The sequence below is a fragment of the Dromiciops gliroides genome, chromosome 3 (assembly GCF_019393635.1).
Source record: "Dromiciops gliroides isolate mDroGli1 chromosome 3, mDroGli1.pri, whole genome shotgun sequence".
NCBI classification, from domain to species: Eukaryota; Metazoa; Chordata; class Mammalia; order Microbiotheria; family Microbiotheriidae; genus Dromiciops; species Dromiciops gliroides.
Genome location: NC_057863.1, coordinates 584,974,718 through 585,035,665, shown reverse-complemented (window position 1 = coordinate 585,035,665; position 60,948 = coordinate 584,974,718). Strand labels below are relative to the sequence as shown.

The following is a 60,948-nucleotide window of genomic DNA, read 5'->3' as shown; positions in this document are numbered from 1 at the left end:
ACTTTAAAAAATTAAATAAGACTACAATAAAACATAGCTAATATCAATATATTGCTTTATAAGTCATACATAGCCCAGCAGGATCCTTATGTGACCCCTGTTTCTGTTTGATTTTGATTCCATTGATCTATAGAGTGCTATGTTGGGAAGGATTAAACATATCAAATTGTGATTTCAGTGCTACTCAATATACAGTATATTAAGTATAAGACACATTCACAACTAAATACAATACGAAACCATATAAGAAGGACTCAAATTCTTTAGACAAATGTACTATGACAGGAAAGGAAACAGGAAGAAGTGACAGAAAAGGAGGGAGTAAACAGTGAGAAAGGGAGAAAGGAGAGAACAAGTGAAAGCCTTTGGATATTTCTTCTGTCTCTGTGGGAAGCTGGTGACCAAAAGAAGACTGATTGTCCCAGTGGCCAGAGGCCTTAGGTTGTCAGGAACTTGTTTCCTCTCTGTTTCTATGGTCTAGGCTCTGGGGAGTTCCTATGGAGAAGCCATTCCCAGGAGACATCCTGTTTCAAAGTAAAATATACACTGATCTCAGTAGAACCTGACTGTGGTGTTCAGATTCTTATCTCAGAGAATGCAGAGGTTTGACTGAATTTGGTGAGTCCGGTACACTATAAGGGCTGGGGAAAGGAACCAAACACACTAAGATTATCATCATAGGACTGGGCAAAGGAACAACAGGGACAGTGGGACATAGTTGAAGTGTGATGCAAAGGCAATCATATAGAAGGCAGAGTGAGGGACAAAGTCAGGGTACTAAGGTTCACAAGGAAGTTTGAGTCTGATGAAAAAAAAAAGAATCCCATAAGGTGGATGGATATTGTCTTTACTCCTTACATCTTAATAATCACAAAGTCCAAAGTGACTAAAAGCAAAGATGCCATGATTCTGATTATGCTTGTCTGGCTGAATTGTCTGACTGAATTGTGAAAAGTCACAGCTTTGGCTGTGGAGCAAATAGGTCACTCAGGAATGGAAACAGTGAAAGACAGGGGAAATTGGTCTGATGAATGAGAATTAGTTGAGAATAATTTGTTCCTTGTGCTTCTTGGCAAGGACCTGTGGGGCCCAGAAATATACCAATGGTGGATCAGTAAGAATTCAGCATCTCCTCTCAGATGTATGAGTCTCTTCTATTCAATTAGATTTTCTGCTGGTCCATTGTTATCTCTCTTTTTTTTTTTAAGTGAGGCAATTGGGGTTAAGTGACTTGCCCAGGGTCACACAGCTAGTAAGTGTTAAGTGTCTGAGGTCAGCTTTGAACTCAGGTACTCTTGACTTCAGGGCCGGTGCTCTATCCACTGTGCCACCTAGCTGCCCCCATTGTTATCTCTTCCTTGCACTGGAGATGACTTGGTTTCAGTCACCCGAGTCGAAATGGTGATGGTTATACAACTGAATTCTCCAAAACTTGCTAAGAATGAGCTTATTGGCCTTTGTATTTGGTTCATAGGAGGTTCTTATTCTAAGGAATATCCACTCCAGCAAGATCACAGATAATTAGAGTATTGAAGTACTGTTGTTATTACTTAGCAAATCTAAGCCAGACATCAGTCATATGGATATGTGCATTAGTTGTCAACTTTTTATTCTAAGACTGCAAATAGAAAGGAAGGGAAAATATCCAAATTGGTTTTTCCAATGCTTAGAAATTTATTGCTCAACTGATCAAAATTTTGTTAAGTGCCTACTATGTGCAAAGCACTGGGTTAAGTGCTTTAGATACAACAAAAGGGAGAAACATGATTCAAGCTCTAAGTAAATTCATCCTGTGAGGAAAGAAGCAACATGTAAACAACTATGTACAAACTACTTATAAGATTAATTGGAGATAATCAATAGAAAGAATAGATGAATATTAAGGGAGTTAAATATAACTGAAATGGGCAGTGTTGGGTGAGAATAAACATAAAGGAGTTGATAACTAGGGGACTAACAAATTGGAGATAATGTATAGATGACATTCAAAAAATCTGTTGGTGATGTGGAGAAGAAAAATGGAACTATAGTTCAAAGGGGAAGAAAGGCATGATACCTTTTATAGTGTGGGGAAAACCTTAAAATTAATGGAAAGAGGAAAATATTCCATAGGAAGTTAAAAGAAGCCCTTCTTCATTTTAGCTATACTTTTAATGACTTGGTAACTTTCATATTCCCTCTTCTGTCTTAATAGTTTGCATTTATTGATTATTTTTGTTCTACTTCTGTGGTTTTCTTTAGCTCTGCTATGATAAAATCATCCAGAGGCATCTTAGATTCGGTAATATACATTTATAACTTTATACATAGAGAAGGCAAGGTTTTAAGCTTGTTCCATCCAATCATGAACAATAGCATTGGAAAGTGGAGAGGGCCAGAAGTGAATAGACCTGAATTTTTAGTTGCAGTTTTGCCACTAAGTGAATTATGTAAACTTGACCAAGTTATTCTTTGTCCAATCACTTTGTATATAAAATGAGGTTATAGTTAAGTGTCCTTCAAAAACAAGCATTTTAGTATTCAATGCCTTGGACCAATAGGTTGAAGACTAGCATATATGGTAAATGGCAGTTTGAGTGCCAAAGTCAGAGACAGAATTTCAGTTTTTAGGAAAGAGCTATTAAAAGCAAGTAATTTCATCTTTTTTTCTGCTTTCAGACTATAAACACCAGGTTTATATCTATTCAAAAGGAATATATCTATTTTCAATAAACATTTTTATTTAAAGTTTTCAATTCCAAATTCTACCACTCCCTTCTTCCTTTCCCTTCCCCTTCCCAGAAGTGGCAAGCAATCAGATATAGGCTATACATGTGTAATTATATAAAACATTTTAAAAGGAATTTATCTAATCACACATATGTCTCTATATGCATCTGAATTGTGGGTATGTGTTTATATAAATATAAATACAGAGACACTATAACATAGTTTTAAAGATTTAAGGTATGCTAGCTACCTATATATATATATATATGTATATATATATATATGTATATCTATCTATAGATAGAGAGATAGATATAGAAATAGTGGGAGTAGAATTAATAGGATTTAGTAACTAAATATGGGGATGAGAAAGAGTGAAGCTATAATAAATAGCAAAATCAGGACATTATTTAGGAGGAAGAGAATTAGCATTGCTTTAGATATATGTTGCATAGTAACTGCTAGCAAGATAACTAGGTAAATTTCCTGTACAAGATCTCAGTAGAGAGAGCCAGGACATAGGTTTGTATCTGGGAGACATCTACATATAAGTAATTCTTGAAGTTATTTAAGTAGTTAAAAGCTTAAGGACATAAAATCTCAAATATTTAAAGTTTGAAGGGACTTTAGAAGCAATTTGGTCCAACTCCTTATTTTATAGATGTAACTGAGGAGGCCCAGAAAGATTAAGTGATTGAGTCACATGGCTAATAAATTTCTTCAGTGGCATTAGAACCCAGACTACCATAACTCTAAGTACCAATACCCTATCCTATTGGGCCATTCTGCCATAGATATGCATGGATAAATGTGATATGAATAAAGACAATATGGATAAATATATTTGCATGTGTAATACTATATACTATATATGTGTTTGTGTGTGTGTATGATATCTATATGTCATGATGGTCTGCCATGGATTGCTGCCTTGTTGTGTAGCTCAATGAATAACAATCAAGTTTGGCTTTGGAATACAAAATTAACTAAGTCAGACTATTAGAGTTTTGTCAAGCTAACTCACTGGTCATAACAAACATACTCTTTCAACAACCCGAAAGGTAACTCTATACATAGATATCACCAGGTGGATTAAATGGGATTTTGCAGTTTTAATTATCTTGAACTGGTTTAAACTGATTTTTATTTTTTAACTGGTTTGAAGTGGATTGAACTTAATGTTTGTTAGTAGGAAGCCAATGTGTATTTTTGAATGTGGTATGTTATGACTACAACTATATGTAAGATTCTTTTCAGTCTTAAGAAAGATGGACCATTTAAGTGGGAAGACAAGTAGAGGGAAGATCTAAAAGTTTGCCATTACAATAGTGTAGATAAAGTATTGTACTATTATTGTGTCAATGAAATTAGAAAGAGGGATATGACATCACAGATTTAGAGCTAAAAGGGTCCTTAGAGGCAATGGAATCCAACTTCTTCATTTCTAATATGAGGAAAATTAAGCTAAAGTATTGTCCAGGGTCACATTGCTAGTAAATGTATGAGGCACAATTTGAACTGGAAGTCAAGAAGACTCATCTTTTTAAGTTCAAATCTTGTCTCAGACTTAGTAGATGTGTGACACTGGGCAAGTCACTTAACTCTGTTTGCCTCAGTTTCATCATCTGTAAAATGTGCTAGAGAAGGAAATAGGAAACCACTTTAGTTGTTTAGCTAGTGGTTTAATTTATTGCCAAAAAAACCGCACTGGGGTCACAGAGAGTCAGACTCTCTCTTTAGACATGACTAAACAACAAGAACTCTATATATTCTGCCACCTAGCTTCTCCCAGATGGAAGAGAAGATATGGAGGGGAAATTTATGGATTTGGTGATCAATTGAGTAAAAGAATATAGGAACAAGATTATCAAATGAGACTGGTTGAATGTTAGTGCCACAGGGAGATATTAGAAGACAAGACAGGTGGGGCGGCGCCAAGATGGTGGAGGAAAGGCAGTGAGCTCCCGAACTCATGACACGATTGCTCCAAAAAACATCCAAATAATGCCATAGGAAAATGCCTGGAGCATCAAAACTCACAGAAGAATGTGCTGAAATCATCTTCTAACCAAGAATGGCTTGGAAGGTCAGAAGGAGGGAGCTACTGTGCTGATACAGGAGTTGAGCCCAACCCCACAGTCACCTTGACACAGATCCAGTCCCAGGAAGGCCTCACCAGAGAAGCAGACCCCTAGAGCCTCTGAATCAGCTGAAGCACCAGTGTTATCTGGAACTAAGCTTACAGTCTGGTGAGTGGGCTGAGCCCTGGGCAGGGGGGAGACTACAGGGGTCTATGCTGGTGCTGAGGCAGAACTTGGATTTTACAACCCTGCTGAGAACCAGGAGGTAGGCTCGAGTAGAAGAGGCCCAGGTTGGGGAGGGGCACAGGCTCATCGGAGCTAACAACCACAACACACAAAGCTGGTTGATTAGCAGGTTGGTCTGGGGTCATCTAAGGACCAGGGAACAGGCCGGGAGAGTGAAGAACCTGATTCTCCTTAAATCATACCACCTGGGACTTCTTAAGCTTGGGATACTGCAGCCTGGAAACAGTGCCCCATTTTAAGGAGCTAAAAGTCAAGTAAAAGAAAGGCAAGATGAGCTGACAGAGAAAGGTGAGGACCATAGAAAGTTTCTACAGTAACAAGGAAGACCAAGGGGCACCCTCAGAGGAAGATGTCAACATCAGGTCCCCTATATCTAAAGCTTCCAAGAAAAATATGAATTGGTCTCAGGCCACAGAGGTGCTCAAAAAGGACTTTGAAGATAAAGTTAGAGAGATAAAGGAAAAAATGGAAAGAGAAGACAAGACAGGATCAGAAAAAGAAGCTTTACTGTGTGCAAAGCATTGTGCTAAACACTAGAGATATAAAGGTAAACAGTCTCTGCCTTTAAGGAGCTCACAATCTAATGGAGGAGGCAAGAGTTTCCTTACTAGGTGACTCCTATATCAATTAAATCAAGTAGAGGAAAGTGTCTGAGAATTGTGAAAGAATGTGAAAGCATGCCATACATGAATCACTTGGGCAAAATGGAATACTTAGTCTTTCAAAGTGAAAACTTTGAATATCACCTATCTGCTGGATTCTGTAAGATGCAGGTTAACCACTTTGATTTGGCTCCCAGAGCTATCCTCTTAAAGGGTTCTTTACTATACACACCTCTTTTCCATAATTTACATTTCTTCATCCCTACCCACCACACACTCCTCCACTTTCCAAACTGGGTCAGTCAGATCCTCATTGTCGTAACATTTTAAAGCATAGACAGTAGCCTCCCCCTCTCCCCTTTATAGGGTATTATTGTTGTAATGCCATTGACTTCCAAGCAACGACTGCACTTAACTATGAGGGTCATACCTTTTAGCCTTTGATTCTAATTTTATCATCTCTGCCCATTAGATGACAAGACCTATCCTAGCTCCCTCTAATGCCTTGAAAAGACTTGCCCCCTGGGGCAGCTAGGTGGCGCAGTGGATAGAGCACCGGCCCTGGAGTCAGGAGTACCTGAGTTCAAATCTGGCCTCAGACACTTAACACTTACTAGCTGTATGACCCTGGGCAAGTCACTTAACCCCAATTGCCTCACTAAAAAAAAAGAAAGAAAGAAAAGACTCGCCCCTGTGCTTTTGCTCAAACCATGTCTCTTCCTTGCAATGTTCTTGCTTATATTTTCCGCTAATTTATGTACATCTTTGGGGAGAGTTTGTGCAAATCTCATTTTATTAAGATTTCTCTACTTAAATCTACCTTACCCTCTAGAACCTTTAGTCTAATTTGTTTTACAAAATTATATCAGAGGGGCAGCTAGGTGGCGCAGTGGATAGAGTACCGGCCCTGGAGTCAGGAGTACCTGAGTTCAAATCCGGCCTCAGACACTTGACACTTACTAGCTGTGTGACCCTGGGCAAGTCACTTAACCCCAACTGCCTCACTAAAAAAAAATTACATCAGAGCTGAAAAAAGTTTAGAGGTCAGTAAGTTCTGTCTAATCATTTTATAACTGGGGAAGCTATGAAATATAGTGTTTAAGTGACTTTCCCTAGGTCACAAAGCTAATCAGTGCCAAGAACAGGCCTAGAACCCAGGTCTCTTCACTGATAGCCCATTATTCTTTACACTATATTATTGTGTGTGTATACATTTCACACACACACACACACATATATAAATAGATACACATATATAGATGTGTGTATATATGTACACACACACATATATATGTATATATATATGTATGTGTGTGTGTGTATATATATATATAATGTGAGAGACAGAGACAAAAACAGAGGTGGAGAGAGCATTTCCATTTCTATGCTATTATCCACAATGGTATAGATAAGATCCTCTGTTTCTTTTTCATTCATCCCCGTATCTAGGACAGGGGTCCCCATATATCCAGGGTGCCTGAAAATATTTTGACTCACTGATAAAGCACTTAAATGCCCACCTGTATTTACTTAGACTGGATATAGACTAAAGTACAGTAGAAAAGAGCTGAGTGTCTTAAGGTAGGTGATTCCGAACCACCTCTCCTACTACCTCAATTGCCCCACTGACCTTATTCAATTCTCTAGTCTGGAAGATTACACCCATGGAGAAGAAGAGAAAGTAGCAGCTGATGACCCCTAGTTAATGCCATGCCATGCTATGCCATCAAATGGCACCACACCCTTGAGAAATTATTTCTGAAAAATACAGGGGAATGAGGGGATATGGAAAGACAGTAGATGGAGATACTTCTTTTTTCCAGATTCCCTTGAATAGTAAATGTACACAGAAGATTTTAACATTTTTCTTGTATTTCTCCAGGACTCCAGAAGGAAGTGGTGAATTATCACTCTGGATAGAAGATACTTCAGAAATGATCATGGTTGTTGGTAGCCCCCATAAAGATGTCCTCTTTGAATGACACAGAGTTCCATCCTCTCTTCTTCCTGCTTCTGGGAATCCCAGGGCTGGAAGGTGCACACATCTGGCTTGGTTTCCCCTTCTGTGCCTTATACCTGGTTGCCCTTATGGGAAATATCACCATCCTGTATGCAATTCAGACTGAACGAAGCCTACACCAGCCCATGTTCTATTTCCTGGCCATGTTGTCAGGAATTGACTTGAGTTTGTCCACAGCTACCATCCCCAAGATGCTGGGAATCTTCTGGTTTCACCTGAGGGCTATTGATTTTGGGGCTTGTGTCGCCCAAGTGTTCTTTATCCATTTTTTCACAGTCATGGAGAGCATTGTACTCTTGGCTATGGCTTTTGACCGCTATGTTGCCATTTGCAACCCACTCCGCTATAGCATGATCCTTACTCACAAAACCATTGCTTTCATTGCTCTGGTGGTTTTCCTAAGGAGCTTGTTTATGATAGCTCCTATTGTATTTCTCCTGCTTCGACTCCCTTACTGTGGGCACAGAGTCATCCCCCACACCTACTGTGAGCATATGGGTGTGGCTCGACTGGCCTGTGCCAGCATCAGAGTCAATATCTTTTTTGGCCTTGGAAATATTTCCATATTATTTCTGGATGTGATTCTGATCATCATCTCCTATGCCAGGATACTCCAAGCTGTGTTCCGCCTCCCTTCCCGGGATGCTCGACTCAAAGCACTTAATACCTGTAGCTCCCATTTCTGTGTCATCTTAGCCTTCTTCATGCCAGCCCTTTTCTCCTTCCTCACTCACCGTTTTGGTCACAACATCCCCCATTACATCCACATCCTCCTGGCCAATCTTTATGTGGTTGTACCACCTGCCCTCAACCCTGTAATTTATGGGGTCAGGACCAAGCAGATCCGGGAGAGAGTTTTGAGATTTTTCAATAAAAAAGAATGATATGAAAAGGACAAGGAAGTCTCGGGGACTCTTTCTTCATTCTACTACAGAAAATGAGCTCACTTGAAAACTCAAAGAGGTGAAGTGACATAGTGAATGGAGAGCTGGCCTCAGAAATGGGAAGACTTGGGTTCAAATTTCCCATCCTAGCTCTGTTGTCTTCCACGTTTCAGTGCCCCAGGCAGCTGTCTAACACTCTGAGTTGCAGAGAAGGTGCCTGCCTGCTTTGGTACATTGGATTTTGTCATTCCAGAATACCACATACCAATATATATATTAAAATAACAGCTTTAAAACTATCCTAGTGGTGCAGCTAGGTGGCGCAGTGGATAGAGTACCGGCCCTGGAGTCAGGAGTACCTGAGTTCAAATCCGACCTCAGACACTTAACACTTACTAGCTGTGTGACCCTGGGCAAGTCACTTAACCCCAATTGCCTCACTAAAAAAAAATTATAAAACTATTCTAGTAAGTACTGGAAATATACTTATGTATAGGTGTTTCTTTGATGGGATGTATGTATAGATAGGTTGGCTTGGCTTATTGGATAGGTAAATCTAAGTAGTCAAAGGGATTATGCAGTGGGTGAAAGATGAAATAACTGAGGAAATAAAGGTTTGAGTTTCTGAGCATATCAATTTATTAAGCACAGCATGCCAATTGTCTAATACATTGGGATCAAGCTCTCTCAGCATTGGCACTGAACCCTGAATACAGGGGGAGAAAGATTTTTATTCATTATAAGCAATTATTCAAATAAGGCCAATTGATCAAAACAATTAAGCAGGATATAAGATTAAGTAATCTAAGTAATAAATTTAATTAGGGTAGAGATTAGGAACTTTCCAAGTTGGAATAGGGAAAATGAACTGATGCAATTCCCTGAAATCAATGACTTGGTTATCTTCAGCAAAGCAATGATCTAGGACAACTCTGAAGGACTTTTGAAAAATGCAATCCATTTACAGAAAAAAAACCTGATGGTATTATGGGGTTTTTTGGTCTGTTTTCTTTCACAACCTGACTAATGTGTAAATGTTTTGCATGACTGCACATGTATAACTTATATTGAATTGCTTGAGTTCTTAAGGGGGTGGGAAGGGAGGAAAGAAGAGAATTTGGAACACAACATTTTAAAAATTGATGTAAAAATTTGTTTTTACATGTAACTTGGGGGGGGGATTCTAAATAAATTCCCTGAAATCAGAAAAAAGAGTTGTCCTACTGCCCTAGAAGATATATTCAATCAAAAGAAAATGGAAACAATAACTGATTGACCAATATGAGACCAGTTTTGACATAAAACATACAGGTTGCTCGAGATGTATAATTCTGAGAAAACTCCTTGCATCAATCTTCACATCTGTCTGCGTTTCTGGTCAGCATAACCTAGGTCTCTAAGTAGCCGGCAAAGATGGTCCCGTTTTCCATTTATGCAGGAATAGGTTCAAACAATGTAATACAATTTTCTCGCAATTCCCACAACTGAATAAAGTTTTCACACAATACAGAAATTGGCCTAGACCCATAATTGAATAAAAAGGGAACTGAGCTAGCTCCAGAATTGAATCATAAGACGGAGACAGTGTGGTTCACTCAATTCCCATTACTATTTTCTCTCCTAATTATCTCACCTGGACAAAGAAAGCTTATTTGCTTCAGGCCACTCTGAAATAAATTTTAAAATGGAGTATTATAATGTCACAGGAGGCATCTATTCTATAGGGTTGTTGACAAGCAGTCGTCCACTTAATACTTGAAGAATATTATGAATAGAGATCTACCTTCTGAAAAAGTCTACCTCACATTCAGATAGGTCTAACCATAGTGAAACCAAGAACTATTGCTCATTGTTCTCAGTGGGGCCATTGTTCTCTCTGGGGCCAAGCAGAAAACGTCTAACTTCTCTTCAACATGACAATACCTAAGATCATAAAATCATAGATTTGTGGTTGGAAGGCACCATTTGAAGTCATGGGATCCACTTTTCTCATTTGATATAGGAAGAAACTGAAGCCCAGGGAATTGAAATGTCTTGGCCAAGGTCTCAGAGCTAGTAATCAACAGAGCCATCTCCTCTGATGCCAAATCCAATACTTTTTATTGTATCCTTTTGCTTCCCATTATACTCTATTACATCATGTCCACTGCCTAGGTCTGCAATGACAGAACTGCATTGCTATTTAGCCTCTATATTTTCATCTTGATAAAAACATTTTTTAAAGATTTAAAGTGCCTTCCCAATTTTTTCATAGACTAAAATACAGGTATATTATTATTATGGAATTCTTATAATAACTAAATAACTAAATCAACCAATTTATCAATAAATGAGCTAATGAATAAATAAGAAGATGGATGAATAAATAAGCACATATGTAAGTAAATAAATGAATTAATGAATAAATTTATTAATGTTGTGACAAGAAATAAAATTGCTTCTTTTTCCATAATTATAATCCTATATTTTTTTTGGTGGGGCAATTGGGGTTAGGTGACTTGCCCAGGGTCACACAGCTAGTAAGTGTCAAGTGTCTGAGGCCAGATTTGAACTCAGGACCTCCTGAATCCAAGGCTGGTGTTCTATCCACTGCACCACCTAGCTGCCCCCTATAAGAGTATTTTTAATGAACCCATGTTAGCTTGGAGTGATTACTTTTTAAAAATTTTTTAGCTATTTACAAACTACTTCTCCAATTTTTAAAAAATCAACCATTGTTCAACTTTAACATTCTTTGTTAGTTTTATTTTGTTCTAATTTTTAGTATTCCTCATATTATTTTCATGTAACTGTATTATTCTTGTTTTTAGCCACAGTTAACTCTCTTTGCTTCCAACTTTTATTGATGTGCTTTAAAATTTGGATTTGGTTAATACAACATTGGTCTTTTTAGGAATTTCCCCCTTTTTTCATTGGAATTATCCATTTGTGTAATCAAAATTTGATTATAGACAGGCTTCCATCCCAACCAAATTTTCCAGTAGAATCTGGGACCATGGGAAGAAGCTCTGGGTATTACAATTTGAGAAGGATGTTGTTATACTGGAAAGTGTCCAGAGGAGAGCAACCAGGATGGTAGAGGGCCTTCAGTTTATGACATATGAGTATCAGTTGAAGGAAATGGGAATGTTAAGCCCAGAGAAAAGAAGACCAGAGGAGTGAGGAAACAAGATAGCTATCTTCAAAAATGTATTTGAAAGGCTGTCATATGGAGGAGGAAGTTGACTTACTCTAACTCCTGATGTGATGGGTAAATCTTCAAACAAGTAAATTTTTCATAATCCTAACTATGGCTAGGGAAATTCAATTTACTAGAAGTAGTCTGATATAGAATTGAATTCTCTCCCTTGAAAGATTCCATTGAAGATGGTTAGATTTGTTATGGGTCCCGTTTGGCAGATGTATTTTAGTAAAAGAGTTATGGGGGACTCCAGGAAAAATAAGAACAAGTTAATAAAAAGCAGTGAGAATTTGATGAAAGACTAACACTTGCTTCTTAGGGACCTGTTTTAACTCTGGGTAGAGCTAGGATCGGAGTCCTTTATTTGTTTTTTCCCCTTGCACCTAGACCATTCTGTCCCCAAAATACAATGGATTTTTCTTAATTCCCTTTTCACACACCCTTCCTTATTAACTTCAGGATTCCTTGCTTGATTTCCTGGGTACGGACTCCATAGACAATGGGGTTGAGAGCTGCAGGGATGACATGGTGCAGAACATTTAGCAAGATGGGTACATCAGGAGAAACTCTCTTTTTGGCTACATGGGTGAGAACAAAGACTAGTAGGATGGTGCTAAAGAAGAGAATGAGGATAAAGTGGGAGCCACATGTACTCAGGGCTTTGACTGTAGCACCTTTAGCCTTTAGCTGGAGAATAGCACGTAGAATGAATGCATAGGAAAGGAAAATAAGGACAAGATCAGAACCAAGTATTGTCCAGCCAGCAATGAATTGGTAGAGGCGATTTAGTGTAACATCATCACAAGAAAGTTTGGACACTGACAAGTTGGCACAAATACAATTCTCAATGATATTGTACTGACAGTAGTGTAGCCGAGCTGAGAGAATAGGGATAGGCCCAGTGACAAGAGCATTCCGGGCCACTATGAAAATGGCGGCTTTGACAACAAATTGGTCAGTAATGATGGATGGGTAGCGCAGTGGGTGGCAGATGGCCACATAACGGTCATATGCCATTACCAAGAATGTACAAGACTCCATGGCCAGGAAGCAGTTCATGATATACATCTGGAGGAAGCAGGTAGAAAAACTGATGGGCCTGAGGTCAAACCAGAAGATGAGCAGCACCTTGGGGATGACAGTGAGGCAGAGAACCATATCCAGTATGGAGAGGAGGCTGAGCAGGTAGTACATAGGCTCATGCAAGGCTGCTTCCAGCCTAATGGTGATTAGGAGGGTAGCATTAGCCCCCATGGCCAGGAGGAAAAGCAGACTCAGGGGAAGGGAGAGCCAGTGCTGCCAGCTTGGAGATCTGACAAAACAGTTCAGGAGGAACTCAGAGACCTCAGTGGAAGAAGAGCTGTTGGAAAGTAGCATGATGCATAGTCCTCTGGCATAGGTATTCTTTGAGTTCTTATGGGAAAAGGAGAGAGTTAATGAATAAACTGTATAAAAGTCTAGAGGACAAGCAAGGAATCAGTCAGTAAGCCTTTATTAAGCACAGTTATTTACTCCACCTCTTGCCTCTGCTGCTTTGTATATGCTATGCCTCGTGCCCGGTATGACCCTCTGTTTGATAGAATCCTTTGTTTCCCTCAAAGTTCAACTTAAATATGAACTCTTTTACTATTGATCCTCTTAGCTGCTGGTGCCTTCTCCCCCCTCTCCCATTACTTACTATTATATATGTGTTTGTGTGTATATATGAATGTTCATTTATATGTATGTGTATCCATATGTTTGTAAATACATATATTAATGTACACATGTATATGTGAATATGTATACTTACATATATGTGTATACACATGTATTTGTATATTAGTAGATAGGTTGAGAGCTATACTTCTGTAGAGAATTACCCAATTATTGACATCATAGATTCATTTAAGAATTTATATATTGCATATACTCATGTATGTGTATACTTTCTCCCTCAACAGAATGCAGCTTCTTGAGGGCAATGACTTTCATTTCTCTCTTTATATTCTCAGCACTCAGAAAGTATACTAAATCCTAGAGAGCTCCAAGCAAAAGGAAAGAGAGAAAGGAGACAGGATCTGTATAGAAAATTGCAGGGAAATAAAACAAAATTCAAGAAGCTCAGGGAGATGGAGAGTTGATCAAATGAATCTTTTTTTTCCAGTAAAGGAAATTTCCTACTAATTAGTCTAAAAGTCCCCTAGCTAAGTCTCCTCTCTACTCTCTCAAGCTGGAGCTACAAGCCTGGAGATAAGATCCACATCCAAATAGCAAAGGAGGCTGGCATCATCTGTCCATTCCAACTCTGAGCCTATTCCATGTTCCTGCCCCTGAATGTCCACTCCCACCCATCCTTATTTTACAGCACTAATCCCTCAGACCCTCCTCCACACGTCCAGCCTGATAATCCCCAAACTGAAAGATAAGAAGCAAGCAAAACTGAAGTCCTTTTCATCTCCAGTGTTGACTTTAATCTAGCCAGCCACCACTTTAAAATTCAAGAAATTTCCAACCCATTTATTTAACACACATTTATTTATTTGTAATTGACAAGGTTCCATAGTAGGTTTTAGTAACACAGAGATAAAAAGAAACAGTCACTGTGCTTCAGGAATTTACATTTTATAAGAGCATAGTTTGGAGAAGGTTAAATAATAGAATATTAACACAAAATATTTCTAAAGTAGGAAGTAATGGGGGGCAGCTAGATGGTGCAGTGGATAAAGCGCTGGACCTGAATTCAGGAGGACCTGGGTTCAAATCTGGCCTCAGACACTTAACCCTTACTAGCTGTATGACCCTGGGCAAGTTACTTAACCCTCATTGCCCCGCAAAAAAAAAAAGGAAGTAATAAGGAAAGAGATCTAAACAAAGTTCTCCAGTGATATTTGAGGAGAGAAAGAAGACTTTCAGTTTAGGTATCAGAGAAGGCAACATGGAGGAAGGAGCACCTATATTTAACCTTAAAGGAAGATAAGGTTACTAAAAGGTGGAGATGGGAAGGGATTGTGCTTCTGAAATAAAATATCTCCCTCACCAACACCTTAGTTTTAGAGGAATAAAGAACTTTAGAGACCATTTAATCTGATCTTTTCATTTTAATGCCGAGGAAATTGAGACCTGGAGAGGTTAAGTGATTTGTCCAAGGTTGCACAGATAATAAACATATGAATTCCAATTCAGATTTTGTAAATCCAACTTCAGTGATATTTCCTCTATTGTATGCTGTTCCCCATTTCTTTATATTAATGTTATTTTTTCCAGATCACAGAATCACAGAATCTCAGAATAGGAAGTGACCTTAGAGATGATCTATTTCAACACATAGTATTTTCATTTAAAATTAAAATTTGGGGGGCAGCTAGGTGGCACAGTGGATAGAGCACTGGCCCTGGAGTCAGGAGTACCTGAGTTCAAATCTGGCCTCAGACACTTGACACTTACTAGCTGTGTGACCCTGGGCAAGTCACTTAACCCCATTGCCCCCCCCAAAAAAAAATTAAATTAAATTAAAATTTGTCTAGGGGCTGGTGTCACTGATATATTTAGTACCTAACACTTTGGTAGGCATGAATTTATCAGATGTATCCCTCTCTGACTTGGTTCTGGTTTTCATTGGTTGGAAGCAGAATAGTGAAATTATTTTAAAAAAAGGCTGTAGAAAGAAGGGAGGACAAGTCCCCAAAATATGTTTTACTAGTTTTATCATTTCCCCTTGGTCTCAGACTAAAACCAGATGAAACTCACCCAGCACAACGCAAGCAGGTCTCCCACAGGGTGGCAATCGCACTCTCCCTGCCTCTCTTAACCTTGTACCTTGCTTACCCAAAGGAAGTAGAGTTTATACTGGAATTAAGCTCCCCTAGGATGATGTCACCATACTGTGGTTCCCTAAGGTCTGAAATGTGGAGCACAGGCCAATCCCCGAGTCTCTGACCCTTCTAGGAGAGTAAGGTAGAGAGAATATCTTATGAGTTATTTTTATTTGCCATAGAATCATTATTCATTTTCTTCCTCCCTAACACCTCATTGGGAGGGATGGCTTCAGAGAACAAAGAAATAGTAGGATAGATAACTGTCTTACAGAGGAGATAGATGGAATGATACTCTGTGTTTTTATTGGTCACTTTTACTGCCAATCCTCTAGGAAATCTTAGCTCCTTCCTGAGAATAGAGATATAAGAGTCATACCCTTATTTTATTTATTTTTTTTTAGTGAGGCAATTGGGGTTAAGTGACTTGCCCAGGGTCACACAGCTAGTAAGTGTTAAGTGTCTGAGGCTGGATTTGAACTCAGGTAGTCCTGAATCCAGGGCCGGTGCTCTATCCACTGTGCCACCTAGCTGCCCCCATACCCTTATTTTTCAATATTTCATTGCTTTCCTTACCAATGCAATGTTGACAGGAGGAAAGGAAGGAAACCACCATTTACGAAATGCCTACCATGTTTTAGGCACTGTGCTTAGTGCATTGCAAATAGTAGCTCACTGGATCCTTACCACAATCATGGGAGGCAGATATCATTGTTATTCCCATTTTACAGTTGAGGAAACTGAAGCAGATAATTGTGAAGTGACTTTCCCAGGTTCACAGAGCTGGTAAATGTCTGAGGCTATATTTATTTGAACCTAAGTCATTCTGGCTCCAGGTCCAGCACTCTGTCTATTGTGCCATTAATTCATTACCTCAGGAACCCTTTTGAGTCAGGTTGATGATGGTGGTGGTGTTGTTGATGATGACAAAAATGTCTAATATTTACCCTGTACCTTAAATTTGCAAAGTATTATGCATGTTATCTAATCTTCACCCCAATACTGTAAGATAGGTGCTTTATCCCCACTTTACAGATGAGGAAATAAGGTAAAAGAGAAGTCTCTTGCCCAGGGTAACACAGCTAATAAGTGTATAAGGTCAATTTGAACTTGACTTTCTGTAATGTCAGGGCCAGGATTATAACTCTAGCCACAGTATCATAGATTTAGAGGTAGAATTACACTTGGATAACATCTTGTCCAAATATAATATAAAACTGAAGCCCAAGGAAGTTATATGACTTGCCAAGGTCATAAAGATAATGAGTTAAAGTAGGATTTGCACCTAAGCCCTCCAATTCTATGTCCTATTGTCTTTCTGCAACTCTATGCTGGAAGTTCCCAATGTGGTGTTCTTTCCATTGTACAAAATAATTTTCCACTCTTTACCCTTATGTTTTCCCCTTACATCCAGGCAATGTTCTAGATGTTTAAAACAATTGCAGAAAGAGATAAACTATACCCAATGTACAATCTAGGTCCATTCTTGGGCTTTTGTAGATTCATGGCTGTGTCTGCTAATTTTACCACTGAACAAAGATCAAAGCATCATAGATTTAAAATGAGAAGAAATCTCATAGGCCTTTGAGTATAGCTCTCTCATTTTTATAGATTAAGAGCTGAGGCTGAATGACTAAATGGCTTGCTTATGTTCACATGGGTGATAAGAGCTCAAATCTTGCTAACTCAGTTCAGGACTCTATCCATTAGGCCATGATCAAAATCGAGGGACCAGGCAAATTAAAAGGAGGGACCAGCTTTGGCCTGTGTAGGTCCAAAGGCTCTAATTGTACTCACATTGCATGGGAATCATACTTGACCTCCTGATCTATGAACTCATAATTTCCAGTTCTCTTGATCTTTACAACATCCTTTCCAGAAAAAAAAATACTATGAGGATCAAATCTTTCCATCATCCCTCCCCAAGAAGTCCTTGGAAAGGAAATGAGAACCTAATTAAGCTACTTCTCTTACTTCATAGATAACAGTAATAGTAATAATAGGCAGATAGGTGGCATACTGGATAAAGCACTGGAGTCAGAAATACCTGTGCTTGAAACCTAACTGAGAAACTTCCTAACTATGTCACCCTAACTTCTCTGTCCCTTAGTTTTCACATCTGTAAAATGAAATAGTTGATTTCAGTGGCCTATAAATATACTATTGACTCTGTTGATGGTCCTATAATATTAGCTAGCATTTACATAGGTTAAATAAGGTTTGGCAAGCACTTTGTAGATGTTATCCCATTTCATTTTCCTTTTTTGTTAATTTGTTTTTTTAATTTTATTTTATTTTCAATTTCAAATTCTCTCCTTCCTGCCTGTTTCCTCTACCTATTACAAAAACATGTAGTCAAACAAAACAAATTCCCATATTAGCTATGTCCAAAAAAAAAGTATGCTTCAATCAGCACTCTGAGTCTATCATGTCTCTATCTCAAGGATAGCATGTTTCATGTTTCATAATTAGCACTCTGGAATTGTGTTGGTCATTTTGTAGAACAAAGTCTTTCAAAGTTGTCTTTACAATATTGTGGTTATTGTGTCAATTGTTTTCTTAGTTCTGCTCATTTCACTTTGTATCAGTTCATGCCCATTTGATCTTCACAACAACCTTCTGAGGTAGATGCTAATATTATTCCCCATTCTACATATGAGGAAACTGAGGCTGAGGGAATTTAAGTGGTCTGTCTAGTAAGTTTATGAGGCAAGATTTGAACTCAAGGTTTGCTGATTTCAGAATGTGTTATTTACATTTCCCCAACAAATACCAAGAGAAATGCAATAGGAAATAAATATAAAGACACAGATTTCTTTGGTAAAATGGAACTCTGACAGTCTTATCTTACTTATTCTTCTGTTTTTAGATAAAACTATACCAAAAAGTTACAAAAATCTTGAAGCAATTAAATTTTTTCCTTAAAGGTACAAAACATGATTATATGATAAAAGCAACATGAAGAAAAGATGAGACCAACATGTTTACTACTGCATTAGGTGTGCTCTTAGAGATCTCTGTTCTGATCTTGCCCCTATGTAGGTAAGGATGGATCTTCTCACCCCAGTTCAGTAAAACCTAACTCAATGGCTATGAATCATTTTTTGACAAAGATTTGGAGGACACGATCCCTAATCTGCTTGGTTCTGACACCATAGATAATGGGGTTGAGGGCAGGTGGGACCACAACATATAGATTGGCCAAGAGGATATGAATGTAGTGGGGCACATTCTTACCAAACCTGTGGGTAAGGAAGGAAAATAGGGCAGGGGTATAAAAGGCCAACATAACACAGATGTGGGAGCCACAAGTGTTCATGGCCTTTAGCCGAGCATCTTGGGATGGGAGGCGAAAGACAGCCTGGAGTATCCTGATGTAGGAAACACCAATCAGAATCACATCCACAAATACTATACAAATGACAACTAAGCCATAGATAATGTTGACTTTGATGCTGGAGCAGGCCAACTTGGCAATGCCCATGTGTTCACAATAGGTATGAGGAATGAGATGGGAATCACAGAATGGTAGCCTCAAGACAAGATAAATCAAGGGAAGCATGAAAGTCAGGGATTTCAGTATGATGGCCCCTGCAATTGCCCCAATGGTCTTATTGGTCAGGATGGTTGTATACTTGAAAGGGTGGCAGATAGCTACATAACGATCAAAGGCCATGGCCAAAAGCACTGCTGACTCCATAGTGGTGAAGTTGTGAGCAAAGAACATCTGGGCAACACAGCCTGCCAAGCTGATTTCTCTCAAATGAAACCAGAATATTCCCAGCATCTTGGGTATAGTGGCTGTTGACAGGCCAAGGTCAATAGCAGCTAACATAGCCAGGAAATAGAACATGGGCTGGTGAAGACTCTTCTCAGTTTGTATCACAAATAGAATGGTGCAGTTTCCTAAAAGTGCAATTAGATACACAGAACCAAAAGGGAAGCCAATCCAAATGTGGGCAGCTTCCAACCCTGGAATACCAACCAGTAGGAAGGAGGAAGGGTGGGTACAAGAATTATTTGGATGGGGCATCCTGGAAAGCTATGATATATTTCTTGTTGATGGGCTGACCTGGAGGGAAAAAAGAATATATTCAAAGTTTAGATTTAGACCATTCCATAGAAGAAGTGATACTATTCACATCCCTTTTTAAAAACTTCTTTAGTAAGAGACTCTGGAGACATGTATTTCCCAGTGCAATACAGGAACTTTAAGTGTACCTCCCTTTCTCTCTTTCCTTTATTTGGAAGGATTCTAGGTCAGTTCACTTGAAGTTGAGTCCCATGGAATGGATACTTCATGGTGCATAATTAAAGAAAACTGAGGATAATAATCCTTTACATTTTTATAGGGAGGTGAACTATTGAAACTATAGGAATGGCTCAGGTTTCTATTGGAGAGGGTGTACATAGAGGACAGAACCTTGAGTAACATTCAACTTCCCTTAAGGGGGGTAAGTACAAGGAACAAGAGAAGGTAATAGATAAAGTCTAGAGAGGCAGCAGAAGGAGAAGTGGATATTATCTCAGAAGTGAGGAGAGGAGAAATTATTTAGAAAGAGGAGTTAGTGAACAGTGTCAAATGATACAGAGAGGACAAGGAGGATAAGGAGCAAAAAAAAGTAATGGGCAAATTAAAACAAATCTGAGATACAATCTCATGTCTATCAGATTGGTTAATATGACAAAAAGGAAATGATAAATATTGATGGGGATGTGGGAAAACTGGGGCACATTGTTGGTGGATTTGTGAATTTATCCAGCCTTTCTGGAAAGCAATTTGGAATTAAGCCCAAAGGGCTATGAAACCATGTATACCAGTCAATCCAGTAATACCACTGTTAGAGACACCCTCAAAAAGGGAAAAGGATCTATTTGTACAAAAATATTTATAACAGCTCTCTTTGTGGTGGCTAAGGATTGGAAATAGAGAGGATACCCATCAATTGGGGAATGGATAAGTAAGGTGTGGTGTGTTATGGAATATTATTGTGCTATAAGAAAAGACAAGAAGCATGATTTCAGAAAAACCCAGAAAGACTTACAAAAACCGATGCAAGGGGCAGCTAGGTGGCATAGTGGATAGAGCACCGGCCCTGGAGTCAGGAGTACCTGAGTTCAAATCCGGCCTCAGACACTTAACACTTACTAGCTGTGTGGCCCTGGGCAAGTCACTTAACCCCAATTGCCTCACTCAAAAAACAAAAAACAAAAAACTGACGCAAAGTGAAGTGAGCAGAACCAGGAGAATCTTGTACACAGTAAGAATAATATTGTTCAATGAAGAACTGTGAATGACAGCTATTCTTGACAGCACAATGATTCAAAACAATCCCAAAGGATTAATGATGAAGCATGCTATCTGCCTCCAGAAAAAGAACTAATACCATCTGAGTACAAATTGAAACATGCCATTTTCACTATCTTTCCTTATTTCTTTCATTCTGTTTTCCTTTAAATTCAAGACTTGTACAATTTACTAATATGGAAATGTTTTACATGATTGCACATATATAAAATATACCAGATTTCTTACCATCTCAGGGAACCAGAGGGGAGGAAGGAGGGAGAGACAGAATCTAGAACTCAGAACTTTTTTTTTAAATGTTGAAAAATGTTTTAATATGTAATTGGGAGAAAATAAAATATATATGAATATAAAAAAGTAGGGGCAGCTAGGTGGCACAGTGGATAGAGCACCGGCCCTGGAGTGAGGAGTACCTGAGTTCAAATCCGGCCTCAGACACCTAACACTTACTAGCTGTGTGACCCTGGGAAAGTCACTTAACCCCAATTGCCTCACTTAAAAAAAAAGTAATTGGATCTGGTAATTAGCAAGTTGCTGATGACATTTGGGGAGAATGATTTTAATAAATTGGTAGAAATAAAAGTGCGATTTTAAGAAGTTAAGAAAGGGTTGGGTATTAAGCAATTGAAGGCACTGGGTATGTTTAATCAATTTGTTCAAAAATGACTGTGAAGGAGTCAGTTGTGATGATAACTAGATACAGTAGAAGAGTAAAGGGAAGATTTTGGGGGGAAACTAAAGAGTCCTGGTGATAGTATTTTAAATTTAGAGCTGAGGGGGGCAGCTAGGTGGCACAGTGGATAAAACACTGGCCCTGGATTCAGGAGGGCCTGAGTTCAAACACAGCCTCAGACACTTGACACTTACTGGCTGTGTGACCCTGGGAAAGTCACTTAACCCTCATTGCCCCGCAAAAAAGGGGGGGAATAGGAAGGTAAGGAGCAAAATGAAATAAGGAAGGAAACATAAGTAAGCTGGAGAAAAAAAGAAGGAATGAAATAGAAAATTGGGGGGAAAGAGGAAGGAGAAAAGGAGGAAAGGAAGAAGGGAAAGAAACAGAAGAGTAAAAGATAATGATAACAGCAGAGGGAAGAGATTGCTATAGAGTTTTAATTTAGAATACCTGGTTTTGTCACATAAGAAAAGAGGACTGCTAAAAGTCTATGGTAAGGAGTAAGGATTAGGGAAGAATGAAGAGGCTGGGGAAAGAACACAATTGACTTACCAGACCAGATGTTGCTCTGTGAGTCAAGTGTCTGGGAATATTTATATCAGAGATGCTCACATGCATTTCCCCTGTATGTTTCTCTTGCTGAACCTCAGGCAACACACATAAGCTCTCTGGCATATTAGTAAAACTATACCCACTGGGAACAGAATTAGGAGTTAACTCTTTGGTTGATAGCTTCAAAGAGATGGTACCTATTTATAGTTAAGCTTTTCACAGCTGGGAAGGAATTTGACTCGTTAGTTTGAACTCTATTAGGGAATCTGAAAGGAAAATGCTTCATGGACTGCAGCTGCAGTTGCAAATGGATGAAGAGAACCCATTTCCTGATATAGCCTTTCCTTGTTTCCAGAACCTGTCAAGTCATCTTTCACTGATATGCATACTTGCCAAGAATGCATTCGATGAAAAAAAAAAGAATGCATTCAATGGACATATTATATGCATCATAACTATATACATTCTGCCATTTTCACTAGATTCTAGTTTAACATAAGCACTTTGGTGTCAGAAATTCTCTCATTTTTGCCTTTGTATTCCCAGAAACTAGAATAGTGCTTACCACATGGTACCACTTAATAAATTCTTTTTGATTGATAAATAGATAGGGAAACATGCTGGTAAGTACATCCTGCTCATTAGACTAGAAAGTCACTGAGAAAGGGGCCTGTATCTCTCACGAAGCTGGCAATTTCCTGGTGGTGAGGACTCTGCCGTTATTATTGAACATGAGTTCCACAAGCTGATGTATTGTGTCTCTTCTACAATGGGGTCACTCTGAAGGTAGGGAAGTACTTACTTGTTTGTTGTTGTTTGTCCTTCATTCTCAAAGAGGACCATGACATTGGGGTGATGTCATGACTTGCACTGTATTGGATTTAAGTCAGGGATGGCCTTGGATGTTTAAGGCAATTGGGGTTAAGTGACTTGCCCAGGGTCACACAGCTAGTAAGTGTCAGAGTCACTATCAGTTAGAGAAATGCTCATTAAAACAACTCCAAGACACCACCTCACACCTATCAGATGGACTAATGTGAAAGATGCTAAAGGGGATGTGGGAAAAATGGATGCTAATACAGTGTTGATGGAACTGTGAACAGACCCAACCATTCTGGAGAGCAATTTGGAACTATGCCCAAAGGGTATAAAATTGTGTATACCATTTGATTTAACAATAAAACACTAGCTTCTGTTTTCCAGTCATTTTAGTTGTATCTGACTCTTTGTGAATTCATTTGGGATTTTCTTGGCAAAGATACTGTTTGCCATTTCCTTCTTCAGCTCATTTTACAGATGAGAAAACTGAAGCAAACAGGGTTAAGTGACTCGTTCAAGATCACACAGCTATTACATATCTGAGGCCAGATGACTCAGCAAGATGAGTCTTTTTGATTCTAGGCCTAACACTCTTTACTACACCACATAGCTGTACTAGATCTGTTTCCTAAAGAGATCAAAAAAATACTTATAGGAACTCTATATGTTGGCAAAAAAAAAATTACATAGAGGGGAAGTCAATCAATTGGGGAATGGCTGAACTAATTGTATATGTTGGCAAAAATACCAGTACTAGATGTTTCCTAAAGAGATAAAAAAATTACATAGAGGGGAAGTCAATAAACTGGGGAGTGAGGGGGCAGCTAGGTGGTTCAGTGGATAGAGCACTGGCCCTGGATTCAGAAGGACCTGAGTTCAAATCCAGCCTCAGACACTTAACACTTACTAGTTGTGTGACCCTGGGCAAGTCACTTAACCCTCATTGCCCCACCCCCCCCAAAAAAAACTGGGGAGTGTCTGAACTAATTGCATATGGTTGTGACAGAATACTATCTACTGTGCTTTAAGAAATGGCCAGGGGGATTGTTTCAGAAAAACCTAGGAAGACATAAAAATTGATGCAAAGTGAAGTGAGCAGAACCAGAAGAACATTTTATACAGCAATATCTGTATTGCATGATGATAAACTGAGTGACATCTCTCTCTCTCTCTTTTTTTTTTTGGTGAGGCAATGGGGTTAAGTGACTTACCCAGGGTCACACAGCTAGTAAGTGTCAAGTGTCTGAGGCTGGATTTGAACTCAGGTCCTCCTGACTCCAGGGCTGGTGCTCTATCCACTGCACCACCTAGCTGCCCTGACATTTCTTTTGATCACTACAATGATCCAAGACAATTTTGAACTTTTTCAATCATGAAAAATGTCACTATTTCCACAGAAAGAATTGATAGAAAATAAATGTTGATTGAAGCATATTTTTAACTTTATCATGCTTTTAAAAAAACATGATTTATATGGAAATATGTCTTTCATGGTTTCTCATGCAAAATTTATGTCTCATTTCTTGCCTTCACAATGGGTAGAAAGAGGTGGGAAAGACAAAAAAAAATTCAGATCTCAAAAAATTTTAAATGAATGCTAAAAGTACATAAATAATAAATAAATAAATTGGAAAAAATCCTCACACTGTCCCAAGTAACTCTTCAAATTGAGAAGATGGTAATCTGTATTGGTAGAGGAATTTCCTTACCAGGAGTTCCCTATTCTGATAAAATCATGACAGAGAGAAAGGAGAGAGAAAGATAAAAAGAGAGTAAGAGAGAGACAGCAAGATAAACAGGTAGAGTTGGTAACAGAAAGAGGCAGAGACAGACACAGAGAGAGAAACAGACACAATTACAAGATGACAGAGACAGAGATGAAGACAAAGAGACAGAGACAGAGATTAGAGGCAAGAGTGAGAGAAGAAAAGAAGAAAAGAAAGAGGAAGAGGAAAAGGTGAAGAAGAAGATAAATGAGATAATGTATTGAGTGCTTACTATATGCCAGGAATTTTACTAAATTCTGGGGGCATAGGCAAGATGGTGATGTTTCTCATAACTGTGATCAGATACACATCCCCAAAGGTGAAGCCAATATAGATATGCAAATCTCCCAGACCTGGGATCCCCAATAGAAAGAAAAAAGATGGATAAAATTGAATATTGTTGGGAGGGGCCATTCCAAAGAGCTTCCTGCAAGAATGATATTCTTCTTCATCAGAGGTTTTGGTTCCCTTACGCTGTAACAATTGGAATGACACCACCTGCTGGAGACTTACTGTAGAAGAGTTCCACCCATGAAGTGAAGGTCTTTGAAGGCAAGACCAGGAGTCTTTTCTTTGGCATCAGGAAGTGACGTTGGCTAGTGGGAGGAAGAAGGAAGAGGGTGGTGCTCTGACTGGGACTCTTCCTGAGGATGCTGGTGGAGAAGGGAGCTGGAAATGCACTCTCCCTTTAATAGATAGATGAATGTAGGCCTTTCTCTCTCTCTTTACCAAATTCTTATTCTCCTTAATAAATGCTTAAAAGCCTAACTCTTGCTAAAGCTTATAATTTATTGGCGACCACTCATTAGATATTTTAGACAGACTAGCTAGAATTTTAGCCCTTAACATAGAGGAAAAAAAGGCACTTTTCCAATTCTATTACCCAGGAGAAGAAACCTAAACAGGGAAAGTTAAAAATGTGATTAAATAGGTCTTGAACTGATTGAAAACTGACAAATGGGGATCACAAATTTCACTGAGAGAAATCAGTTCACTAACTGATAATCCCTATTTGTTTCAATGATAATTTCATCCTTCATTAACATGAACCAAGGGGCAGCTAGGTGGCGCAGTGGATAGATCACTGGCCCTGGATTCAGGAGGACCTGAGTTCAAATCTAGCATCAGATACTTACAACTTACTAGCTGTGTTGACCCTGGGCAAGTCACTTAACCCCCATTGCCCTGCAAAAAGAAAAAGAAAAACAAACAAACAAAAAACCATGAACCAACAAAAGAAACATATTTTCTGCATCAGATTTTCATTGATAGGCAGGAACCTGGAAACTTGAAGAGGACAAGATGATCATTCAGTGCTGGAATCTAAGAGAGAAATAGATGAAATCTGGACATAGTCTGATATGCATCCTAGACCACAAGAAAATGGATTTCAAAGGATTTAAAGGGAAGATGGGATGTTAGGTAGCATGGTGGAAGAGCTCTGGGCCTAGAGTCAGAAAGACCTGAGTTTTAACCTGGCCTTAGTTACTTGCTAACTGTGAGACCCTGGGCAAGTCACTTAACCTTTCTTTGCCTTAGTTTCTCTCCCCCCACCCCTTTAAAATGGAGTTAATAGCACCTGATTTACAGGGTTATTGTGAAGATCAAATGAACTAATAAATGTAAAGTGTTTAGCACAGTGCCTGGGACAAAGTAAGTGCTATGGAAATGTTAGTTATTATTAAATAGATAGGATAACATGTAGTGAAATACTTCAGAGAAAGTCAGCCCAAAGGGGGTAGAAAATGCTCAAAAATTAAATTCTAATGACATCCCTCATAAAATAAATCTAATGAAAAAGGAAAATGAGATTCATCTGAAAAGATTGATGTAGATACAAAAGGAACTCAACAAAAATATTTTTTAAAAGAAATTTACAGAAGAGGGAAACAATGTAAAGTCACAGATGATAAATATAACAATGTGTCCAATAAATATAACATCAGGAATGCTAATGTTCAGAATAAATGGGGCTGGTAAAGTAGGCTAACATCACAAAAATGGCAGTATTTTAGCTATTTGGGGGGAAAAGAGCATTAAATAAGGGATGACTTTTCCCTGAGGTAGTTTCATGATAAATAATAATAAAGAGAAGGAAGCACTGGTTAACTTTCTTTTGATTGAGTTTTCTCTTCAAAGGAGAAAAACCTATAAACTGAAAATGACAAAAAAGAACAAAAACAAAACCAACCTGGCTAACGGGAATTTGATACTTAAGACTCATAAGGAGATAGTAAGAGAGCGATTATCTTAGATGAATCCATATCAGCTGATCAAGATGAACTATACACTCCAGTCCTGAAAGAACTGTGCATGCTTGCTAAGATCACTGTAATTGCTGAACCACTGTAAGTCATATTTCAAAGGTCACAAGAAATGGCAGAGGTTACACAAGATGGGAGAAAGGCAAATATTGTCCTAATTTAGCCTCCCCCAATTAGAAGAAAGCAAAGCCCACAAACTATCAATGAATATGAGTTGGATTCCTAGGAAATTATAGAACAGATCATTAAAGAAATGGTTAGCAAACACCTAGAAAGGACCAGCATGACTCTGTTAAGAAGAAAGCATATCAAACAAACCACACTTTAAAAAACAAAATTACACTGGTAGATAAGAAAATGTAGTATATATAATGGATATCTAGATATCTCTGGCTATAGTGATATTAGCATAGATTTTGATAAAGTATCTTATACTAGTCTTTTAAAATAGATGGAGAGATATGGGTTAGATGAGGCCATACAATACAATCAATTCAGATTGATTCAGAACATCTGGACTCAAAGAGTGATGTTAATGATTCAATCAGTGTAAAAGGATGTCTCCAGTGAAGCACCCTGGGATCTGTGCTTGACACTTCACTGTTTAACATTTAAATCAATGACATAAAGACATAGATAAAGGCAATGTTCTCATAAAATTTTCAGTCGACATAGAAGTAGGAGGAAATAGGTAGCACAATGTATGATAGAATCAGGCTCCAAAAAGATCTTGGCAGTCAAGCACATTGAGCAGAAGAATAGGTCAAGAACCTCAGGAAAAATAATGAGGTTTAAAATGGAATGGAAAAGGGCCCACCAGTTTTCAAAATGCTAGAAATCAGTCATCAAAGCAGAACATAACCATTAAAATGACCCTGTACCAGTTGAAATAGCTTTTCAGTGGAACTGATTCATTACACAATAAATGGAAGCAAAAAAATGTAGAATAATGTTTGATAAACCTGAAGACTCAAGTTAATAAGGGAAGAAATCATCATCTAATTGAATTTCCTGGGGAAACTGGAAAACAGTCTAATGGAAATTAAGACTAGACAAAGAGTCACACCATATAAGTTCCAAGGTAAGCTCCAAATGGATACATGACTATAAAGTGTCAAATCATAAAAATTTAGAGGAAGAATGAAGAAATTAGTTTTCAGATCTCTGGATAGGGGAAGAGTTCATGATGAAACAAGATATATGGTATATTGCAGAAGAAAAATGCACAATTTGATTACATATAATTGAAATTTTTACACAAACAAATCCAACACAACTAAGATCAGGAAAAAAAAAAGAGTTGACTAGGAGAACTGATTCTCTGATTAAGCTCTCGCTTCCAAGATATGTGAGAAACTTTCAAATTTATAAAAATAGGAGCAATTTACCAATTGATAAATGATCAAAGCAAAAGGATAGGCTGTTCTTAAAGGAAGAAAACCAATCTAGAAATGACCTTATGAAAAATGCTTCAATTCATTAATAATTAGAGAAATAAGGGGCAGCTAGGTGGTGCAGTGTATAGAGCACCAGCCCTGGATTCAGGACTACCTGAGTTCAAATCTGGCTTCAGACACTTGGCACTTACTAGCTTGTGTGACCCTGGGCAAGTCACTTAACCCCAATTGCCTCACCCTAAATAAACAAACAAACAAACAAACAAACAAACAAACAAACAAATAAATAAATGAATGAATGAATGAATAAATAAATAAATAAATAAATAAATAAATAAGTAGAGAAATATAAATTAAAGCAACTCTCAGTTTCTACTTCAAATTCATCAGATTTTCAAGAGAACAGGGAAAAAAGAAAATGACAAATATTGGAAGGACTATGGGAGAGTTGGCATATTGATTAACTGTTGGTGAAGCTGTGAATAGCTAAAATCACACTGGCAAGCACTTTTCTGCCCTCAGTGAGCTCATTTCAGTACATGAAACTATATACCAGAGAACTGAATAATATGTAAATATAATTTTAAATCCTCTATCCATGATCTTTTAAGATATATGTATATGTGTATATGTATATATAATTTCCCAATTTCATTTAAAAAAATTCAATTCATTTAAAATTTTTCGAGTTCCAAATTCTAAGATCTTTGATCTTTGAAAAACTCTTTGATAAACAGGAGAGGTGAAAGACTAGAAATGGTTAGATGCTATTCCTTTTTTTTGAAAATAGAAAGAAAATAGAACCAGAAAAGCATGAAATGGTTCATTTGAATTTGATTTCTTAATGGTTTAGAACAGCATATTAAAGACAGTTTTGCAGTATTTAAAAAGGGAAGCAGCAATTACTACAATTCACCATGTATGTGTGGCAATTCATGCCCAACTAACCATTTGCTTTTTTGGCAGACTGATGAAACTGGTAGATCAGAGGAATGTCACAATCATAGTATATCTAGATTTCATAAAGCATTTGAGAAAGTCTCTCATATAATCATTGTGGACAAAATAGAGAAAGGTAAATTACATGATAGCAATAAAAAACCTAATTTATTTATTTCTTTTTATTTTTATTTAAGTAATAAGCATTTTTATACTTTTGCATTCCAATTTTTACCCCTCCCTTTACCCCTCACTGAGGTGGTAAGCAATCAGATACGGGTTATACATATCCAATTATGTAAAACATTACCAAATTAGTCATTTTGTACAAGAAAACTTGAATAAAATAAACAAGTAAGAAAGTGTTCAGTCTGTGTTCCATCAATATAAAAAACTCCCTTATTTATCACTCTATTAAAACTCTTTAGCACTTAATTTAGCACTTCTTTAGCATTCATTCTATGTCAGGCACAGTCCTGGGTGCTGTAAGGTCTAAAATTCTAGCTATGATGTCTAAAATCTAATGAGTGGTCACCTTAAATTAGAAGCTTCAGCAAGAGTTTAGCCTTTTAAGTATTTATTAAAATGTATTAGAAGTTAGTGAAGAGAGAAAGAGGTAAAACAGCCTTCATCTAGCTATCTAAGAGCCAACATCTATCTTCCCACCAAGCACCAAGTCTAGAACTGAAAGACCCTCGATTCTCCCAGAAGCCTCCCGTGAAACAGGAAACAGGGCCGTCCACACACACACAGCTCCAAACTTATTGGCTGGTAGCTCTGATTGACATGACCCATAGGTGGCAGACATCACTTCCTAATGCCAATCTGGCTTTTGAAACCTCCAGAGGTCATGTTATGCTTTCTCCTCATGGCTCAGCTTCCCTGAAATATCTTTCTCAGCAGGTTGGTAGTGATCTGATTTTCACAGTGCTAAGAATGAGGACAATATTGAAATAATCCTTGATCACAAGAAACTCAAAGTCTGTTGGGTGTATAAAAATGTTCACATAATAAAGAATACAATGAACAGATAGGAGGAGGCCAGGTTATGAAGGACTTTTTTTGGGGGGGGCGGGGCAATTGGAGTTAAGTGACTTGCCCAGGGTCACACAGCTAGTAAGTGTCAAATGTCTGAGGCCAGATTTGAACCCAGGTCCTTCTGAATCCAGGGCTAGTGCTCTATCCACTGCACCACTTCATAAAACCAGGATTCTACATTTGCTATTCAAGGTCATAGGGATCCATTGGAAATTATTGAATACGGAATGTTCTATGGTCAAACCTTTGTCTTCAGAAGATCAATTTGATAATTAAGTGGAAGACTGACTGAGGGGGTATCAGTTTGGGGGTTGGGGAAAGGCAAAAAAATCTGCCAAGGAGAATGGCCTTTGCAATGGAAATGATAAAAAAAAAAACACCTTCCTAAGGTTTTAGACATATTTTGTCTACTTTGTCTTTAACAACATATCTTAGGACTGCAAATTTTGATGTTGGAGAAATGAGATTAAAATAGGCAATATTCCTTCATTATTTTCTATAATATCACTGGAAGTTATTGTTATTTATACTTGGAAAGTTTTCAATGAATAAACCATTTGTGGAACAGATTTCATAGTTCAGTGGTAGGTAAGATATTGATTATATTTAATTAATTTTCCTGTTCTTAATTCTTTTCAAATAAAGTCAATTAGTAGAGTCTCCTAGTGATATGGGGTACTAAGAATCTAATCAGAACTATTGGTCTTGATTAATTTCATAGAGTTTTGTGGCACTGTGGGTAGACTCACCATGCTTTGACAAAGCTAAAGCTTCAGACTGTGGTCATATTGTAGTAAAAGAAGTTGTATTTTAACCACCATGACTTTTTTTTAAAATAACCTGAAACTTAGATAATCATAAAACTAGCAAGAATCATGATTTGTAAGAAATAATTCCACTTGATAGAACAAAAATAACATTTATTAAATTCTCATTGCACAAAAGCTCTGTGTAACAAATGGAAGACATGAATGTTTTAAAATTCTCTTTATTGTAGTCTAGACAAGAATTTTCAGCTAAACCTGCATGTGACTCATAACATTCCTGAAGGTAGCTTGAACCACATCAAAATGTAAGTGGGGGAGGCAGCTAGGTGGCACAGTGGATAAAGCACTGGCCCTGGATTCAGGAGGACCTGAGTTCAAATCTGGTCTCAGATACTTGACACTTACTAGCTATGTGACCTTGGGCAAGTCACTGAACCCTCATTGCCCCACCAAAAAAAAATGTAATTGCAAAATATTTAACAAAATAAATATTTTTAAAATTATATTTTAAAATATAATTGTGTGTGGGTTTTCTAAGTCTATATATGACCTGCAGTGATCTTTATGTACAGTTAGTTCAGTGATCCTCATTTCTATTTGAGTTTGACTCTACAGGTCTAGGTTATAGTAAAAATTATTTGTGGTAAAGATTAATATCAAAAATTTTAGCTGAATCATTTGGGAGGGCCATACCTCGCCCACCCTGAGACTGTGCATGCTACTAAGTAGCTTTTGAAGGACCTCCCCTTTTGGGGAGGAAAAACACCAGACCTCTCCTTTTGTGGGAGAAAAACTCCACCTGAAGGGAGGCAACTTCTGGTGGGCGGGGTGTTCAAAATGTCACGCTCTTTTGGCCTGGTGAGCAATCTCTGGCAATTCCGACGTATGTGTTTCGTGCTCGGTCTTGGGCGCGCTGGTTCTCAGCCTGGCAGGCAGTTCAGGATTGGTGAGTTTAAGCCTAAATTCCATAGGCTAAGCTTAGAGTTAAGACTGTCCATCTGTATTTCTACTTCCTTATTTCCCTAATTGGTTTCACCTTTGTAGTCTAATTAATTCCCAAGCAATAAAACCTGATTCTTTATGAACTAAAGCTCAGAGGCTCCTTTTCTTATTGGCCTGGGAGGTATATATAAAAAGCAAAGTTCAAAGGGGAGATTAATGCTCTGTATATCCAATTTTGGCCCTCACAAGGTAATGTTCTCAGATCACCATCTTCTGTGCTTCTAAATTAGTAACATAGCAGTGGGGATATGTGTGGAAGGAATGATGCTTATTTATGATGGAAAGAGCAAGTGATTAAAGGAATGTGAAAAGGGGATAAAATTAGTTATTGCAATTATCCCCAAAAGTTTCAAGTCCATTATGAATAGATAGCTTTCAATCCCTGTGTTTTGGATGAGAAGAGAAAGCATCCTGATCTTGGTGATTAAGAACCTTTGGGATTAAGAATCCTTAGCACTCGCTCACGAATTTGTTTTGTCCTGACCCCATAGATGACAGGGTTGAGGGCAGGTGGAACAACCACATACAGATTGGCTAGAAGGATGTGGATATAACCAGGGATGTTGTGGCCAAACCGATGGGTCATAAAAGAAAAGAGGGCTGGAGTGTAGAAGGCCAGCATGACACATACGTGGGAGCCACAAGTGCTGAGAGCTTTGATCCTGGCATCATGAGAAGGGAGGCGGAATACAGCCCTTAGGATTTGGACGTAGGAAAAACCAATCACAGAAAGGTCTAAATAGCCCACAGAGAAAGCCACAAGACCATAGGTGATGTTGATCTTAATACTTGCACAGGCCAGACGAGCTAGGCCCATGTGCTCACAATATGTATGGGGAATGATGTGGGCACCACAGAATGGAAGCCTCAGAATAAGAAATATGAATGGTGTCACAAAAAGTAGAGATCTCACTATAATCATTATCCCCAGATTAGCTACTACTTTGTTAGTGAGGATCATGGTGTATCTTAGAGGGTTGCAAATAGCCACAAAGCGGTCAATAGCCATTACTGTAAGCACCACGGATTCTAGGCCAGTGCACATGTGTATGGCATACATCTGGGTGATGCAGGCACCAAACATGATCTCTCTCAAGTTGAACCAGAATATGCCGAGCATCTTGGGAATAGTGGCAGTGGATAGACCTAGGTCTATGGTAGCCAGCATAGCCAAGAAGTAGAACATGGGCTGGTGGAGGCTTCTCTCAGTCTGTATCACAAATAGCACAGTGACATTCCCTACAAGAGCAATCAAATACACAGCACAAAAGGGGAAACCAATCCAGATGTGAAGATCTTCCAGCCCTGGAATTCCCAGCAACAGAAAGGAAGTGGGGTGGAATTGAGTATTGTTAGAAGGTCCCATTCCAGGGGCTTTTGTTGGGTATCAGAGAACTTTATCTCTTTGTAAGGATCCCTTGAGCTACCTACACCATTCTGACTCTTTTCTGAAGAGACAAAAATCCTATTCTCTCCTTCCATACCCAAGGGAGGATACCTGGAGAAGGAAAGTTAAATGGAGTTAAATAGGTTCTGATATATAGAACTAATATTGTCCACAGCATCCTGACAACCTACATCCCAGCCTTGCCAAAATTATTTCAAATTATAGGTCAGCTATGTATCAGATTATTTAATTAGTGACTTGAATGCTGAGAACATGAGCTTTCTGAGTTTGAATATTCCCTATCATACCTAGGATAGTACCCTATACTATGCATGTGTGTATATTATTTGTTGGGGTGGGGTGTAGGGCAGTATGTATTCCACATATTTGTGTGAAGAGGGGTCAATAAATGTTTGTTGATTTTTTTTAAAGGCTAGAGAAGACTAAGATATTGCTTAGCCATATGGTAAAGGAATGTAGTATCTAAGATATGTCTCATGGTCAGTGAAATGTAAGAGGTATGTGTTATTGGTTTGTTTTTTACTTAATCTTTTAAAGTTCTAAATTCTCTCCTTTCCTCTCAGCCCCTCCCCCACCCATTTAGAAGACAAGCAATATGATACTCATACTTCTTAAGCTATGTAACACATATATTTGTATTAGCCATGTTGCAGGGGGGAAAGCATGTAAAATATGGAAAGTGAAAAAAACAGGCTTCAATCTACAGTCAAAGTCTATCAGTTCCCTCTCTGAAGATAGATAGTATTTTCCATCATGAGTCCTTTGGAATTGACTTGGATCATTGCATTGCTCAGAATAGCTGTCATTCACAGCTGATCGTTGTCCAATATTACTGTTGCTCTGTATGATGTTCTCCTGGTTCTACTCATTTTACTTTGGATCAGTTCATATAAGTCTTCCCAGGTTTTTCTGAAACCATTCTGCTCATTATTTCTTATAGCACAATAGAATTCTATCACAACTATATACCACTACTTCTTCAACTATAACCAATTGATGGTCATTTCCTCAATTTCTAATTATTTGCCACAACAAAAAGAGCAGCTAAAAATGTTTTTTTTTTTTACATATAGGTCCTTTTCTTTTTTCTTTGATCTCTTTCAAATAAAGAAGGGGATATATGTTTTGCCCTCTCCCTCCTACCCTTAAACTCTTTTCACTTTCATTTCTTCATTATCCCCCATGCCCACCAAGGAAACTAGACTACAGTGAAACATTCTTCCCCTGCTTTCTCTGCTTACAAATTTCACACCTGTACAAAAAAAATGTCCTCATCATGCAATGGCAGCTGAGATTACTTACTCTCCAATTTGTGATCAGTTTGGGAGAGAACAGAAGTTAGAAGTAATAGAGACTGTAGTGGAAAGAGAGGAGGCAGAAACTTGTATATCTATATTTATTTGTAGATATGTACATTTTAGTTCTATTTATAGATGGGTTTTATGGATGAAAATGTGAACTGTGTAATACTGATGGAACCCCTTGTGTAGAAATGAGGTGTTCTGGTAAGTATATGCATATAATGTGGGATAAAGAAGTTTTAGAATGTAAATTTAGGGAAGGGGCAGCAAAAAGGCTATGGGTTACATTTAAGAAATGTAACAACTGGAAAACATGGTGGATTTAGGTTTGGGAGTGTGATGAAGGAATTTGGGTACATGGGTAGAGCTAAAACACAAGTGTCCAAGGCTGTCCTATCCCCTATAAATGTGGTACAGTAAAAGAGTAGTGACTCTGTATTCCTGAGGACCAGGGTTCAAATCCAGCCTCATATCTGCCTGACTGTGATCAAGTTATTTGACCTTCCTGAGCCTCATTTTCCTTATCTGTAAATTAAGTTGCAGTAGAAAGCCTCTGAGAAACCCTCTAGCTATAGATTTTTGATCCTGTGATCTTGTATATAATAACAGACACATACACACACACAAACAAGCAAAACTATATACTAAATCACTATAGAGTAGACTTACCTATCTCACTATATCTTCTTTCATTCAAGAGTTATTTGTTCTGCAATACCAAAAGAATATCACGTAATTAGATTCACTAGACCAGATCCCTACTTCTCCCAACTTTCCTTTCCTTGCTGCAGAAAGTGCTAGCTTGGAATGGAAGCTGGGATATTTTTTGGTCTTTTTGTTACCTTTATTTACCTTATTCTCCTTTGGATCCACCAATGTCGCAGAGAGGGAAAACCTGCTGCATGGGCAACAGCTTGTTTTCCATATTGATCCGCCCAGGCCAGCACCCTGGAGGGGACACTCCAGCTACTCCTCATGGGGTAGATACAAGACGAGATGCGGCAGTTACAGGTTATAAGTCACTCAGGAGCTGTGGCTCCCATATCTGACTGCACAGCCACACTGTGGCCTGTGGCTCTTCAAGGTGCTGATCCATGGTCGTCCGCAACTGGTAGATGCCTACTACTATTGTTACCTTTAGCTGTTTTCTGTCTAATTCCATAGTTTTGCTTCCTTGGCTAGTTTACTGTACTGATACTCAAAAACTTTCCACTTAGCAAATGACTCTTGATGTTTTTTCCCCTAGGAAACAATAGGCTTATTGTTTGCAGAATTCACCACTCCCATTTAACAAATTAGGATGTTTGACCACTTTCAATCCTTGATCACTTTTCTTATTCTCTACGATTGTTAAAGGTCATTGATAATAATAAATAATCACAACTATAAGCCCTATTAGTATTCCTGGATTCAGTTCATTCAAGTCATGGGACTAAATAAACCTGAGGATGCTATTAAAAGGATGGTTTATGAAAATCTGAGAGGTATCAAGTTTAATGGGTGGAGGGTTGAATTGTGCTAAGTGCTTTTTACAAACATCCCATTTGATCCTCACAATAACCCTACAAGGTATATGCTATTATTATATTCATTTTACAATTGAGGAAACTGAGGTAAAACAGATGCTAAATGACTTGCTCATGGTCATACAGCTAGTAAATGTTTAAACCTGGATTTGAATCCAGGGCTTCCTGGCTCCAAGTCCAGTGCTCAATTTATTGTGCTGTCAGTTACCACATAATCTAGAAGGAGATAATACATAATAGCAGAGAAAGAAAAAGCATGTCCCTTCAGAGCCTTAATGTGTTCAAAACATTTTTGAGGGGATTCAATTAGAAAAAACTTCTATATAAAAGGAGTCTCATATCTATGGTATAGGTTCAGTGGCTCAGTTTCTCCTCCTCCCCCTTTGTCCTCTCTACCTTGTTCCTACAGTCAACAATCTTCTGACCCCAATTTCTCTCAGTTTGTATTCTCCTCTGCCACTCACTTCAGAAAATTTTTTGAAGTTTCTAGTTCCTCTTTCCAATCTTCCTTACATCATATTTATAATATCCTCATTATTTTTATTAAGCAGACCATGGAGAAGCTTATTTTTCAAACCTGTTGACTTCCTCAAACAGGAAGGTTTGCCTATAGAGGTAATGGATCCCTGGGCTCTTCAAATAAAGCTTGGATAGCCACTTGTTGGGTATAATGCAGAGGAGATTCTTGTTCAGGTGTGGGTTGAACTAAATGGCCTTTGAAGTCTCTTCCTAATCTGAGTCTCTATTCTCCTTTCACTTAACATATACTTATATTGAGAGTACCTTTAAAAAAAAAAGAAAAGAGAATGCCTTTGACAAGTATACAAGCATATAGTGGCAAGCCTTGGGAACAGTTTTTTTGGTTTTCATACCAGTAGGTATGGAAAGTTTTTTGTGGCTCCCTCTTCAAACTCTTCATGTGTTTCCCTTGATATATTCATTAACTCCCCAAAGCACTTAATTTTCTTCCAAATTTCCTCTTATGCATGTTTTTTTTCTGTCCTTATTCATAAACATAGCTTTCATAAGTATATTAATGTATTATATTCATCTAGACCATTATCCTTTCCAAAGCCCTTCCACATTTACTATTTCATGTTATTCTTACCAAAACCCAGAAATGTGGAGCTGTGACTGTACTTGTGATTTCCTTGATATAGAAAATGCCTTAGTGAAGAAGCTCCTTCCATCAAAGTAGGTCAGCCCTTTCTTTGAAACCTATAGACTTAGAGAGTTCTTGGGGACCTGAGAGGTTAAGTCACTTATGCAAAGTCACACAGCCAGTGTATATGAGAGAGAGAAAGTTAAACCCATGTCTTCTTGGCTTCAAGACTGGGTTATCTCTTATGCTATATTGCCTCTTGGGTCAGGGTTTATTAATACCATTTTGAACAGATGAGGGGACTAAAGTTTAAAAGGTGATGTGAGTTTCCCAGGGTCACTTAGATAATAAGCGGCAGAAGCCCCCAAACTCAACTCTCCTCATGTTCTTTACTTTTACCATATCATTTCACCTCTAAATGGAATTCTTGCCAAGCTTTCTCTCCTATCTCTAAAGATGCCCATGTTGTTCACAGCTCTTAGCTCCTTCCCAAGGTATCCTCAGCCAGAGCATTACCAAAGATCCCTATCCTTGGTAAGGGCAGATAAAACCCATGAGTCTGACCTTGTAAAACCACAAACATTTCCATTCTGAGTCTCTACACCCTAGATACGGGAAAGGAAAGGAGTGAATAAGAACAGAAAGGCCTTTGGAGAGGATTCTGGGAAGATAGTAGAGTAGCTCAGAGAACTTTGGCTTTCCAAATTTCCTCCACAAAAAAAAAGACAGCACATTACCTCGGAGTAGCAGAAATGAACACAGGGTAAAACAGTTGCCCTCCTTAGACAATTAGAGAAGACACCAAGAAAGATCCAACCTTGAGGTGCAGAGGTATGAACTTAAGTGAAGTGCAAACTTCTCCAGGCTGACTGAAGAATCAATAAATAAGAAGCCCTGGGGGCAGCTGGGATGAGAAACAACCTCAGCCTTAAAAACTTTCATGTCACAGACAGTGCAGGGGTCTGACTGCTGAGAAGACTGAAACACCTTCCACTGTCAAGGGACCCCAAGTACAGCTGGACTGACCACATGCATCTTGAGCTGTGACTTTGGGGAGGAGCTAGCACACACCTGGTGATTTCACTAGCAAGGGGCAGGGACCCTGAGACTGTGGGCACTTAAAGTAGAGCAGAGTCCATGGTTTCAGTTCCAGGGCAGAGAAGACAGCTGTAGTTTGCAGGCAGAGGAGGAACCACTGGGAACAAGATCATTTCTTAGACAGGGCGGCTGCAGGCCCTAGTCATGGCTTGGGAGTGGAGAGGAGAGCCCAGAGTTGGGCCCTAAGAAATAGACCTCAGAAAAATAACTTCTAAAACCAAACCGAAACAAACAAGTAAACAAACAAATAAATGAATGAATTAATGAATTAATGAATGGGTTAATGAATGGATAAATAAATGGATGAATAAACAAATGGTTAGATGGATGAATGAATAAATGAATGATATGAGTAAGTAAAGGAGAAAAAACTCAATTACAGATAGTTACTATGGGGATAGAGAAGATCTGGGTTCATATATGAAGGAATATAATGGAGTTAAAATAGCCACTCCTTTTTCCAATGAGAAACATCAAATGATTCCAAGCACAAACAAATTCTTGAAAGAACTTAAAAAGGACTTCAAAAATCAAATAAGAAAAAAACAGGAGCAATCCAAGAAAATCAAGAAAATTATGAAAAGAAAGTCAAGAAACTTGAAATAGAGAATCAGAAACTTAAGGAATAAAATAATTCCTTGAAAACTAGAATCTGACAAGGGGAAGCTAGTGACGTTCAAAGACACCAAGAAATCACTAAACCAAAAGAATGAAAAAAAGAAGAGAAACTGAAAAATCTCATCAGAAAAACAACTGATCTGGAGAAAATAGCAAGGAAGAATAATATAAGAATACTCAAACTACCTGAAAATTATGGTTAAAAAATAATCTTGATATAATATTCCAAGAAATTATCAAGGAAAATTGCCCTCAAGTTCTAGAACAAGAAGGCAAAGCAGAAATAGAAAAAATCCATTGATCACCACCTGAGATTCCAGGAGGAAAATATACAGTAATATCATAGCCAAGTTTCAATGCTCCCGGGTTAAGGAGAAAATATTGGAAGCAACAAGAAAAACAAACAATTTAAATATGATGGAACTTCAATAAGAATTAGACAAGACCTAGCAAGTACTATGTTGAAGGGCCATAAATCTTAGAATAATACTACATTGCATAGAAATATAAAAGGCTGGGGTTATGACCAAGAGTAAGTAACACAGCAAAATTAAGTATAATTTTTTTTTGGTGAGGCAATCAAGGTTAAGTGACTTGCCCAGGGTCACACAGCTATTAAGTGTCAAAGGTCTGAGGCCAGATTTGAACTCAGGTCCTCCTGAATCCAGGGCCAGTGCTCTGTCCACTGCACCACCTAGCTGCCCAAGTATAATCTTAAATGAAGAAAAAGGACATTTAAGTAATTTAAATACTTTGAGAGTTTTGTGACAAAAACAGCAGCACTTAAAGGAAAATTTGACAGATAACATCCAGGAAAAATATAAGGCAAACACTAAAGACCAATTATAAGGGACTCAAAAAAGACAAATAATTTCTTTCTTATATGTGAAAATATTAACAGTACTCTTAGGACTGTGATCATTATTTGGATAGTTTGAAGGAAGGCTTGAACTGAACTAGATATGATGGGATGACTCAAAAAATGAAACTGTTGGGGCAGCTAGGTGGTTCAGAGGATAAAGCACCAGCCCTGGATTCAGGAGGACCCGAGTTCAAATCCGGCCTCAGACACTTGATACTTACTAGCTGGGTGACCCTGAGCAAGTCACTTAGTCCTCATTGCCCCACAAAAAAAAAAATGTGTAGAGAGAAAGAGGAGTAATTATCTCATATAAATGAGGCATAAAAGCAAAAGTTGATACAGAAGAGGGTAGTGGGGGAACGTGGTTATTGCTGGAACCTTACTCTAATCATGAATGGGTTAAAGAGAGAATAATATAATGTAGAAAGGTATAAAATTCTTCTAAATTCAGAAAGAAATAAGATGACAAGGAGATAGGGTGAAGGAGGAGAGCATAAGGGAGGGACTCTTTGAGGGTTGGGTAGGTTAAGGAATAGGAGGGCAAGAGTGGGTAGAAGTAAAGCATAGGAGTGAGGGAGGATAGTGAGGAAAAATAGGAAGGAGGAAAATATACAATAAGTAATTATAGTTTAGAATGTGAATGGGATGAATTTACCCATAAAACAGAAACAGGTAGCAGATTAAACATTTAAATTCAACAATATTCAGGAAACATAAAAATGAGAGAGACACTCAAAGATAAAATAAAGGGCAGTAGAATTTATTATGTAAAAAAGTAGGGAGAGTAATCATGATCTCAGGCAAAGTTAAAGTTAAAATAGATTTAATTAAAAGAGAAAAATAGAAAAACTATGCTTTGTGTCAGCAATAGTATTCAATTTTGTTTTAGACAATTTAAAATAAGCAAACAGTATAAAATACCTAAGCGTATACTTGCCAAAAAAGACACAGGAACTATATATAATTTATAATGTTTATAAACATTAACATAGAATACTTTTTTGGGGGGGGTGGCAGGGCAAAGAGGGTTAAGTGACTTGCCCAGGGTCACACAGCTAGTAAGTGTCAAGTATCTGAGGCTGGATTTGAACTCGGGTCCTCCTGAATCCAGGGCTGGTGCTTTATCCACTGTGCCACCTTGCTGCCCCTCCTCTATAGAACACTTTTTATAGAAATAAACTTAGATCCAAATAATTGAAGTAATATTTTATCATGGGTAGGTAAAGTCAACATCATTTTTTTTGTGGGGCAATGGGTGTTAAGTGACCTGCCCGGGGTCACCCAGCTAGTAAGTGTCAAGTGTCTGAGGCCAGATTTGAACTCAGGTCCTCCTGAATCCAGGGCTGGTGCTTTATCCACTGTGCCACCTAGTTGCCCCCAACATAATCTATTTATTCAAAGTCATCTCAATAAAATTACTAAAACTTTTTTTTCCTGACAGAAGAAAATAATAACAAAATTCATTTGGAAGGACAAAAACTCAGGAACTAGAAACTAGGGGAAAAAAGATGTAGAGGAAGTAGATTTAGCAGTATCAGACCTCAAACTATATCATAAGGTGAGAGCATTGTTGAAGAGTAAAATGGACAATTTCAGTGATCATAAATTAAAATTTTCTTGTATAAATAAAACCAAGAATAGAAGGAATGCAGAAAATTGGTGGTGGTGGGGGGAGACTTTCATAGACACTCTCTCAAACAGGATATGATTGGGTTGGACTATTGCTTTGATGTAGGAAATGATGAGCTGGTTGATGTAGAAAAACATGGAAAGACTTCGACTTATGAAGGAATATGCTATCCACCTTCAGAGAAGCAGATGACCGGTGGAAGATGATCTTACATATATATGTATGAGTGTATGTATCTGTATGTTTATAAATATATGTACATATGTGTGTATATGTATATATAGCCACACTTAATTGTAGCCCTTCTTTGGGGGGGAGGAGGAGAGAGGGGAAAAATAAATAAAACGTGCACAGCAAAGAACAAAAAGAAAACTAATAAGAAAGCAAAGACAACTTTGTAGCTTTGAAAACAATACATAGTATTTATTATATAGGTTTTCTTGAAATGGAAATTTGTTTTTCATTGAATCCTCCCATATTCTGCTGTGTACATGGCAACTTTTTTTTCTTTTTGCATTTTGTATGTAAGTTTAAAATAAATGTTTAAAATTACCAAAAAAAGAAAAAGGAAAGAAAAACCTTATAATTGCTTGTAGGCATTAACCTTGGTAGCTTCTTTTGTGTCTGTGTGTCCGTGTGAAGCATGTGTTTATGTATGTGTGTATACATGTGTGCGTGTGGCTATGTATCCATTCATGATTTCATGTAAAATGTGCTTCTTTGAATATGCATTTGTGCATGTCTTTGTTTCTGTGTATATAGGTATGTCATCATGTATATAATTTTAGGTTTGCATGTGCATACATACAGGCAGAATGAAAGTAGAAAAACCCATGGTTCTGGAGTCAGAGCACCTGGGTTCAAATCCTGCCTTTAATGTTTACTACCCAGTAACCCTGGGCAATTCACTTAACTTCCCTGGTCCTCAGTTCCCTTACCTATAAAATGAGAGGGGTAGACTACACATGCTTTTATATACCTTCTACTTATTCATCTATGTTCCTAGTCTCCTAAATGGATTGTTTCTGCATGTTTGTGTTTGCGCTTGTGTTTCTGCTGTGGGAGGTATTTTCATTAATGTTTGATTCTCTTAGAATAGGCACTATTAATTTGCTGTCACCACCCCCTCAGGTTATAGGAATCTCCTATTCTTCAAGATCCAATCTCAGTCACTGGGGTTCCACTGGCTTAAACCCAATCTCCCTCTCTTTATTGTTGCCACCCTGCTTGGAGAATACCCAGTCAAATGCTAACAAAAAGTTAACTTACCAACTTTTTCCACAGCCTGGAATCTTCTTTTATCTCAAGCCTCTAGAACACTTTCTAGTGTCTATGTTAATCCTATACTTAGCTGATCAGGGGAGGGAAGATTTATACTGGAAGTGATCTCAGGATACACAGGGACCTGGCATGAGTTAGAGAGTTTCTGAGCTTGCTGCTCTGAAGCCTCTGGCCACAAGGGTGAGCAAAATAGTATGAAACTATATCCCTAAACTAGGGCCCCAGGAGGCACCAGGCTGAGACACATATTTCCCTGCCACCCTCCCTCTTTTAATTTTGTCTCCAGGGGTCAGGAAAGAAAAGTTTCCCATGCTTCTCAGACACACCTCTGGTAAGTGGAGATTAGAATGGATGGAGAAAATGTTGATAATGAATAGACTTCAAGGAATTCCCTTTAAGGAATAAACTCAAGGAAATTTCATGTAGCTAGGGATACATGCTTTAATTTAGTCAATTATATTTCTAGCCTGATTAACACATGGAAGAACCAGACATCCTGTGAATGAAGATATGAAGAGTCCAAATGGTTAGAAAGGAATCTTTCTTCCCTGATTCTGACAGTTTGCCAATCTAGGGAATAGAATATGGATAATTAAAATTCAAAGGTATTCAGAAGGCATCCAAATGTGGATATTAGCATCTTAAATATTTGAAATTTGATGAAAACCAAGATGAATAACAACAAAATACAAAGAGAAAAAGGGAAATTATCTCCAAGTTTCTTTCTCTCCTCCTCACCCACAACCATTCTGCCACTACTACTATAGAAGAGGGGGTGAAAGAGGAGAGCACATAGAAGCCCCAGGTGCCATAAAAGCCTAGGGCTGCTGTAGGGTTTATAAGGGTCCTTAATCACTCAATCACCCAAAAAACATTTATTAAATAATTACTGTTTACCAGGCACTGTGTTAAATTATGGATGTACAAATAGAAAGATGAGAAAAGCCTTATTCTTTTTTTTTTTTGCGGGCAATGAGGGTTAAGTGACTTGCCCAGGGTCACACAGCTGGTAAGTGTCAAGTGTCTAAGGCTGAATTTGAACTCAGGTCCTCCTGAATCCAAGGCCAGTGATTTATCCACTATGCCACCTAGCTGCCCCTAAGAAAAGCCTTCTTAAGGAGTTGACATTCTATTAGGGGAGGTGATATTAACATATAGATTATGTATAGATTATAATATGTATAGAAATAAACAGAATAATGAATTGTGCTCAAATAGATATAGGTATATCCATATAGGGAATAACATAATATAAATACAGTGTAGTCAAGTACAAGTTAGGGAGGGAAGGCACTATTAATTGGGTGGTGGTGGTAGGGATCAAAAAAGTCTTTGTGTAGATGGTACACAAAAGTTAATACATGGATTCTATGAGGTTAAGGTGAAGAAAGAATGCATTTCAAACATGGGGAATAGCAAGTACAAAGGCAAAGAGTTTGGATCTGGAGTGTCATGTGTGGTATACAGAGTGCCTTTTGGGCTGTATCATATAGTACAAAAAAGGGAGTATGTAGTACAGTAAGTGGGTTAAGTACTGGGTCTGGAGTCAGGAAGACCTGAGTTTAAATACAGCCTCAAACACTGAAGCTTTACCTGGAATTGTTGTAAAGTCACTAACCTCTTAGGTGTTTATCCAGTTAGTATCTCCCAAATCAAAGTATTTTTTCTTGGTATTCAGAGTTTATCTTGGTTTGTTCATGAAGGGACCTGCATTTGGATCAGCCTCTGTGACTGAATTATATGGATATGACCATCCTATTTTTGAGTATAATGGATCAGACTAGGCCCCTTCTTCCAGGGACTCCAGGTCTGCTCCAGTAATAGGCTCTGCCTAGAGGCTCCCTCTTGACACAGGCCTCTGGGATTTCCCCCAATTCTTGGATCTGCCATGGCTCTACATTCCTGCTTAGTTCAGGGGCTACCATGGGGTGTCTTTTTGCCATAGGTTTCAGGGAATACTCTGGCTGTATTTGGCCTAGGATCTTTCTCCCACAGCTGAGTCAAGGTCCCCAGTGCCCACTGGATCCCGCCTGGAATACTTCAAGACTGCTTTCTTTGATATACTGGGTCTAAATTGGAGAGGATGGAGAAGGGCCCATCTAAGGCTTTGGCTCATCTCAGAGTGCTTAGAGGGAGTAATTAGCAACTATGAGACCCCATTGATCCAAATAATGTACAAAAAAATTAATTGACTCAATTAACCCAACCTTACACTAGGAAGGGGTTTTAAATGCTAAACAATTTTAAGTTTGATCCTCTAATTAGTAAGGGGCTTCTAGAGTTTATCAAGTGTTTGTATAGTGACATGGTCAGTCCTATGCTTTAGAAAATTCACTTTGGCCACAGATTGAAGGATGGATTGAAGTATAGAAAGACTTGAATCAAGGAAACCAATTAGGTTATTAAAAAGTGTACAAGTGGGATGTGCTGAGTGATTATGTCAGTGCAGAGAAGAGGGATACATGGGAGATGCAAAAGCAGAAAGGACAAGACTTAGAAATGACTAGCTATGTGGGTGAGAGAAAATTAGATGTTAAGAATTATACCAGGTTGCAAATTGGAGTGACTGGGGCAGTAGTGGTTCCTTTCATAGTAAGAGGGAAATTTGGAAGACATGATGGTATTGGGAGAGAAAATAAATTCTGTTCCAGACACTTTGAGTCAGAGTTACTTGTAGGACATTTAATTCAAAATGTCCAATAAGAAATTGGTGATGCACAAGCAAAACTCAAGAAAGGTAGCTATATAAGTCTGGGAATTCTTTCATAGAGATGGTAGATGAATCTATTGCAGTTGATGTGATCACCAAATATATAAGAACAAAATAGAGAAGGATTCAGATCTTAAACTTGAGAATCACTTACAGTTAATAACAATGCTATAGGTAAAAAATACTGAGGGGACAAACATGCATGAGGAGAACCAAGGGAAAACATTATTAAAACTGAGACAAGTAGGTGGAGCGAAGATGGTGGAGGAAAGGCAGTAACTTCACCAAGCTCCCCACAGGATCCCTCCAAATACCTCTAAATAATATCATAGACAATTCCTGGAACAGCAGAATCCACAAAAGGATGGGGTAATATTGTTTTCCAGTCAAAGAAAAATTAGAAAGTCAGCAGAAAAGGTCTGTTGTACTGGGGTGAGAGTGGATCCCAGCCCCATGGCTTGTGCAGATCCAGCCCCAGGCCACAGTGCAAATCCAGCCTCAGGCAGGCCATGCTGGAGGCAGGGGTGGCTACTTCTGGAACTCATCTCAAGGAATTGGTGAGGGGGGTTGAGCAGTTAGCTGAAGGGAGATAGCGGTGGTCTCTGCTGGTGCTGATGCAGAACTCTGTTGTGTTACCCATGCTCAGAACCAGGAGGCAGTCTTTAGTGGCAGCATCACAGGCGGAGGAGGGCACAGGCACACCTAAGATTTCAACCATAGTGAACCAGATTTCTGTTCCTAGGTTAAAGATAAAGCAGGCCTGAGGCTATTACAGACCAGAACACAGGCCAAGGAAGTGCAGAACATGTCTCTCCTTAAAACGCACTGACTTGGACCCCCTGAAGCTGGAAGCAGTGCCCCACTTTAAGAAGGACTTAAAAGTCAAGAAATAGGTTAGGAAAATGAACAGACAGAAAAAAAATGCAGACCACAGAAAGTTTCTTTGGTGACAAGAAGATCAAAACACATCCTCACAAGAAGATAACAAAGTCAAAGCTCCTTCATCCAAATCTTCCAAGAAAAATATGAATTGGTCTCAGGCCATATAAATGCTCAAAAAGGACTTTGAAGGTAAAGGAAGAGAGGTAGAGGAAAAATTGAAAGAGAAATGAGAGTGATGCAGGAGGGCCATGAAAAAAAGTCAACAGCTTGAAAGGCCAATTGGAAAAGGAGATACAAAAGCTCTCTGAAGAAAATAATTGCTTAAGAATTAGGATTGAGCAAATGGAAGCTAATGACTTTATGAGAAATCAAGACACAATAAAGCAAATCCAAATGAATGAAAAAAATAGAGGGCAATGGAAATATCTCCTTAGAAAAACAGCTGAGCCAGAAAATAGATCTAGGAAAGTTAATTGGAAAATTATTGGACTCCTAAAAACCATGATCAAAACAAGAGCTTAGACATCATCTTTCAAGAAATTTTCATGGAAAATTATCCTGATATCTAGAAGCAGAAGATAAAATAAAAATTGAAAGAATCCACTAGTTGGCGCAGTGGATAAAGCACTGGCCCTGGATTCAGGAGGACCTGAGTTCAAATCCAGCCTTAGACACTTGACATTTACTAGCTGTGTGACCCTTGGCAAGTCACTTAACCTTCAATGACCCACAAAAAAGGATGAGTTTTGGGCAGCTAGGTGGTGCAGTGGATAGAGCACCAGCCCTGGATTCAGGAAGACTTGAGTTCAAATCCAGCCTTAGACACTTGACATTTACTAGCTGTGTGACCCTTGGCAAGTCACTTAACCCTCATTGCCCCCCCCCCAAAAAAGAATCCATCAATCACATCCTGAAAGGGATCCCAAAATGAAAACTTCCAGGAATATTATAGTCAAATTCCAGAGCTCCCAGGTCAAAGAAAAAATATTGCAAGCAACCAGAAAGAAACAATTCAAATACTGTGGAGCCACAGTCAGGATAACACAAGATCTAGCAGCTTCTACATTAAAGGATCAGAGGGCATGGGATATGATATTCCAGAGGACAAAGGAACTTGGATTACAACCAAGAATCACCTACCCAGCAAAACTGATTGCAATTTTTCAGAGGAAAAAATGGGACTTCAATGAAAAAGAGGACTTTCAGGCATTCATTTCAAATACAAGACCCTAGAGAAACAGAAAAAGATAAACAGGAAAAAGAAATCATGAGGGATGTTAAAGGATTAAACTATTTACATCCCTACATGGGAAGATGATACTTCTAACTCATAAGACCTTTCACAGTATTAGGGCAGCTGAATGGAATATATTTAGATAAAGGGCACAGGTTTGAATTGAATATGAAAGGATGATATGTGTAAAGCATTTATTTCTTGTTTATTGGGTTTTGTTTTGTTTTGTCTTGTGGGTCAGTCAGGGTTGGGTAGCTTGCCCAGGGTCACTCAGCTGGTGAGTGTCTTATGTCTGAGGCCAGATTTGGGCTCAGGTCCTCCTGGATCCAGGGCTGGTGCTTTGTCCACTGTGTCATCTAGCTTCCCTGTGATGACATCTTTAAAATAAAATTAAAAGGTGAGAGGAATGCACTGGGAGTAAGGGAAATGGAGAGATGGAATGAAGTAAAGTATCTCACATAAAAGAGACAAGAAAAAGCTTAAGGAGTGGAGGGGAAGATGGGGCAAAGCTGGGGAATGATTGAGCCTTACTCTCATCAGAATTGGCTCAAAGAGGGAATAACATACACACTCAAGTGGGTATAGTAATATATCTTGCCCTGTGGGAAAGTGGGAGGGAAAGGGATGGAGGGGGTGAAGGAAGGGAGGGCAGATTGGGGGAGGGAGCATTAAGAAGCAAAATACTTTTGAGGAGGAATAAGATGAAAGAAGATAGAAAATAGAGTAAATGCCATGGGGAGGGAATAGGATGGAGGGTAATACAGTTAGAAATAGTAACCAGAAAAGCAGATTTGAAGCAAGTTTGTCTTATAGGCCTCAGTTCTCAAACACATACAGAACTGAATAAAATTTGTTAAAAAGAGAGCCATTCCCCAATTGATAGATGATCAAAAGACACGAATTTTTCAGATGAAATAATTAAAGCCACCTATCGCCATATTAAAAAAAATACTCTAACTCATTATTGATTGGAGAGATTTGGGTCAAAACAATTCTGGGTACTACCTTTTGGATTTGATAATAGGACAGCAGAGGAAAATGACAAGTATTGTGGGGGATATGGGGAAAATGAGATATTAATACACTCTTAGTAAAGTTGTAAACTTATTCAAACATTCTGTAGAGCAGTTTGGAACTATGACCAAAGGATTACAAAACCATGCATACTCTCTGACCTAACAATACCAGTACCAGGTTGGTACCCTAAAAGGGATTTTTAAAAAATTGAATTCGAAATTGGGGTGATAGCCATCAATTGGGGAATGATTGAACAAATTGTAGGATGAGATTAGGATGGAACACTATTGTGCTGTAAAAAATGATGAGTAGGGTGCTATCAGAAGGACTTATGAAAAATGCAGTCCATCTACAGAGAAAGAAATGATGGTATCTGAACACAGACTGAAGTATAATTTTTTTTGTTATTTCTAATGTGGAAGTGTTTTTCACTACTGTATATATATATATATATATTGTTAAGGCTAAAATTCTAGCTAAACTGTCTAAAATATCTAATGAGTGGTCGCCAATAAATTATAAGCTTTAGCAAGAGTTAGACTTTTAAGCATTTATTAAGGAGAATAAGAATTTGGTAAAGAGAGAGAGAAAGGCCTAGATTTCTATCTATTAAAGGGAGAGCACATTTCTAGCTCCCTTCTCCACCAGAGTCCAGAGGAAAAGAGAGCGAGACTGAGCGCCAGTCTCTTCCTTCCTCCTCCCACTAGACTGCGTCACTTCCTGACTCCTGGTCTTGCCCTCAAAGACCTTCCCTTCATGGGCAGAACTCCTCTACAGTAAGTATCCAGCAGGTGGCGTTATTCCAATCGTTACAGTCCCCCCTGTTGTTCCTCAAGAAACAAAATGTTTCCTTGACGGAACAGTAAAAACAATATGATAACTATTGCTAACTAATAATATGTGAACAACAATATAGAAAAGGAAGAGAGAAAAGTTTTGTCCAGAGGGGCGATTTTTTTTTTTTTTTTGTCCTCATGAACCGACGCTTTGACATTAGTCTTGCAAAGGGAGGGCCTCTGCAGAGAATACATGTTACAGATGGTGTATATTATAACAGAAAGAGAAAAAAACCAACAAAAAGAACAAATCAAAACTGTTCATTTAAAGTCTCTGAAAGTCTTTTCTCAGATGTCCTCTAGGTGTAGTCGTGGAATGGAAGTCTTTTCAGGGGTTGATGTGTGGATACTGGTAATCAGCCAGGAAAATTTCCTACAAAATTGAGCTTAACACAACTTTAAAATAGCTTTGTCAATAATCAAATCAAACAATGAAAGTTCTCAAAAACATGTCTAAGGGAATACAGAATCTTAGTTGTTAACACGTGAAACATACAATAAAACAAAAATTGAACCATTCTTTAAAATTATATTATTATTATAGTCCCCCCTTATGGAGAGTAATTGAGAAGACAATTGCTGCGATATTAATTTTTAAAAATAATTTTTATCTTTGTTTCATCACTTTTTGCATCATCTGCCTAATTATCCTCATGCCATTATGAGAAATTAAAAAATCTAATATAATTGGTAACAGGTGTCAAGGCCAAATTCAACACTGTATTTATCATGACACCTGAGATAATTATGGGGGTTACCATAAAAGAACAGAGAAATGATGGGATATGAGCATTCCCACACTTGAGCAATATGTACTGCCCATACAGTATGCCAGGCTTAAAATAGGTGGATGGAATATATGTCCATGCCACCGAACATATTGGAAGAAACTGAGTCAGACTTAATCAGATGCATGGGATTGAGATGTCCATGGCATCAGGCATATAGGAGGGAGCATAGAAGCCAGGTGTAGAAGTGAGATGGGTGGGATGAATACTTCCAGCCATCTGTACAATATTGTGGGGAAAAAGAGAATAAAATATTAAACCAAGAGAATCCAACCTCAACATTTGTCAAAAGCCGTTCCCTCGGCCATACCTTGACTTCATGCATGTCTCCCCTCATGTGACAGTTCAGTGTCTGCTCTTGCATGTATTCCTCTTGTGATTGGATGGCATCTTGGCCAACTGGCATCTGATAACTCAGAATAAAGGCAATTAATGTCTTAAATGATAAGTTCCCATAATCCAAGTCTCATATGGATTTAAAAATTGAGGATAATAAATGATTGCAAAAAATGTGAATACATCTTGACTCAGAACACAATATATAATTATGCAACAATTTCAAATAATACCCCTTTTTTTAACTTAGTATACAATTACTTTTTTGAAAAATCTGAACATATTTAAATACAAGTTAAAGCACAACACAATCTCAAAGACAACTTTTACAAATGTTCCTCTCTTTTTTTTTTTTGGAATATGCTTATCAAAAATAATACTTCTAGAATCAATTTACACTTGCCATGGCAAACAATTTGCCAGGGAAATGCTTTAAAGAGTTTGATCAAATAATCAGTTGAGAAAAAATAGCAAAAACAAATAACTCAGAATATGGGAGCACAATACTCCTAGAATTAACATTGTATTATGAAATCAAAACCATGTTTCAAAATTAGATAGATGAATGAATAGAAGAAAATACACGTGGAATAATAAAAGACAATGAAATTCAAACTAGGGAAATCTAAATGAATATGAATTTAATATTAATAAGAGTACTATAAAATATAAACTTGATCACATGACTATAAAAAGCTTTTACAAATATTCTCCTTGTTTTAAAAACTAAGTATAAGACACAATCTCAAAAGCATGAAAATCTCTATGAAAATAAACCCATACCATTAATTTCAAAATGTATATATAATAGCATAGAAATCCTATGTAACCTCTGAACTGACATTAATACTCTGAGTGAATTCAGAACACTTTTGATTCCGATATCTAAAATCCCCAACACTCATATCAATACCTTGCTGCTTACTTCTACATTTCTCTAAAATATATACCCTTCCATGGCAAAAGAAGCAGAGTCTTGAACTATGTTGATGATTGTCATTCTTATTCAGCTTAAGTTTTTCTTCTTTAACCCCTCTACATTGTCTGTCGGGCTTTTCACCATACAAATGCTTTATAAGATTACTAATTAAAGACAAAAGCAGGTTAGCAAAATTATGAACAAAACGAGCATATCTGGAATTTAAAGAGTTTTCTAAGATTGTCTCAAAAGCACAGCCAGGCCAGGGAAGGGCTGAGCCTGAAGCTGCAAATGCAGGTAGAAAAAGTTGAGCATGCGCATCAGATCTCTGGACTTCCCAGGCAGGGGAAGCTATGGGCTTGGCCATAGGAGGAGTAGAGGGTGGGGTCTGGAGAGGAGGGGAGGGACCAGCGCAATTTGAATCCGACTTGATTTTGAACTCAGGCCTGGATTCCTCTTCCCCCACTTTGCCTCCAGGTGCTAGGGGATTAAAAGCTTCTAGAGGGTGGGTCATTGCCTCCAGGCATGCAAAATTAGAGCAACAATTAGTGTTGGAACTGGGAAAAGCAGCAGGAATCTCTTCAGGTTTCTCTGAAAAAGCATGGTTGGGAGAGTGGGAGATATTTCCTTGTGTGAGTATGTTGCTGGCTCTTTTAACAAAAAGAAAAAGAAAAATAGAAAATCCACAAAAACAAAGCATTAACATGATCTTATCTCCCATTTGTCTGGTTAAACAGACTAAAATCAAAAATAGGGTAATTAGGGAGTTTAAAAGGTCCATTCGAAAAAATTTAAAGGGAAAACACAGCCAGTGCGCCAGTACTTAGCAGTTTAAAGGGTAGGAGAAATTTCTTACCCAACCGGAAGATCAGAAGTGAGGTTCAGCTTTCCTCTTCGTGGTCAGCCATCTGTTAAGGGTTAAAATTCTAGCTAGTCTGTCTAAAATATCTAATGAGTGGTCGCCAATAAATTATAAGCTTTAGCAAGAGTTAGACTTTTAAGCATTTATTAAGGAGAATAAGAATTTGGTAAAGAGAGAGAGAAAGGCCTAGATTTCTATCTATTAAAGGGAGAGCACATTTCTAGCTCCCTTCTCCACCAGAGTCCAGAGGAAAAGAGAGCGAGACTGAGCGCCAGTCTCTTCCTTCCTCCTCCCACTAGTCTGCGTCACTTCCTGACTCCTGGTCTTGCCCTCAAAGACCTTCCCTTCATGGGCAGAACTCCTCTACAGTAAGTATCCAGCAGGTGGCGTTATTCCAATCGTTACAATATATATACACACATATATATACATATACATATATACATACATACATACATATATACATATACACACACACACACACACACACACACACACACACACACACACACACACATATATATATATATATATATATATATATATATATATATATATATATATATATATATATATATATAAAACTAATATTGAATTTCTAGGTTCCAAAGGTTTGTCATGCCAGGGTGGGAGTGGGGATAAGCTCCCACTCTCTACAAAATGCTCCAATAGCGTGTTTCTCAAATAGCCTCTGACAACTGAAGCCCAACTCCTGGCCTTCTCATGGCAGAACTGTTTCCACTAACAGGAGAAGGGGCGAAGGCAAGTCACTGGCGCCTTAAAAATCAGTCGCTTCAGGCAGGTGGGGCTCGTTAGCCTTTGCAGGCAACCCACCTAGGGGAAGGAAACCCTGATTTTAAACCTCTGCTGCCTTGTGGCTATACCCATATATGGGAAAGGCTTTGGGAGTTAACCCTGTGGAAAAATCAGGAGTCAGAGTCCCTTAGGCAGTTGGATGTTGGACATCACATCCCTTTGGCAACTCCTGCTGTGGCACTGGTGCCAAACTGTATTGGCTCTGCCTCTCCTTTGGATCCACCAATGTCACAGAGAGAGAAAACCTGCTGCATGGGCAACAGCTTGTTTTCCAATTGATCTGCCCAGGCCAGCGCCCTGGAGAGGACAGTCCAGCTACATCTTATGGGGTAGATATAACACAGGATGCAGCAGTTACCGGTTATAAGTCACTCAGGAGCTGCGGCTCCCATATCGGACTGCACAGCCACACTGTGGCCTGTGGCTCTTCAAGGCACTGATCCATGGTTGTCTGCGACTGATGGAGGCCTAAATTACAATATTGAATTTCTTGAGTTCTTAAGGAGAGATGGGGAGGGAGGGAGGAAGAGAATTTGGAACACAAAGTTTTTAAAAATCAATGTGGGGGGGGGCAGCTAGGTGGCACAGTGGATAGAGCACTGGCCATGGAGTCAGGAGGACCTGAGCTCAAATCTGGCCTCAGACACTTAACACTTACTAGCTGTGTGACCCTGGGCAAGTCACTTAACCCCAATTGCCTCACCAAAAAAACAAAACAAAACAAAAAATCAATGTGAAAATTTATTTTAACATGTAACTTGTGGAACATTCTAAATACATAAAAATTTATTTTAAAAAACTGAGACAAAAGAATATATCTAAGGAGAATATGGTCCATTGTTCAGTGTTGCAGGGGTCGAAAAGATGGAGGATTAAGAAAAAGTCATTGGATTAGGTATTTAATAGATCATTGATAACTTTGGAGAAAACAGTTTCAGTTGAATGAGATCAGAACATTGAAGAGGTATGAAAAAAGTGAAAGGAAAGAAGTGGAAGGACCTGATGACTAAAGATTTTTCAAGGAATTTAGGTCACAATGGGACAAGAAATGCAAGGTGACATTGTGAGCCATGCACCTCTGGAGAAAAGAATTGCCTCTCCCACATGTACCCAGGACATGCATATAAATGACCAGTGCTCCTTTACAAGCATTCCTTAGACGTGTCATCAAACAATAAACATTTATTATGTGCCTACTATGTGTCAGGTCTTGTGCTAAATTCTGGTGAGGCAAAAGGAGACAAAAGGTAGTCTTTGCCCTCAAGGAACTTAGAATTTAATGGAGGAGACAATATGCAAACAAATATGTTAAAAGCAAGCTCTATTCAAGATAAATAGGAAATAATTAAGAGAGGGGAAGCACTGGAATTAAGTGGGGTTAGAGAAGGCTTATTACAGAAAATGAGGTTTTAGTTGGGACCAAAAGGAAGCCAGAGAGGTCAATAGACAATGAAGGAGGAAGAACATTCTAGGCATGAGGGCAACAAGAGAAGATGCTTGGAGCCGAGAGATGGAGTGTCTTGTTTGTCAGGAGGCCAATATTAATGGATTGAAGAGTATGTGGCAGGGAGTAAGATGTAAGAAAACTGGTAAAGGAGGAGAGGGACTAGGTTATGAAGGGCTTTCAATAACAAGCAGAGAATTTCGTGTTTGTTTCTGGAGGCAATAGGGAGCCACTAGAGTTTATTCAGAAAGGAGGTGAAATGATCAAGCTTAAATTTTAGGAAAATAACTATAGTACCTAAATGGGGAATGGATTGGAGTGGGGAGAAATGAGGCAGGCAGACCACCAGCAGGTTACTGCAGTAATCAATACACGAGGAATTTAGCTACAAAGAGCAGAAAATATATAGGACAATAGCAGAGATGGAAGAATCAAGTGAGGGTTTTTCCAGAAGGTGGGAGATAAGGACATGTTTGTAAGCAGTAGAAAATGACCCAGCAGAAAGGAAGAGATTGAAATTAAGTAAAAGAGTGGGGATGATGGAGGGATAATCTGTTAGGGGAAATGGGATGAAATGGGATCACTAGAAGTAGAGGGGAGAGCCTTGGTAGGAGTAAAGCAAGTTAATCATGTGACACAGGGGTGAAGGAAGAGAAAATGGTAGAAAGCCCCTGAGTAATGGATGAGAAATAAGGGAGAAGATGGGGTTCACAGCAAATGACCTCATTTTTTCGATAAAATGTGAGGCAAGGTTCTCAGCTAAGAGAGTGCGGGAGGGAGAACCATGAGAGGTTTAAGAAGGGATGACAAGGTTTAGAAGAACCACTGTGGAGAATGAAATAGTGAGCTGACAAATTAGCTGTAGTAGGATTGCCTAGCAGTAGTAAGGCCCAATTGAGGTTATGTAGCATAAATTTGTACTGCACCTACTCTGGATGATTACATGATTTTCTCCACTTTCATTCAACAGCATGTGTGTAGGCACAAAGGCAATGAATGGTGGCAGTGATTTAAGACTGGGGCTCATCTGGGTATACTTGGATGTATAAGGAGCCTAGAAATTCAAGAGAGGAAGACAGTGTTGAGTTTAACTGGTTTACCAAGGAGTCAATTTGGGAAGATTTTGACCAGATAGGGGGATTTCAGAATTCTTGAACACAAAGGTGGTACATTTGTGTGTGATGGTAAGATCAAGGATATGACCATCTTTGTTTTTGTCTGAGGTGGTGTGGAGGAGTAGCTCATGGGAGTTGAGTAGCTTGAGGAACTGAGCATTTATGGTATTTGAGAGAGAATTAATATGTATGTTGAAGTCACCTAGTATGAAGGTAGGAGTTGGGAGGAAAGAAAAATTGTAAGCCAGGTATCAAACTCATTGAGGATAGAAGGGGAAATCTGTAGGCAACAACAGGATTTTGATTGGGTAGTAGATATGAATGGGGAGTAGCATGAATCTCAAAGGAAAAGAGATTACTGAGTAATGGGGAGAACCTGGAAGTGGTCAGGAATATTCCAACTCCTCTTCTTTGACCAGTGACCTGAGGAGAATGAGTAAAGGTGAAACCAGTACTGGAAAGGGTGACAAAGAAGTCTGTGACCATTAGGTTAAAGCCAGATTTCAGTAAGAGTTAATGTATGGAAAGAGTGGGAGAATGTATTTAAAATGAAGGGAAGTTTGTTGCCTTTTGAACAGGCATTAGAGAAGGCATGGTGGGAAGGGGTGGGTGGAGTTAGGATGAAACTTAGAGTAGAAGGAAAGAGGGTGATGGAAATGAGGAATTGGGTAAGGAGTGTGGAATGGGGTTTGGATGATCATCTATAGGAGTGCAGAGTCACTGGGATGTGAAGGGCAAAATCAGGTGTGAGAATGTTCATCACTGAGTGGAGGGTGATACTGCTCTTCTCTCCAAGGACAGGAGCAGCAATAAATGGAAATTCTGAAGTTGAAGAGAGTTGCTCTTCTTTACACTCAAGATTCTCCACATCCCATTTGGGATATTGAGCTGGGAGCAAGAGGTAAAAGATGCCTTGTACTGATACAGAAAGAAGTGGTTACTTTGAGGTAGATGGCAGATGCCCAGCCTGGCTCCAAGCAGCCTTTCCTCAGGAAATTCACTGTGCCAAGCAAGAGATGGAAGGCTCTATGGGCTAGCACACCCATGCTTTATAGTCTTATGTGCTGTAGTGATGCTGCACATGTTTATGGGAAAGTGTGCCCCAAGTTTACAAGGGAAATGCCTTATTACTACTTTTCTTACTGTTATTTACTTAAATACCTTTGATTTTCAATTAATTGTGCTCTGGCTAACTTGTAAAGGTAAAGTCATTGGTGAGGGCTTATGCTATCATTCTAGCAAATGTGGACATACAGAGTACCTTGAACTTGAAGTAGTTTTGTCTTCCATAGCCCAAGTGGTCACCCCAGGTGCTACAAAAATATAGTATCTACGTTGAAGGAGCTTAAAATTTAGTATGGGAATAAAACTTGACACTAATACAAATAATACATCTGAATGGGAAAAGTGCATGGGAGAAGTCAAACATATTCTTGGGGATGTTAGGAAATGTCATGGTGACATTTGTCAGCTAAAGTAGTACTTCTCATTAGTCTGTTTCAGAAATACATGTAGTCAAGCAGTCAAGCTAGCTGGAAATTGAATGAAAGAAAGTAGTATGAAGGAAGGTTGGAAAGGTCAAATGAACCCCAAACTTAGAAGCTCTGGAATGCTAGAGTAAGGCAATTATACTTTGTCCCAGAGGCAATTAGTTACTTCTCAATGTTTTTTTTTGATCAGGAAAGTAACAGTTTCAGGGCAAGTCTTGGGAAGCTTACTTTGAAGTCATGAAATGTAGATTGGAGGGAGGAGACAGGGAGATTGTGCCTAAGGCTATTATCATAGTTATCTGTTATCATATCTGGTATGAGAACAGAGGTCTGAACTGGAGTAGTATTAATGGTGTGGAGAGAAGAGAATGCATGGGAGCTGTGTTATATAGTTAGATTCAATATGACTTGACAGGTGAATGAATGTGGAGGAGAGTGTGAAGATGAGCTGAGTCCAACATGACTCCCCATCTTCAAGCCCTGGTCACCTGGAGGATGGTGGTGTTAGTTAGCCACATAAAGAAGATGGGAGTAGGAATAAGTTTGGAGAAGAAGACAAACATGTTTGAGACATGTTGAGTTTGAGAAAATGGTGGAAAACTCAGGGGAAGTTATCCAGAAGGTACATTGGAGAAAATATATGGCTACTTCCTTTGTTTGGCAGCCTGATTTCTTAAAGGTAGCCATTGTTACTAACAGAGCTGACATCTGACTTCATTTCGTCTCCTTTTTCTTGAAGGGCATTTGAGAAAATCTGACATTAAACATTTTCTTGAGTAATAAATCTGAATTTTATTATCAATAACATATAACTTTATAAATAGTTTATATGGAATGAGAGAAATATGATACCCATTGCTACAAGACATACAAAATTCTAGATAACATGATAGATTCATAGAATCTCAGAGTTGGAAGGGACCCCAGAGATCATTTAGCCCAACTCATTCCTGAACAAAAGTCCTCTTTAATAATATTCCAGATAAGTGATTATCTGGGCTCTGCTTAACAAATTCCAGCAATGGGAAACTCACTGTCTGATGACAGCCTGTGCTAATATTAATCATTTATGATTGTTAGGAACTTACTTTTTATAATGAAGTGAAATGTACTTCCCTGGAACTATCTCCCCTCACATCTAGTTCTTCCTTCTAGGCCTTCTAGAATTAATCAAATATCTATAAAGGTTTTACAAGCTTAGAAACTTTTTGACCAGAAGACTTTCTTAAGCAGTTGATACTCTGTAGTCCTATACTCTCTATGTCTACTTCTGTCTCTCCCTACTCCCAACTCCCACCACCAGTGTGGACAGTGGATGACATCCTCTTGTTCTCTAGTCTGGGTAATGTAGATGTCACTTCCCTTTCCACATTCCTATTTCTTTATACTCTGGGCCTCACCATTTGTAAGTCTGCATTCTGAGATATTTCCTACTCTAGCCTCCATGATGCCTTATTAATACAAAGAACAAACTGACAATGATTGGGCTAACCTTTTGGCTGTGGGTAAAAAGGTCTATATAATATTTTTGTCCTCCCTTCATCTTTATGTCCCCCCCATAATGCCTTATCCTGATCATTGGTTTCTTCTTCAGTTACTTTCCCCCACCCCCTAAATCTCCCTGATCCATTATTTGATATCAATGCTGTTAGGCTATTTGATGCCTCCATTGCATGACCTTGACTATAGCAAATTCTGGTGACATCCACTTTAATAAGCTTTTAATTAAATCTATTCATAGAACTATAGTGTAATAGACTTCCAGGGTTCAAAAGAAAAGGGGAAATAAAGATCCATTTATTATATGCTTACTATGAACTAGGCACTGTGCTAATTGCTTTACAAATAACTTATTTGATCCTCATAAGAATTTTGTGAGATAGAGGCTGATATACACATTTATTACAATTCAGAAAACTGAGGCACATAGAGATTAAATGACTTGCATAAGGTCACACAGTCAATAAGGGTCTGAAGGTGGAGTTGAACTCAGATTTCCCTGATTCTAGAACCAGTGCTCTATTCACTGTACCACATAGTTGCCTCTAAACAAATGAATCTGAGAGGTCATATAGTCTAATTCATATATACAACAAAAATCACTTCCACAAACCTCCCTGATCATTCTTCTCCACTTAATATCTCTACTATCTTCTGTGTTATCCCATTCCACTTTCTGGTAGCTCTAATGGCTACAAGGTTTTACATTTTATCCAGCCATAACCTGATTTTTCTATAGGTTGTACCCTTTACTCCTGATTTGAGTCTCAGGGATAAGCAAAATAAGTCTAACTGGTCTTTCAAATGACATCCTTCAGAGACTTTAAAATAGTTATCATACTTTGACTAAGTTCTAGCCCTTCACTCCTACCATTTGACTCCTGACTTCATGGTATTACTAGGGACAATCTACTACCAGGGGGCAGCTAGGTGGCTCAGTCGATAAAGCACCGGCCCTGGATTCAGGAGTACCTGAGTTCAAATCCGGCCTCAGACACTTGACACTTACTAGCTGTGTGACCTTGGGCAAGTCACTTAACCCTCATTGCCCTGCAAAAAAAACCAAACAAATAAATAAATCTACTACCAGGGATCTTTCTGATTCTTTGTTTTTTGTACCAGCCAGCCCCAGGATCATAATGTGGAGGCAATGGGGAAAGGAGGACCGTGTCATGGGGGTTAGTCAATATCCTTAGCTAATTCTGGGGACTGAATTTGAAGACCAGTGTAGGAAATTCATCTATTAGTGATCTAGCTCAAAAGATTATGAATTTAGAGCTAGAAGGCACATAAGGAGCCAGAGATTCCAATCACTTCATTTCACACATAAGGAATGTGACTAGACTAGGATTACAAATCTAATAAATGTCTAAGGCAGGATTTGAACTAATCTTCCCTACTGCAAGTGAAATATTCTGTTTAGCTGCTGTGCTAAGTTCTTCAGAAATTGAGTTTTAAGGCTTTGAACTACAGCACCCCATAATGTCACTGAACTATTTCATACAAACTCCATTTGGGGGGGGGGGCAGCTAGGTGGTGCAGTGGATAAAGCACTGGCCCTGGATTCAGGAGGACCTGAGTTTAAATCTGACCTCAGACACTTGACACTTACTAGCTGTGTGGCCCTGGGCAAGTCATTTAACTCTCATTGCCCCCCCCCAAAAAAAATCAGTCACGGAATAGTTAAGCTAGCTAGTGTGGTGGGTAGAGTGCTGGACTTGGCAGCAAGAAGACACAAGTTCAAATCCTGCATCAGGCATTTACTAGTTCTGTGACCCTGGGTAAGCAACAAACTCCATTTTGACATCTGGCTGAATTTGAACTTGGGCATTAGATTAAGAAATATAATCTCAATTCTCCTGTGAATATGAATACATCCATGACTAGAGGGAGACTGTATCAAGACATATGGACCACTGTAAATAAGAATGTAAAAAGGTAAAGGGAGATAAAGGAGGATGGGCTATAGTGGAAAGAGAACCGAACTGGGATTCAGGAGACCTATATTCTGATTGCTGCTCCAACACAAAACAGCTGGGTATCATTCTGGGCTTTTCATTCTGGAAGGTTGTATCTGAAATAGAGTTAGAGGTAGGAGACTTCTACTTCTAATATTCTATACAAGAGAAGA

General features: G+C 38.5%; 4 protein-coding genes across 5 annotated transcripts; 1 reads left to right on the top strand and 3 right to left on the bottom strand.

Annotated features, from left to right (window-relative positions):
- The first annotated feature begins 7,540 nt into the window (after positions 1–7,540).
- On the top strand, positions 7,541–8,542 carry LOC122749138 (olfactory receptor 52E8-like). Its single transcript, XM_043995341.1, has one exon. It carries the CDS (start codon positions 7,604–7,606, stop codon positions 8,540–8,542), a length of 939 nt encoding a protein of 312 aa, XP_043851276.1. The 5' UTR covers positions 7,541–7,603.
- Positions 8,543–12,155: 3,613 nt separating this feature from the next.
- Positions 12,156–13,100, bottom strand: LOC122750582 (olfactory receptor 56A3-like). The gene has a single exon (XM_043997330.1). The coding sequence runs from the start codon at positions 13,098–13,100 to the stop codon at positions 12,156–12,158; it is 945 nt and encodes a 314-aa protein (XP_043853265.1).
- A 4,098-nt stretch (positions 13,101–17,198) lies between these two features.
- On the bottom strand, positions 17,199–19,550 carry LOC122749093 (olfactory receptor 52E4-like). Of its 2 annotated transcripts, XM_043995268.1 has the most exons (2): positions 18,627–19,550; positions 17,199–17,216 (listed from the first exon to the last, which is right to left on the bottom strand). In XM_043995268.1, exons 1-2 carry the CDS (start codon positions 19,548–19,550, stop codon positions 17,199–17,201), a joined length of 942 nt encoding a protein of 313 aa, XP_043851203.1. The 2 variants fall into 2 exon arrangements, with proteins under 2 accessions (XP_043851203.1, XP_043851204.1); XM_043995269.1 differs by lacking the exon at positions 17,199–17,216 and having other exon boundaries at positions 18,615–19,550.
- Positions 19,551–32,466: 12,916 nt separating this feature from the next.
- Positions 32,467–33,408, bottom strand: LOC122749337 (olfactory receptor 52E5-like). Its single transcript, XM_043995660.1, has one exon. It carries the CDS (start codon positions 33,406–33,408, stop codon positions 32,467–32,469), a length of 942 nt encoding a protein of 313 aa, XP_043851595.1.
- Between the last annotated feature and the right edge of the window lie 27,540 nt (positions 33,409–60,948).

Bases quoted from the DNA above. Each gene is read 5' to 3' on its own strand.
- LOC122749138 (XM_043995341.1), top strand. From the start codon at position 7,604: ATGTCCTCTTTGAATGACACAGAGTTCCATCCTCTCTTCTTCCTGCTT.
- LOC122750582 (XM_043997330.1), bottom strand. From the start codon at position 13,100: ATGCTACTTTCCAACAGCTCTTCTTCCACTGAGGTCTCTGAGTTCCTC.
- LOC122749093 (XM_043995268.1), bottom strand. From the start codon at position 19,550: ATGCCCCATCCAAATAATTCTTGTACCCACCCTTCCTCCTTCCTACTG.
- LOC122749337 (XM_043995660.1), bottom strand. From the start codon at position 33,408: ATGGGACCTTCTAACAATACTCAATTCCACCCCACTTCCTTTCTGTTG.